Raw genomic sequence first — 60,948 nt, forward strand, 5'->3', positions numbered from 1 at the left:
CTCGCCATCAAGGAGCATGTGGCGACAGAAATGTAGACCTACAGTGGCACAAAGCATGTGAAAGGGCAGTCGCATTGAAATGTCTTCGTAGGAGCAGGGCAGTGGGGTAGAGACAGCGTGTGCGCTCGCCTGAGCTGAGGAGAACCAGCACCTGCTCGACCGGGGCAGTGTTGCTGAAAACAGTGGTTGAAAGACCGAAGGACCGTGTTGAAGGATTTAGTTGGTGGGGGGAGCCAAAGGATGGAAAGGAAAAATCAGAGGTTGCTGAATTGTCCTGCAAAAGGCAGAACCTTCTGGCTCTAGGCAAAGTCCGCTTAATTGTTAGGAGAAGAGTATTTAAGTTTCAAGTATAATTAGTTTTTCTTTTAAGGAAAAGTTACAGAGTTGAACTAAACCTTTTGTTTTGAGATGTGGGGACTTTAGAGCACTTACATGAACCTCTCAGGGGTTAAATCTGTAGAGCTCCCAGGACTTGAAAAATGTTACCCTGTATCAAGAAAACCAGAAGTGACAGGTTCATTTAAAAAGCCTGGTTTGTCATTGTTTATCTAATTTTCAGAGTTGACACACAAAATTAAACCAGCTGACACTCACTCTCTGACCGTCTCCCTGGCTCATTTCCCTGGTTCTTTCCTACCTGACCTTTGCAAGTATGAAATGCTCCAAACCCCAAAATATGAAACTTCCCACTGAGTTTCCAAGTTGCCCTGCATTCATTCCAAGATTCTGTCATAGGATGTCATCCCTAATGTTATTAAAAAAACAAGATGAGGTTATAAATCTGCTGTGAGGTATATTTTTCCCCTCCACTTTGACCATAAATCTTAGAAGTAATCAAACTCTCTGCAGTGGAAGCCAAGATAAACTCGGGCCCTGAGTGGCCCCATATGTCTTTACTGAATTCGTAGAATCTGAGGGCTCCTCTGCCCCGTGACATCACACGGCTGCAGAAAGGCAGCTGGGCCGGGGAAGAGCTTTTACCGTGTGTAGTACTGACGTTCTGAAACTCGTAGGGCGGCACGTCTTTTATTCAGCACCGTTGATGAATGAGCTGCTCCATGTCAGGCAATTATCCACATAACTGAAGCTTATTCTTTATAAAGTCAAACTTTAAAATGAGATGATAGACAAGAGGTTATCTTAAGTGTATTTAACGTCTCCTTATCCTCTTAAGCAGATGATGTGCGTCAGGGTTTACTTTCTTAAAAATTTCTCTTTGCTCATCATTATAAACACTGTCTGTTTGCTGAGCCTCACTACACCAGCGTCTCGTGGTATTGACATGTGTCGGGCCATTTGCCCCTGTTCTGGCCCATCCCCAAGTGGGTTTGTTTTGTTGTGCGGCGTTGCTGATAGATGTCAAGCCTTACTGCTGTCCTTACTCCTCCTCCTAACAGCCCTCCCGTTTTCCTCTTCCATTTGGAACTTTTGTACTTTAGATTCGGAAACCAGGTACTAAGGTTATTAGCATCAGGCGTAAAATACACCAAAATTACCTTGACTAGAGGCTTGAGGGACTGGCTAAGAATAAGTGTTCAAGTTGTAGTGTAAATTCCAGACTCTTCGTCTTAGACAAGGGTGTCAAATTATAGTGACTTGTCAGTATGTACAGTGCCGCTACAATGAACAACAGCCTGTTTTGCCAACTTGGAAACATACTTCTTCATAACATGGCATATAAACGTCCGAGTTTGAAATAATATGACCACTTGGGTCTTGAACCAATAATTAGCGTAGACCTCAAGCTGTTGAAGTTATTTTCTCAGGGGACCAGAGCAACCATGGATGTGCCAAGGGCAGTCCTTCGGCTCGAAAGATGTAAACCAGATAGAAACCCCGGCACGTGGAAGCCTCTGCATATGTTCAATAATAAATGTGATTAAATTAAAGCTCCTTTGTAAACTAGAGCATAACTACCAACAGAAGCAAGCTGGCGTCTCAGTAGCTGTCCTTAACAGTGAAAGCAGACCTGAGTCAGCCGGGGAGGCGCCCAGCTTGTTTGTGACCAGTTGAAGTGTGCTCCCTCAGTCATTCACTGTGCGCATGACCAACGACACCACCTCAGAAAACAGGCCCCACGTTCACCGCCACAGAAAACAACCATTTCAGGCTTCCGTACATTTCATTTTCTTCAACATTACCTTGCAAACCACAGTAAATCAATAACGGGATAGTTAAGTACCACAGGTTCTTTGTGTTTTGTTTTAGAAAATATTGCTCAAGGCTAAAAGTGGGTTCTGTTGATGATTTTTATTTGCTGCTGGGACACACAATGATCGGAATTTTCAAATGGTTTGCTTCCTTTTAGTGGATTTCCTTAAAGGTGGGGCGGGGTGCAGTTTCGAATGGGAAATGATGGCTGCTGATAGCAGAAACTCCAGAGGAAGTGGCGGTTTTCAGTCCTGTGTTCCATAGACTAGGCCTGGTAGCTTCAGCCTTTGTTGGGTCTAATTTCAAATTTCCCGAAAAGGCTCCCCCCAGCCAGTCCCTGGGCTCCCCACACTCACCCCAGCAGGAGCCCATTACATAGAATTGAGTGAGGCTCAGTTAACTCAGGGGCGTTGAAAACAGTAAAAAAGATGGCACTTCAGTTAAAAGTTATTTACCCCAAATTTTGACAACTACCGTGTTCAGCAGTTTTCTTGCTTTTTGTTGATTTGATAGCATCAAAATATTTCTTCTTTAGCTTCAGTTTTCATGTGAATGGTTGTTTCTTAAACTAGAGACGCTGTTACTAAAACAGGTTTTAAAAAGTAGTAGCCCTTGCTTCACTGGATGCTTCCTGAAATAAGAAGAGACAATGGATATGAGGTGCTTTGAAAGTTAAAGTGTGATACATGCCTCAACACCTGTGACTCACCTGCCAGGGGTGACTTTTCCTCAGTGCTGCTTGGCCTCTCTCTCTCCTCTCTCTCTCTCTCTCTCTCTCTCTCTCTCTCTCTCTCTCTCTCTCTCTCTCTCTCTCTCTCTCTCACACACACACACACACACACACACACACACACACACACTCTCTCTCTGCTGCTGAGTCATCACTCTGCATTTTCAAATACGTTGGCTCTGTCTTGCCAATGGGTTTCAACCCTGGACAAGTTCACTATTCAGTGTGACCAGAGAAATGACAGTAGAACATTCTTGGGGTGAAAGGTTTATACCCAACTTTATTCCCACAGTGGCAGATCAATCACTAGACTCTCATCCACTCAGAGCGAGTCTGCAGGCAGCAAGGCAGTCTCTACCTCTGGGCCTCCCTACCCCCGCAGCCATCTCAGCCTCTGTCCTCAGCGCTGCCACCACTCCAGCCTCTGCTCTGCTCTCCTGCAGCCTTGCAGCTGTGCCACCGTGTCATGCCCAGAGCACTGGGCAAAGCTCTTTATATAGAGTTAATAACAGTGTATTGCCCACTCGTGTGTAGTGAGCTAGCTGACCAGGGCCAGGTGAGAATCCTGGCCACAGAAACCTTCACTTTCTCCACAGCTTTATATCCTTCATACGGTGTGGCCTTACGTTTAGATTTTTGCTAGATTTGTGGTTATATATCCTTTTGTCATTTCTGATGATGTTTGCTTGTCTTCTCTTTACTGATTTTGTCAGAGGTTAGTCTATTCATCTTTTAAAAGAACCAGTATGTTCCTGAATTGATCATCTCTTTGCCATCTTTCCATTTCCTTTGTGTTCTTCGTTACTTGCTATTGTATGTTTTCTTTGGATTTACTTGTTGTTCGGTTTATAATCTATTGTACACTTAGCTCATCTATTTCCAAGCTTTTCCCACGTAGCCATATAAAGCTATACATTGCCTTCTAAGTATTACTTTGGCTGCATCCCACAAATATTTATAGGTATCATTTTCTTTGATGTTTCCAATTTCAAGTAGGATTTCTTTTTTGACCTGTGAACTATTTAGAAGTATTTTTTACTGGCAAATACTCAGGTGTTTTGTTATGTTGTGATTGTTGCCCATTTTTCATGCCCTGTGGTCAGGGAGTGTGGCCGTACAGGTCAGATCTTGGCTGTTGGGCGAGACTCCCTACTACACGATCAACTGTTTTTTTTCTGGTGTTCCCCTTTTGCTTGAAAGGAATGCGTATTCTCTAATTGTTGAAGACGGTATTCTGTTTATGTCCTGTAGATCAAACTTGTTAACTGTGTTAGTCAAATATTCTGTGGCCTTACTGATTTTCAACCTGTTTTATGTATCAACTGCTAAGAGAGCTGTGTTAATATCTCCCCTGGCGTGGTTGCATCTCTTTCTCCTGGCACTTCCTTCGGTGTTTGCTTTAAGGCAGTGGTGTTAGATGCCTGTGTCAAAATATTACATCTTCATTTCAAAGCATTTCTTTCATCTTTATGTGATGTCATCTCTAATTGATTTTGCTGTACTGTGTACTTTTGTCTAATATTAATATAATACCTATGCTGCCTTCTTTTGTTTAGTATTTGTGCTGTTTACTGTCCCTGTGCTTTCATCATTTCTGTGTTCTTTTGTTTTAAGTGAATTTGCATTTTGTTGTTGATTTTTAATTTTTATCTAAGATTCTTTTAAATGGTTAATCATTTATATTTAGTTCTTATTGATATACCTGAACTTTTCCTGCTCTCCTATTTTGTACTTTCTGTCTACATTAGTTTCTCTACTTCTTTTTTTCTCCTTTCTCCACTCTATAGGGTTAATTTTTTTTTTTTTTTGCCTTTTACACTTTCCATTGGTTTAGAGATTATATTCTGTTTTTAGCCTTTTACTGATTATCCCTGAGTTTTTAACTTAATTCAGCAAGGCCGAAGGTTAACCACTAATTACACCTCCTCTGGAACAACACTCAGCCTTAGGCTTAATCTCTTCCCCTCATATTAGATAGAATTAACTTCAGCTGCATGTGATAAAAAACAAGCAGCAGCTTAAATAAGACAGCAGGGTATTTCCCACTCACTGCAAGAAGGTAGGAAGTAGGGTGCCCAGACTAGTTTGGCAGCTCCTTCCATCTTAACCAGCCAAGGGGCATTTGAGCTCCAGGCAGCTGGAATGATAAAGAGCCGTAAGCTTGCCGCTTCTTTTAAGGACAGTCCTAGGGATTGGCACACAGCATATGTGGTCACATGGCATTGACCAAAACTAGCTGCAAGGGAGGCAGGGCGTGCAGTTGCCTTGCTGGTGAGTGTTCCTCATTCAAATCAGGCGTCATATCACTAAGGAGGAAGAGAGGCAACTAGCGGTCTCCGCTACCCTCCTTCTCCCCCTAGACCTAAGGACCGTAAGAGTATCTATCAGTCCTTCCTCTCACGGGTCATCACAGTCTAGGGTTTCATGGCCATCTTGTTTTTAGATTGTGAAAAGTATTCACTCTGGTCGTCATTTCATATAATCACTGCTTGTTCAGATCCATCCGTGTGTTTGTCAGTTACTTGTTCCTCGTTGCTGTTGCACCTTACTTCCTCCTCGGGGGTTCCCTTTCCTTTGGGAAGTACACCAAGAGTTCTGTCAGGGAGGGTCTATGAATGGTAAAACTGTCTTCTTTTTGTTCTAGGATTGTCTTCACTTTGCCCTAAGGACTCTTGGTTGCTTAGAAGTTCAGGTGACAGTTTGTCCCAGAGCCTCCAAGGTTTTCTGTTTTCCCCTGGCTTCTGCTCTTGCTGGTGAGAACCCGCTGACTGCCGACTGGCTGCCCTGTGTTGGCACTGGTGCCTTTCTCTCCGGTTGCTTTAACATCTCTGTTCTTGGTATTCTGCAGTTCCTCTACAATTTGACTAATGATAGATTTCATTACATTTATTGTACTTGGAGATCTTTGTGATTTTTGAATCTGAGAATTCACATCTTCCATCAGTTCTAAAAACTTTCTGCTATTGTCTCTTTGTGTACCGCCCCTACACCATGTGTTTAGCCTCTGGGGCCTTTCCTCTGGGGCTTTGTCTTTCACATTTAAAAAAGTTATTTTAATCAGTCTGCTATGCTCAGTGTGATTTACTCAGACCGTTCTTCTAGCTTCCTGAGTCTCTGGAGCTGAGCTGTATCCAGTCTGCTGTCTGGCTCAGCCACACAGCTTCTTTTTTTTTTCCCAGTGACTATGTTTTATTTCTGTAAGTGACAGTTGATTCTTTTCTGTGTCTCTCTGTTCTCTTTTCATGATGTCTTGTTCTTTTTCTTAGTGTTTCAATTTCTTCTTTTATGTCTGTTAATCTTTTCAAATGTACATTATTTTTTTTACATTTCTTACCAATTATTTTTCTGTTATCTCATTTCCGAGAACTCTGATCTTCCTATGTTTTGTGTCTGCTGACTCTTGTCTGCGTGAGTTGTTTCCTCACACGTTTTGGAATTTTTACTGTAAGCCATACTGAGTGGGGTTCATTATTGTGGGAATTTCTGAATTTCAGAAGTATTGCCTCAGGATGGTTTTTCATATGCTTCTGAGAACACTCCAGAGCACCACTAGTTCAAGGTCAGTGTTAGATTAGTCTTATCAGCCTAGGGTTTTCAGACCACAGAGGTGGCCCATTGGGCCCCAAACTGCACAAGGCTCAACCTTGTTTTTTTATTTCTTGGGTAACTCTCCTCAGAGCCACCTTATCATCCCCTTTGCCGATGGGAAGACTTTTTCTACTCACCCGTTCTGTGATCTCAGCTGAGTTTGGGGTTGCAGGGTCGGCTCCCCACATGGACCTTGTCTCTTGTTTCCACTTAGTTCATCCTTTGGAAGTCCTACATTCTGGGAACCAGTAGCTCTCCTTAGGGCCACAAGACTTCCACTCACAATTCTGATTTTGAGTTCCCGCTTCATTTTTAACACTTGAGGATTTCCCTTCTTTCTCCTGAATTCAGCTCTGCTTCTTAAAAATGTTCCCTTTTATCTTGGCACACTAGGACTTGGCAGAGGGAGGGCATGTGGGCCGTCTCAGTCTCCTATCATCTCTCCATTCACTCACTGTCGGGGCCACTCGATTCTGTTTAGTTCAGCGCACTTGGCCCCCACTCTGTGCCAGAGATTGTGCTGGTTCTCCTTGCCTCTTCCCACCGTCTGTCCACTCACATGCCCACATGTGTACACACACATGAGCACAGGCACCCACACTGCCAGGTCTCAAAACCCAAACATCAGCTCTCAGCAGGCAAGAGAAGAGAGGGTACTGTGAGCACCATGTCTTTAAACATGGACAACCGTCGCCCCAGAAGACAAACTGAACACGCGGACTCCTGTAACTCGGCCACATCCACTGCTTGGCCGAGCTGCAGGGTCAGCCCCTCAGGCAAGAGTCCTCAGCGTTACTGGACTGAGGCCCCCACTCCCTCTCTGGCACCTCTGGTGCTGACTCCTCTGGGTATTGGCTCAGCCTGAGACTGCCTGGACGAGGCAGCATCCTCCCTGTCTCTCCCCCACGTCCTGAGCTCCCTGCCAGGGCAACTACCCTAGTCCCCTTAAATGGGCCAGAGGCACCATTCTCTCACTCCCATGGGTCAGCTCTCTCTAATACAGACTCACGAGTGCTGGCAGCCCCCCACAGCCTTCTGGAGTCATCCTGTGCCCCTCTCTCCACAACACACTACACTGGTCCTGTAAGCACAGTCCCTAGAGTGACTCACAGAGACCCCTGGAATCATCTTGTTCTGTTGAAGGGCCATTTTCTGACCAATTACTCTGTGTAGGAATGTGGAGATCTGCTCAGATGTAAGGTGGAGAGTTCCTTGACCTCATCAGGTGCCTGTGTATAGTCTAGGATGGTTAGAAGTAAGCAGTTTGCTGCTCATAATTGAATATTTGGGAAGATACATCTATTGTGGTAGCAACTGTGAAGAATATAAACTCAGGAAGGTTGATTGAAATAGCATGTCACAGCTGCAGACCATTTCTGAGATCTTAGAAGAAAATGAAGGGCTGGAAGGGACACCCCACCCCACCACCTTGGGAGGGAAAAGCTTTAGAAATCAGTCTGGGAAAGCACATTCTCAGCACAGATGCCTTGTCTCGGAAAGCTCTACACCAATGGCATTTGCCAGGTGGGCTGGGATAGGTGGGCAGGAGATTCCATGCTATCTGCACAGAGACAAGTTTCCCGCGCTCATCTTACTGCCCTGCCCTCAGACGTGATCTCTGTGGAGGAATAACCACCCCTCTCTCTGCCCAGCATGTGTCTGCAAAGCCCTGTCTGCAGACAGGCAATCTTATTTGGTCCTCACAACCCACCTGGGAGAAGAAAGAGCCTCATTATTTGGTGGGGGTAAAGAGGCCAATAAACAGCCTCCCCATGTTCAAAACCAGCTGAGAAATAAGACTTAGGAAATGATGGGAAGGAAATATCGGCTTTACTTCTATGAAGATCTAGAATGAAGTACGTGCCTACTTGTGTGGCCCAAGCAGCCTTTCTGGGAGTTTACCACTGAGTCCAAGTCCCAGTCAGCAGTGAATGACCACAGGCCTCCTGGAAGGTGACCACGAGAGGGCGGGCCGGGGTGCCTGAGACCCCAGGCCACAGACCTCTGAGCCCAGCCTGCACAGTCCTCCCTCCCTGGGAACAGGGCTCTGGGTCCCAGTAGCAGCGCCAGCGGAATGATGAAGCCAGAGGAACAGAAGACCCCTGTAGTGGTTTCTCCTTTTTAGGTGAGGCGGTTGTGGTCCCTCCCAAGCCCTCACAACTCCTGGGACGGCAGAAGGTTTGCAGACTCTCAGTCCAGGGCTCCTTGCATTACCCAGCATGGGGACAGAGAGAAGAACTGATTTTGCGGTGCCCCAGCTTTTCCTGGTTGAGTTACTCGTGGGGACTCCCCCTCCAGCCTCAATCCCAGCCACCTCCTCCTCCGACTCTCCCTGAAAGGAGTGAGGTGACCCCAGCAGTGATGATGACTTACTCTCTTGTGTAATTAATATTACAAAGGCTGCCTGTGGCCCTGCCACTTGTCAGCAGTTTAGCAGACATTGGACATCTGTGCATCTTTCCTTAAGTCACTTAACTTCTCTAATCTGAAGTTATCTCCTAGATAAGTAGGGATTCGATTGGTAGGTATGAATCTTTAGGAGTGGAATGCTTTTTATTTGAAATCAATGCAGAACCTCCGTATTAATATAGAAGCAATGTAGTGTTTGGGTTTTTTTTTTTTTGCAGGAACATGTTGGTGTTCATTGTAGATACTTCCTTATAAAGTCATCCATGCGACTTCTCTTGAAGGACACACGAATCTGAGAGCTGAGGTGATAGGTGACAGTTAGAATCCTGTCTCACCATCAGCATTCAGCTTATCTGTATTTGCTCAGTAGCACAAAATCAAGGAAATCCCAACTCACCCAGTTGTCTCTCAGCTTAGGTGCCTGTTAAACCCATATAGAAGCTTAAAAAAAGGATTAGCAGACAGGTTTTATTTCAAAGTTTAGTCACTAACAGTAACTAACAATTATTCGTATGAATTACTAACGATAAACCTGTGCATCAGACAAGAGGCACTCAGAGCTCGCGGGAACTGACACCGTCAGGAATGCAGAGTAGCCTTGACCCACAGCCCTCTTCCCGGGCATCACACGAGGGACCGCTGGGCAGACCGGCTTCAGGGGCTTGGTGCACCTGGCTCCAGCGTGGCGCCCACAGGTTTTATATGTACATGCAGTGTGAAAGGACAGCCCCCCAGCCAGGTTTTTTTCAAACGACCAGTGTGCCTCAGCAACCCTCCTAGTTGCCAGCCCAGATTCAAGAAGTTCAATGACACGTACAGATCTAAAATGCAGGCTGGCTTTACTCCAAGAGCTGTACAAAGAGCTTTATGTCACAACACAGGGGCACAGATCCCCAGTATTCAGTGTAACATTTTGAGTTGACATAAATGAGGATGTATGGGTTTTTTTAGTAAGAGTTTTACAAATACAATTAAAAGTATTTCTTAACAATTTGAATCAAACATATGTAGAAGCCCAAACACACCTCATGCCCTACAGTTCTGCCAGTCCCTGAGGTCCCATCCAGTCCTACCATTCCTCTTAATATTGCTGAGAAGGGGCTGAAGTGTCACCTCTGCCGTTAGGGCTGGCAGTCTAAAGGATGTGCAGAGAGCCTCCGAGCAAGGCTTGCAGGCCCAGCAAGAGAACATGATGTGACAAGCGGTGTATTGACATCGGGCCCGTCAGCCTCTCCAGTCACCTCTTACGGACACCACCTAATTTTAGGATCGGCCCTGCCAGCTCGCTTGGGCAGCTTTTGGACTCTTATTTATTTGGCACTTGGCCAGGCAGGCCTGCTTGCTTAAACGGGCTTTTGGGTCCTGGGCGTTCTCCCCTGTGCTGTGTCTGCTGGGAGAGGAGGTGCTTGGGGCTCACCCTGAGGGAGGGGAGTCCTGTGGTCCAGAGAGCCTCTTAGGGGTCTAGCACAGCCTTCCCCCTAGGCCTGCCTACCCCCAGCCCACAGTGCTTGTCAGCCGAGCGTCAGGCTCGCAGGGAAATGCCATATCTTGCCAGTCAGTCCAACTGACTTTTCTTAGAACTGCCATGTGATTAGTATTGCTGTACCCCCGAGGGGCATCCAGTCTGCTGGTAGGATAAGATGGGCTCAAGTGACCAAAGCACACGGCAGAACAACTGTGTGCTCTGGGAGGTCACCAAGAAGGTGTGAGCACAGTTCTGTCTGGGAGAGATGGCGTCTGTTAGGAGGAGACATGAAGAAAGACTCTGTAGAGGTGGGTCTTAGGTCTGGGTGCAGTCTGAGCATCCTGTTTCTGATTGCTCTTTCCATCCTTACCTCCAGGGTCTAGTCTGTAGCCCTGGAAGATGTCTTCCAGGCCCTGGGACTCCATTTCCCTGCTCCGTCAGAGGCTAGACCCGAAGAGAAGGAACTGAGATTCAGGGAAACGGGGCTTATCAGGTAGACCACCAGCTCCTGCTCCGAGGGCAGCTGCCCTGCAGGGTGGGTGCCGCCCACCTCCGGCCCTGACACTGAGACAGGACAGCATACTGGCTGAGGGCTTGTTCAAGCTCTGTGACCTTGGACCACAGGTTCCTTAATCTTTCTGCTTTAGTTTCCTCATCTGTAAAATGGGGATAGTGATCATACTCAATAGAGTTGCTGACTTTTAAATTAATGATTTGATTAGAAGTACCTGACACGATTTTTAACAGGGAGAACACAGATAATGCCTTTTTGCCACCATGACTTCAGTTTACCAGTTAAAAATCACCTATGCTATACAAGATGCCGTCTTTAAAAAGTAGAAATTTCAGAACTCCCGACCTCAGGGAGCACAGGAGTTGGGCTCCTCCATAGCAGAAGAGAGGCCTGGATTCAAACCCTAACTCTGCCACTTTCTAGCTCTGTGACCTTGCCCTGTGTCACGTTTCTTGAGATCTCGGTTTCTTTTGTTTCTAACTGGGAGGGCTGGGAGGGCTCAAGGCCATGTGCGGATGTAAGGCAGCCAGAGGGCACACAGGAAGAGCTCTGTGAACAGAGGCAGACACACGCAATAGGCTGATCAGTTTGTTACCCCGCAGGCCTGCTGCTGATTGAGGGCCCACGTCATGTGCTAAGGCCTTGCCAGGAAGCCATCATATGGTTCAAATGCATGATGTTCTCTAGGAAGTTATACAAGAGAAGAAAGTGTGGAGACCCTAAATAGGTAAACTCCTATTTGGGAAGAAACTGGAAACCCAACCAAGGGCAGAGGGAGGTATCGGTGAATGGGCACTGGACGAGGAGTGCAGATGCCTGAGCTCAGGCAGCTCCCACCCACGGTGCTGGGCTTGGGACCCCCGCTTCCTGCCCTGCAGTGGGTGCTCTAATCCAGGGCAGAGTGTGGACCACAGAGGAGGGACCCAAGCATGTCCTGCTGCTCATCAGCAGAAATGCATCTCATCATCACAGTGAGAGGACTGGGGACAAATGAGGGCCATAATTACAGAAGGAGGGTCAAATGCCAGTGAAACCCTGGACGCTATTACCCGGAGGAGGGGGAGTGCACAGCTACAACTCCTCGTCCTGAGGTACTGGGTTTCCACTGACACGCTTCACTGCTAGCACACGGTCTTCTCAGCTCCACCGTGGGGCGTCCACACTGGGTGACGCCAGCCATCCCTGTTGTTGACCTGCCTCTCTGTCTCCCCCGTGTCCCACTTTTGGATCCATCCCACCTCTTGCAGTCCCATCCTCTTCCCTTCATTATGTCTCCATCTTCTGTGGCGAAGTTTGTGGACCATGATACTTCAACCCTCGCCGATTTAATTGTTGCAACTGGCCCTGAGAGAATCCGGAAATGAGGGTGGCTTCCACTGCCTGGTGATGAGGCCAGAAAGATCACTCAGCAGCTCCCGCCTGGCGCGCACGCTGCCAGCCTCTGCTGAGCACCGCCAACACTCTCTGTACAGACAGAGGCCTGGGTGCCTGGGGCAGTCACCTTGGGTGGGGATGCGTTGACGGGCTGCACGTGGGTGTCCTGGACCACACCAGACCCCAGCTGCTCCCTGCGGCACGATGGGGCTGCGAGAGTTTGTCCATGCCTGGATTCTTCTGCCTGGGAGGGGTGTGCACTTCCTCCCGATGCTGCAGCAGGGCTGGAGCCCGCTCCGGCCGCCAAAAGAACTCAGGAGGGGCCCAAGAGGCCGGCTCTGTGGTCACAGAGGCAGGAGAGCGCTTGATCCTGAGCATGGCATTCGGAGTCAGGAGACTCATGTTGTGGGTCCAGCCCAGCCACTCGCCTCGATGATCTCAGATCTGTTTGCTCTTCTGGAAGGTGGGCATGCAAGAGCTGTGTGCACCTCCAGAGTGACTCAGCGGGAAGATAGGACAGAAGCCCTTGGCAAGTGCCTGGCACACAGCACTCCGTCCATGGTGCTGGGCTCAGTATCCATCTCCAGGTGTCTGGCCTTGCCAGGACTCCCCGAACATTTGGCCGGGTCAGCATCTGCTCAGGCCTGTCTGGAGCCACGTAGGAACCCAGGCACCTCGGGGTGGCTGAGTGATTTTCATGCTTTCCCCAGAGCTGTTAGTCAGATTTTATTCACCCTGGCGGCTCAGTAGGAGTACCTGCGTCCTTCATGTCACCGCACTGGAGAAGTGTCAGTTCCACTCTAGGGAGGAAGGGGAAGACACCCTACCAGGGTCACAGGGAACACACTCCGACCCAGAGAGTATACCAGAGAAGACCCAAGTTCAGGCCTAGAACTTCTTTTCCCTGGGCCTCAGTCCCCTATTCTGTAAAATGGGGCGACGGTATACTTCCCTGCTTCCCACATGGGGCTGGTGGGAGGGGGAGGAATCAGCTAAGGGTGACTTGCTACAGGGACAGAGCACTCTCCTAGTGTGTCCAGGGACAGCACTGACAGACGCCAGGACCCGGGATGGTTCGAGGTCAGAGCTTCAGTCCCACCTCTGGCTGGGCAGGCCTGGATCACCTGGCAGAAATAAGGCAAGGAGGGATCGCAGGATGGATGCTGATTCTCCCACCTGTGTCCACTGCCGGTGAGCCTGGGCAGTCGGTCTAGATTACAGACTTGTGATCCAGCCACAGTTCTGGGAGGCAAGCAGGCCGGCCACAAGGCTGCAGCCTCTGTTTCCTCACCTGTAAGTGGAGATTATAGTGCCCACCTGTGTGACTTCATGCCTGTACCCCCAACTGGGAGGTGTTTATGGCCCCTGTAGGCAGAGACGCTGCCAGGCCCGGGTAGCAGGGCCCCCTGGGTCTCCCCACTGTTTGGACAGCCTTCCGCCTGCTCCGCTTCCCTCTGCAGCTCTCTGCATGCTCACTGCTCCCACGTGGCGGCCACGCTGCCAGCAGCCCCCAAGGTCACAAGCCAGAGCACTGGACGCCTAGAGACCAGGGGCTCCCTTATGTCTGTCCCTCTCCCTTCTCTCTCTCTGTGATTCCCCCTTGGGTTCCTTCCAAACCAGTCAGCGGAAGCGGGGGACAAGACCCCACGTCCGCATCGCCCCCTCGGGTGGCATGAAGCTTCAGGGAGACAGGAGATGGGGTCACCTCGCAGCCAAGGAGGGCAGGAAGGGAGCACCGCCAGCCTGCCCCGGCCCGAGGAGTGCCACCCCTCTCCCCTCTGCAGTTCCGCTCTGCCTGCTCCCGAACAGATGATAACGGAGATGGAGCATATGGGCCCCAAAGTCACCGGGCCTTCTGGGAAAGTGACACTGCTACCCCAGGCTCAGGGGGAGGGGGCCCCACTGGCTCCTGAGCACAGCTTCTCCCTTTGTTCTTCACAAGGGCGCAAGGTTACCCATCCTGAAAATGAAATGTGCACGCTCTGACTCGAGGAAGAATTCCTTCTATGGAGGCGGCACTTTAGGAAGGCAGGTGTAGGGAGGCACACACCTGGGGTCGGAACATATGGGAACCGAGATAGGGCCCCTCCTGCCTCGGCGCCTACCCAGGCCTGTGCTGCCAGCAGGACACCCACCCAACCTGGCCACCAACTCCCCTGCCCCTGTGCGTGTGTCGAGAGCCCCCCAGAGTGCCACAGGCCAATCCCAGGTGGTGCCCAGCCTGCCTCCAGGCTGGCTCCGTGACGGCGTGAGCGAGTCTGTGCCCGGGGCTGGGTGCCCTTGGCACCTTCTGGGCTGAGTTTCCCCCCACCCCACTGCAGCCGAGTCTGTGCCCGGGGCTGGGTGCCCTTGGCACCTTCTGGGCTGAGTTTCCCCCCACCCCACTGCACCTCTGACAGTATTCTCTGCACCTGAGCCACACCCTGCAGGACAAACCGGGAAAGCTGGGGAGAGGGACACAGCATCAGGCTGAGGGAGGGAGCCTGGCCAGTCTCCCTTCCTGTTCCCATGACACCTCAGGTCTGACCAAGCAGCCCCTTTCCCTCCCCTGGCCTCGTCCTCAACTGTTCCCGCAGACCCTGGGATTGGGGCACCCAGGGCATCTGGGCCATGTGAGGAGCCCATTTCCAGGCAGCTTGGAGCTGCACACATGCGGCCAGGGAATGGCCGTCCCCCAGGGCTGCAGGTCAAGACTGGGATGTACTGGGAAAGCAGCCCTGAGAGCCCAGCTCAGGCCCATGGGGAGGCAGAGGGTCCCAGGAAGGGCCCAGAAAGCAGGAGGGAGCAGGGGAGCTGTAGCCAGCGGAGAGGGGGAGAAGAAGCTAGGGGGAAGGGAAGGCAGCCGGCAGTCCCCCCTCTCTCTCGCCCGCCATGGCCCCCCAAGTCTCAGCCTACAAAGCTGTTAGTCAGGGAGGAAGCCACCAGGTGTGCATTCCTTGGCAGAGAAGCCACTTGGTGGGGAGGGGGTAAGAGAATGATTCTGTTTTCCTTTCACCTTTGACCTATGGCCACGATGACCCTATGGCTGCCCCTGCTTTTTTCTGACCTGCCCGGGATGTTCCCAGGAGGCCCTAAGACTGAGTGTGAATCCTGATCCTTCAGAACAGCAGGGGAAGGAGTGGACTAAATGTGACCTGGCCTGCCTGCGGGCGAGGTAGTCAGAGGCAGCACCGGCCCCTCGAAGTCCAGCTCGGCCCCCACCTTCTCACCAGGGACCAGGACATGTCTGCACACACCCGCACATCCCTCCTTCCCTGACGGAGGTGCCTTGCCTTCCCTCCGCTCTTGGACTGTGACTGACTCGTGAGGCTTTAGATGAAGAAAACTAGAAGGGACTGACAGCCCTCAACAAGCTGACTGTCTGGTCTCTGGGCAGCAGCGGGACTAGGTTGGCCTGGAACACTGGCAGCTCAGGAGCCAGGTGCGCCGGAGGGGTGCAGGGCTGGGGAGACCAGGCAATGTGGAGTCCAGACAGGCCTCCCCAGGGAGCTTGCAGGCTGGTGGGAATTTCAGGAGAAGGTAGCCGAGCACCAGGCAGGCTCTGAGGGGTGCAGTGAGTGCTCCAGACAGGATGCCACTCTTGCACCCTGGACCTCAGTCATCCAGCTGTGAGATGGGGTCGACAGCTGCCCTCCTCGCCTCCCAGGGCTTTTGGGGAGAAGATAGAAGGTCCCGGCCAAGACGGGCCTTGGAAAGTGCGACGCAGTACGAAGTCCGGGGATCGACTGCCTCTCACAGCCTTCTCTTCTTCCCCACAGGGCCACCCGTTCATCGTGCAGTTCAATGACGGAAACGCCACTGTGGTGTCCATGTGGGTGTGCAGGGCGCTGGAGGAGAGGCGGAGCCAACAGGGTACCCCGTGAGGCCTCGGGGCACTGACGGCCCAGGACTGGTCACCAAGGGGAAACCCACCTGTTGTACCCCCTTTCCATTTGCTGTCTGCGCCAGAAGAGCTTTGCTGGGCCCAGGCTGCCCTGCTCTCAGCTGCCACCCTGCCAGCAGATGGCCTTGCCTAGGGCGGCCTCTGGGGCGGCCAGCCCCTGCTGGGGCATGCCCTCCCCCACTCTGATCTGGACACACTGACTGAGGGTGGGTGGAGGGGTGGGACATCAACAATGGAGGCTCCCGCATCACTGATGAGAATAAAAGTAGTACTGCTTTGTGGCCCCCATGCCCTGAGGGTTGTATTGTGCAGGTAGTCCATTACCCACCTGAGGCCGGGGCAGGGCGGGAGCCCCACCTTTGCAAGGATGTGTGGCAGTGCCAACCCCCTGTGCCCAGAGCTGCCTTTCCCCAGGTGCCTGCAAATGGCCCAAGTGCCCCCCGACATTCTGTGACAAGGCCTGCAGCCCAGCCCATTTGATAAATGAAAAATGAAGGCATGGAGGTCCCTGAACCAAGTCCAAGAGCCAGGACCTGGGACTCCCTTCTTGGGCTTCTTGCTGGACTGGGGTTTGTCCCACACTTGAGGGCCGGGCTGTCCCAACAGCAACACCAGCTCCGACAGTGATGTGACCAGGGTCGGTGGGAGCCGGGAGCAGGAGACCAGGAGCTGGTGAAAGAGCCCCGGGCCACTCTGAGAGGCCCTTCCTCTTCCTCGCACCCCCCGCGGCTCCTCTGCAGCAGGCCACCCCACACCAGCCTTGACCCCAAAGCTCACTCACCTCAGGCCGCCCACAGCCTCATCTCAGGTAACCCTCTCAGTCACCCACCAGGTAAGTGTGGTAACCCCCGTTTTACAGCCAAGGCACTGAGAGAGGCTCAGGTTTCCACTTGGAGATCTGAGTACTCCTGCCACATCCGAAAGCAATACTGATGCCATGCGCACACCCAGCACCTCCTCCACCACTTCCCCAGCCCAGTAAATGGCATCTCTGTCCTCCCAGTGCCCAAGCTGAGATGCCGGGACTCAGCCTTGCTCCTGTCTTTCACACCCCACATCCAGCCCACCTGGGTGTCTCCTGTAGTCTTTGCCTTCAAAATGCATGGATTCCACCACTTTCCATCTTCCTCAGGGGCCCTACTCCTGGGCCCCGGGCAACAGCCTCCCACCAGGCTCCTGCTCCCTCCCTGCCCCCTGCAGTCTACACCCCACATACTGCTAAAGGGAGCCGGTGAAACAAGGCAGATCATGGCCTGCCCCTGTTGACTCCTCGGCTCCCAGCCATTCCGACCCAGCAATGGCCTGTGTGACCCTGCCATCTGCCCCCTTTATCTCTGACCTCAACTCCCACCACCCCCAACTCTCACTCTCCTCCAGCACCGTGGCCTCCTCACTGATGCTTGAACAGAGTGCCACCCACTCGGGCACAGAGACATCTGGCTGCCCCCAAAGGCTCATGCTCCCTCCATAGTGGATGGCTGCTGCCGGGAAGCCACCGCTCAGCCTGGCGTGACGTCTCCCGGGTCCCTTGCATTTCATGGGGGCCATGTGACTAGTGCTTGTCACTGGAATGAGAGCAGAGCTTATGTTGCTTCCTGGCCAAGAAGCCTAAGATGCAGAAGTGCGTTCCTCGCTGTGCCTTCAACACTCTCCTACCAAAGGCAAATGACCACGGTGGCGGGGCTGGAAGGGCCAAGCTGCAGCACAGGGAGCCTGAATCCTTGAATCACCACGCGGAGGGATGTGCTGCCCAAAGGAACAGCTGCCGTGGACTGTTAGATGAGCCCGAACTAAACTACTTTGTTGCTGTGTCACTGGCAGCGAGTGTTAGACCAGCTAACACAGACCTTGGTTGTGGGGGTGGCAGCAGGCTTCCCCATGTGTCCCCATGGCTCACTTCTGCACCCTTCAGATCTCGGTTCAAATGGCATCTCTGAGTCCTGAGCTGACCCCTCTTCAGAATGACACCTGCTTCCTGGGACCCAGGTTGCCCTTCCCTGCACCTTCTTCCTCCATTGCATTTGTTACTCTGCAACAAACAACTAATTTTGCAATTTATTTTATCTACTGTCTCCTTGTTTCCCATCTCACACACATACACCCACACACCAAACCATGTACACTCCACATGGGCAGAGGTTCTGGTCTGTTTTCTTCACATGGTATCCCCAGTGCCAAGAACAGAGCCAGGCCTAGCAGGTGTCCAATAAATGTCTGTTGGCTGAGTGGCCAAAGTGGCGGGGCTGACTCCCAGCCCACTGAAGGGACCACCCTGTGCACAGAGCATCATTTTATTTTCTCAGCCAGGATCGGAGCCATCATAATTTTATTAATACTTTTTTCAAAGCAGCACAAGCATCCAGCTGCCCCGGGCATGGGACAAAGCGCTCATCTCCTTCCTGAGCACCTGCTGTTCCCTGCATTCAGGAAGGTCTCAGAATTGCAGCCCAGGCCATCAGGGCTGTGCTCGGAGCAGGGATGCTACAAGGAACACATGCTGTGGGCGTTCCAAGGAAGGGGCGCTCAGTGACCAGGAAAGCTCAGGGGCTCCCCAGGGGGGCCTAACCGCCCCAGAATGTGAACCAGCCACCGCTCAGACTTAACACTGACCCTTGCTTTGAGAAGATGTTCCCAGCAAGGCTGTCATCTCCACACCCTAAACCAGGGGAGGTGGGGGAAAGGCCTCCTTCATAGGCACATTCAGTCTTCAGAACGATCCCATGGCATAGGTGGTGGTATTAATCTGCCATTTTGCAAATAGAGAAACTGAAGCACAGAGAGGCCAAAGGACTTGCCCAAGGTTACCCAGCAAGCAGGTAGGCCCCCTTAGCCACACCTGCAGAGCCAGCAACCCCAGCACTGCACATGTGCCTGTTAGCACGCACATGCAGGCCCCGCATCTGTCCAGCACAGAGTTTGTGCACAATGTGCAAAGACACTAGCAGTACCTTTGCACGTGGGTGCAGGGATCTGCCCTGTGACTTGCCCTCGGGGGATGGCAGCACACCCCTCAGGCACTGTGAAACCCTGCACTGGAGGCCGCAGTGAAGCCCTGGCCTGGAGACCAGCTTCCACATGACCTTGGACGGAGCTTATCTCTGTTGGAGCCTGTTTCCTCGTCAATACAGGCAGGGCTTCTCTCACTGAGTCCTGGAGCTCCTCCCAGCCCTGATGTTCCAGAGACAGGGTCCTCACCCTCTGGGGCCATGGACCCCCATGAGTATCCCACAAAAGAGACCAACCCTGGCCCCAGATTAACAGGCACCCATGGGCATACATAGGGGTTTGTTCACAAGTAGGGTCCCTGCAGCCCCAGGCACCCGCTCGCTCATGGACCCCAGGTGGGGCATTCCTGCTTTGGGGTTGCCCCCAAGGTCTAAGTTTCCCTCCATTCAAAGTCTTGGGATGACGGGGGAGTTAGGCACTCCTCTGGCTGGAGGGCAGGGCGCTCTTTGGCTTGTTGAGGCTTAGTCGCTTCTTGTTGCCCTTGGCATCACCAGGCCAAGCTGCCTTTGCCCTCAGGTCATGGGAGGGCTGAGATCTGGAACACGGGGGCAGGAGCGAGCTCTTCCCCCTGCCCCGAACACCACCCCCTTACCCTGCCCAGGCAGCCTACTCCCAGTCTTCCCATCAGACCCCTCTCAGATGGAATCTCCTCTTGGAAGCTTCTTTGTTCTCTTCTCTGGGTACAGACTGTGCGCCCCCCAGGGCAGGGGTGAGTCTGACTCATCTCCCCCCAGGACCTGGCCAGGGCTGGCACACGGAAGGTACCCCGAGGTGTGCGAGGGCATCAGGGAGGGCTGGCAGTGTGGAGGGAGGGAGCACACAGGCCCAAGGCCCTGGCGGCAGCTCCATCTCCCCAGGACTTGTCACCGTCCTGTTCTGGCTTCTGGTTCCAGCCTGCAGTGACACCCATTTGCCTTCTAACCAGAACCTTCTGGAGATCAGACCCCCATGGGATTCAGCCTCAGCCTCTCAGTCCTTCAGGGAGCCTGTAGGGGAGCATTTCCGGGACAGGAGGGTCCCTGTGAAGCGCCCAGGTCACACTACAAAGCAGATGCCACCCTGGCTTAAAGGCAAGGAGGCCTCCTGGCACTCGGCCCACTGCTCCTTCCTGCTTCTGTGCCCTCAGACTTCCCATCTGGGGACTCAAGTTTACAGGATCCAAGGCTTTGGAGATCCTGCAAAAAGGCAGGGAACAAAAGGAAGGGTGGGACTGTTGTTCTCAAAGTGCTTAGACACATCCTTGGGGCTCAGAGCCCCCGTCTTGGGGCCCAGCCCAGTTTGGAGGTCGGCAGGCCAGTGCAAGGTAGGCTAAGTGCTACAACCCAGCTGAGAGAAGCTGTAGGCACCCTGTCTAGAGGCCAAGGACCTGGGCCTTGTGCTTGAGCTGATCAGACCATCACCTTTCAAGAAGGCTGATCTTCCCCGACCTTTGCATACTCAGGGCTGAAGGCCAGAGTGTGACTTTAAAGTGAGGCCCCCAAGGTGGTGCCAGGCATGCAGGCTGGCAGCCCCCACAGGCCCCTTCCATCACCCGGGTCCTGGAGCCTAGCGGAGCCTGGAGAGGGCCCTGAAGCTGCCTCAAGGACATCTTCCATCCCCACAGGCTGCTGCCCGAATTCCCCACCGGAGTGTCAGCCTTTAGCTAAGTCTGGGCTCTGTCAGGATGGGTGGTCTGTTCTCAGTCAGCACACAGGAAGGTGGGGAGAAGAACATGGGACCCTGAGTCCTGGCATGGAGGAGGGAGGCGATGCCAGGCAAGCCCACAGAAGGCTGTGGAACAAGGGGAGCAGGAGAGTATGAAGGGAGCAGTGCCCGCAGCTCACGGTGGCACAGGAAGCCGGCAGTGTTCTGACTCCATAGAGGAGCCGGTGACTCCCGAGACTGTACTCAGGCCAGGTCCCAACTTCTACACTAATGAGTCAGGGTGTTTTCACTTCACACAGCTAGAAACACTCAATCTAAGGGCAGGTGCGAGGCTGAGGGCAGCGTCGGCTCCGAGGGGCCTTGGTGAAGGAAGTGTGGGAAGGGGTCGGTGGGAAACCCAGGCAGCTGGAAGCAGTGACTAGCTCAGGAAGTAGCCCCTGAGCCTGGTCCTCTGTGGGGCCAGCTGCCGGCCCAGGGTGCGGGAGAGAAGAAGGGAAGGGGAGGAAGTCAGTCCTCAGTGGCAGGGCTGGGTTTCAGTGGCACTTCCTGGCTTGGACTCCTTGCTGTCAGGACTCCTTTCTGGTCGGCAGAAACTGTGTCCCTGATATCCCAGAGATGCTCATGATCTAGTGGGCAGGCAGGTGGGGAGGGGCTGCCCAGGAGTGGGGCCCCTCGGGGGTGGCCAGGTGGAGCTGCAGCCAGCCTGGGCGAGCGCAAGCCACTGCGATGGCTTACAATGTGGGGCTGGGGCGCCAGCAGAGCCCAGGCCTCGGAATGACGAATTTTCTGCTGAACATCTACAAATATTTGCTGTGACTTTGGACAGAGTCTGGAAAAGACTCTGTTTCCTCCCTTGGCGGTATCATTTGTCTTGTTTTGAAGCCACGAGATTGCAGGCAGGAACTTACAGACCAAAGTTTGTCTTAATTGCTGTGGTGTCACCACCTCCGCTGGCAGATAACAGCACAATGAACGAGTCGATGGGGCTGAGCCCTCCAGGTCCTTCTTCTAAAGTGAGACAAATTTCCCTCCTTTGAGCCCAATGGTCCATCGGCAGCTCTGTCATTTATTTATCTCCCTAACAGTTTGCATTAACTTGCAAGGGATAAAAAGTCTCTCCTGCTGCAGACTTAGTTAAAGGCATCCAGTTGGTAAAGCCAGGCTGTGCGGCTGGACACTCCTAAGAATTTCTTTTTATTTTTCCTACCCTTCTTTTAGGCTGGGGGTAGTAGGGAGAGCAATGAGGGTGCACGGGGGGCAAATTAGTGAGGGCGGCAGGATGGAAAAAGAGCATAGCGGGTACCCAGAGTTCCAATGTCCAGCTCACTGGTTCTGAGAAAGAGAAAACATAGTACTGTCTTGCAGTGTCAGCTGGGCATGGAGCTGCCTTCATGCTCACTTCACTTGGTCCTGCCAGCACCCCTACAGGGGCGGGAACATGATCCCACCTCTGTGCCCCACTCTCTGTGTTGCCATCACGGGGCCCATCCTCTGCGCTGAATGAGCCCAGCCCTCTCTGCCTCCCAGCCATCGCACAGGCTGTTCCCTCTGTCCAGACACGCTGCCTCCCGCCCAGCTCCTGCTCACACTCCAAAGCTCTGCTGAAATGCAGTTCCTCTGGGGAGCCCTGCACTTGGCCCATCTGTGGCCCCAGGGCCCTGTCACCACCTGGCCTCGCTGTGTTGCCCTTCTCTGCTCTCTTACACTGTCCATCTGCCTCATTCCGGTGACAGCCGAAGGCAGGCAGGAGCCAGGGCAGCACCCGACACTCAGGAGATGCTAGAGAATTCGTGATTAAATAAATGCAGGGGGGCGGGCGGGGCTCCAGAGAACTCAGTGACCTGGCCTCTGCTCTCCCGCCGCCTGGAAGCAAGCCCCCAGTGGCTGCTGCTGCTGATGGGGTGGAGGGGCTCTTCGATGTCCTCTCTACTGTTCTGTACTTTTCTAATGTAACACGATGAACATGTATTATTTTTATAATAAATATAATTTCCTTTAAAAATAGTTTTAAATCTTTTGGTCAGCAAGGCATTGGAAGAGGCAGCATCCAACAGGAGCCTCTGGCGCCCCAATTGAGCCCTTCTGCTCCCCACCCCCTCCAGCCTCCTCGTCCTGTTTTCGGCAGTCCTGGCAGGAAGGCAGGGGAATGTAGCAATGAGAGGCATGGGCTCGGAGTCACACAGACCTGGGCCCAAGTCCCGGCTCCTCCACTGACTCGCTGTGCGACCCTGGGCAGGCTGCCTGACTTCTCTGGGCCTCAGTTTCCTCATTGGTAAAATGGGGAAATGCAGTACCCACCTCATGGTTTGTTGGTATTGGTGTTATTACTGAATCATCCTCGCTGTTGTCCATGACATGCCCAAAACACTTCCGAAGGGCTGGTTTCCTCCGCCCTCCCCCTGCCAGGACAACGGTGCCTCTCACAGACCCACACACAGCCACTCCTCAGTTCCTGTGACACCCCCGTTTTTCACCTGCCTTTTGCCTTCCCGGTCTGGAGGAGGACAAAGGGTGAGGACGTAAGATGAGCCACCTCCAGTGAGGGCCGCTGTGTATCTGGCTTGAGGTCCTGGCATGGGCATTCTGGCCTCTGGGTGATCTCACTGCCCCTGACCAGTATGATCCTCAGCCCACATCTAGGTCTGCCTCGGTTTCCCCAGGAGGTCTGTGTGGCTCAATGCAATAGCTACAGGCTCAGCCTTAGGCACAACCAGTGGGGATAAAGCTCTGTATTCCAGGCAGGGGCTCAGGTGGCTGAGGTGGGGACAGAAGCACTTCCCAGTCTGGGGACAAAGGGAGAGCATGCACACGCTCCCACTCATACACTGCCAATCATCAGGGTTCCCTAATGCACCCCAGCTTCTGAGGGCCTCTTCTCTTTAGAGACATCTGTAGTAGGCAGATTATGACACCCCCCCCAAAGATGTTCACATCCTAATACCCAGAAACCATAAATAAGTTACGTGGCAAAGGGGAATTAGAGTGGCAGGTGGAATTAAGGTTGCTAATCAGATGGCCTTAAACTAAGATTATCCTGGATTATTCCTGTCACCCCAGTGTAATCTCAGTCCTTGAAAGTGGATGAGAGAGGCAGAAGCAGAGAGATTTGAAGAGGCTGTGCTGCTGGCTTGGAAGATGGACGAAGGAGCCAGGAGCCCAGGGATGCAGGCTTCTAGAAGCAGGAAAAGGCCAGAAAGCAGACCCTCCCTAGAGCCTCCAGAAGGAAGGAAGCCCTGATCATGCCTGGATGTTAACTCAGGGAAACCTACTCCCAACTTCTGACCTCTGGAATTGTGAAATAATAAAGTTGTGCTGTTTTAAAACAGGATGGTAATCTGTTATAGCACCAGTAGGAAACAAAACAAGGTCTCCTCTTCATTTCCCAGCCTGGGCTGTTTCAAATGCCTTTGGAACAAACCCTTCCATGTTTACCTCCCTTTACAGTTTACAAAGCCTGAGGCCCAGGCCCCTGTTGCAGCTGCCTCCCTGCTGACCAGCCTGCACCCCCGCACCCCCTCTGTCCCAGTACCACCACTTCCATTCTTCAGAGCCAGGCTCCCTCTGGCCTCCAGCTCCACTCCGTACTGCTGCCCTTCCCCAGAGCTAGGCCTCTTTGAGCCCTGGAGGCTGGGCCCTGAAGACCACCCTGGGTACAGCTGGGGTGGACCCCTCCAGAGCCTCTACATCCTCAGCAATGCCTGGCACAGGCCCTGGAGACACTGTTCATTCATCAGTCCTCCTTAAAGTGCCCCGTGTGCCAGTGGCTGTAACACAGCAGGGACCAAGGCAAGCTAGTCCCTGTCCCTGTGCTCCAGAGCTCACATTCCAGCAGGGGAGACAGACAAGAAAGGGTACCTTAATTTCAGGTGCAGACAGTTGCTGTGAAGAAGCATGAAAAGCAGGGCCAAGGGATAGAGTGACAGGATTAGGGCTGGGGTGGCAACAGTAGTGTTGAGAGGAGGGTCTTTTTCCTAATTTCCATTGATACCAGCCAAGGAAACTTGAGACCCCATTGTGTGCCATGCTGGGACCTTGACGTCGTTCCTCACAGTTAATGCCCCCAACAATCCTGTGATGCCAGTGTGCCCATTTCACAGGAAAGGAAGATGAAGTTTGGAGAGGTGAAGTGATTTGCCCAAGGCCACACAGCCAGGAAGTAGTGACCCTAAGATTCAAACCCAGGCCTGCCTGAAGCAAATGCTGTTCCCTCAGCAATAGCTGCCTCCCCGTCAGATGCAGGCTATGTTCTTGTAGGAGCTTCACTCGAATAAGAGAGACATAACACCCCATAGTCACTCCATCCCAGGCCAGTGTTGTAAAAGAAGAGGCATGTGCCACATACATGGGAAGGCAGAAGAAAGAAGAGAATTGTCAGTGGGGGAGGGTGACCGGGGAAAGCCTCAACAGTGTGAGCTGTAGCATGACTGGTTCCTGGTTCCTGAGCAGTTACACAGAGCTTCCATTTGTATCTGCAGAGGGAGGAGGCTAGGGGGGCCCCCTCTTTGGGGAGGTTCCATCTCTCCTGAGAAAGAAGGATAATCATTTCTCTGGACCAGAAAAGCCAGTGGGATGGCAGGACAATTTAATGGGGAAAGAGTAATCTTTTCAACAAGTGGTGCTGGGACAACTAGGTATCCATATGCAAAAGAATGGAGTTGGATCCCTACCTCACATCATACACAAAAAATTAACTCCAAATGGATCCTGGATCTAAATGCAAGAGCTAAAACTAAAGAGTTCTTAGAAGAAAATACAAGAATAAATCTTGTGATTTGGATTAAGCAAAGCCTTCTTAGTTATGACACCAAAGGCACAAATAGCAAAAATTAAATAAATTGGACATCATCAAAATTAACAATTCTGTGCTCCAAAGGACACCATTAAGAAAGTGAAAAGGCAACTCATCTAACAGGGGAAGAAATTTGTAATTCATCTGTTTGATAAGGGACTTGTACCTTGATTATATATAGAGCTCTTTCAACTCAATAATAAAAATACAAATAACCCAATTGAAGAAGTGGGCAAAGGAGAATAAACATTTCTCCAAAGAATATGCACAAATGACTAATAAGCACATAAAAAGATGCTCTAAGTCATTCAGTTATCAGAGAAATGTGAGTCAAAACTATGAGATACTATTTCACACCCATTAAAATGTTATAGTCATAATAAGACAGATAATAACAAGTGTTGTCAAGGATGTAGAGAAATTGGAACCCTCATACATTGCGGTGGGAATGTAAAATGGTACAGTGCTTTGGAAAAAAAAGTCTAGCAGTTCCTTAAAAAATGTTAGAGTTACCACAAGACCCAGCAAGTCAACACCTAGATTTATACCCAAGAGAAATTAAAACATACAGCCACAGAGAAACTTGCACATGAACGTTCATAGCAGCATCATTCATAATAGCCAAAAAATGAAAACAACGCAAATGTCCATCAATAAATGAATACGCAAAATGTAGTATATCCATGCAATAGAATATTATTTGTCAATGGAAAGAAATGAAGTAGTGACACATACTACAACATGTATATGAACCTTAAAAACATTATGCTAAGTTAAAGAAGCCAGTGACAAAGACCATATATTATGATTCCTATTATATAAAATGCCCAGAATAGGCAAAGCTATAGAGACAAAAATAGTGGTTGCTTAGGCCTGGGGAGGGTGGAGAGAGGAGGGTGAGATGGGTGTGGGATTTCTCTTTGGAGTAATGAGAATGTTCTAAAAGTGATAGTAGTGATGGCTGCATAGCTCCTTGAATATATAAAAAAGACACTGAATTGTGTACTTTAAATAGGTGAATTACATGGCATGTGAATTATATCTCAATAAAGCCCTACATGTCCCAGCAAGTAGACTGGACCCTACCAGTGTTCAGGTAGCTGTCCAGTAGTGATGGGAGTCTGACGGGAAGGGGGATCTCACATGAGCTAAGCACCCACTCTGTTCTATCTCCTTTGTGCAGGACTGGGACCAGGGGAAGGATTTTTAGGACCAGAAAGTGAATGATTCCTTAAATTTTGCATCCTATGCACCTCACTCTAATCCCAAACCTGGCTGTATGCCGTATTACCCAGCACCTTATTTAATCAGCGTCACATCCCTGTAAGACCCATAGGACTACTTTACAGATGCAGGTTTGGAATCCAAACGGAGCAGAACTGGGATTTGAACCCAGGTCTTGCTGAATCCAGAGTCTGTTCTCTTTCCAGACTTCCCCTACCAACTTGAGTTGGGGGGCCCTGGGAAGGAAGCCCTTGACAACCAGGGAGAGCTCAGCCAGCCTGCCAGCTGCTCCACCTGCCTGCCAGGGCCCATCTCCACCTTCTAAGAGAACAAGCTTTTGGAGGCTCTGCCTGAGAAGCCTTGCCTGGATCTGTATAGAAGATGGGAATCCCAAGACTTTCTAGACATCACTGGAGAACACAGAACCTTCTACCTTGAGGAACCAGATTGGTCACTAGGCACTAAGGGCACCATTCAGTCACTATGGCCAGCAAGTCAGCTGGGACCTGGGCTGGAGCTCACAGCCCTCACACTCAAATACACTTACTCATGCATTCAGCAAACATGTTGAGCACTACCGAGTGCTATGCCTTGTTCTAGGCCCTGAAGATTATGGGCCAACAGCATACATTCTGGTGGGAGAGACAGAAAACAAAAACAAATTTTTATCAGGAAATATTAACCAGTGAACAAGCCAATGATAAAAGTAAAACAGCCTGAAGCAGAGAGAGATGAGGCAAGCAGGTGGGCTTAGAGGAGGCCCTGTGCAGCGTCCAGGAGAGGCCTCTGAGGTTTCTGAATGGCAGGCTTTCTGGAGAAGTCAAGGCACAGTCTGTGGGGCAGAAGTCCCTAGATGTCACTGAGTTTTCATAGTGTGTTTCCTTGGGTTGGCAGGACATTCCCAAGTGCCTACAAAGTCCCCTCTGTGCTAAAGACCTTGGAAAGAGACTTGCGGCTAAGCTGGGTCTAACAAGAGGGGAGGCCCTTAGGGGGTGTGTGCAGCTGGGATCTGGGCAGGGACCCAAACTGGGGCTTTGAGGGTGGGAGGGACTCGGGGAATAGCTGAGCTACCCGCCCACACTCTTCGCTAAACACTTTTGCCCAGTCCTTAGGGGCTTCTGTGTCTGGTTGGGGCAAAGAGTCTAGTCCTGGGCTCCAGTCCCTTCCAGCCTAACTTACTTCCCCACATGCACAGAGAGCCCCGGTTGCACAGAGCCGGGCCCCACTCCCTCAAACCATTCATTCCACGGTCTCCTGGCTCTGGCCCTCCCCCCAGGCTTAAGTGACCTACACTCCCGCAGGGCCCCACCCCACCCCCTCAGGGCTGGAGGAGAAAGATGTTCATTGCAGGGCTCTTGGGCCTCCGTGGGTCAATCCTTCACTCCTGCGAAGGCTGGTCAGTGTGTCCATCCTACGGAAGCAGATATTGAGGTCAAGTCAAGGTCCATGATCCCTCAAATGATCAGTAGAAGAACTGGATCAGGGCTTGACTTCTCTCGCTCCTTTTGATGTTCCCAGGAGCAGGGAATTCTCCGCGGGGAGAATCGATTGCCTAGCCTCTGATCACGGAGAACCCGGTCCAGGAAGCAGGAACCGGGAGCCTCTGGCAGGTGTCAGCCCTCCAGGAGTCCTGAACACCTGGGGGCAGGCTCTGTGGCCCTACCTTCCCACCGTCTCCCCTTAGCTCTCCGGCTGCGGCCCAGCAGGCTCCGCCCAGCCACCCGCACTTGCTTGGGTCTATCTGGCCTTCGGATTAATATCCAAATATTAAGTAAACAATAAATTAGCAAAACTACAAGAAAATTTTACAGCCCTTTGCATTTGGCAATCATTGAGTGTTAATTAGAAATTCATTACAATTAAAACCCTGCCTAAACAGGGCCTGCGCGCCTTAATTACATCTGATTTTTAATTCAGAATACGTGTTTACACAGTAAGCGCTACGTACCCCATGATTATCCCCAATCCTCTTTATACTGTACTAATTATGTAAATTAAACCTAATTAACTGACGAAAACTGCCGTTAATTCAACTGGTAAAAGATATGTGCTTGCGGAGGAGGCGCGGCCACACAACCCCAGCCCGAGCAGAAGCCGGAATGGGCTCGGGGCGGCCAGCCGCATGGACGCGACGCCGGGGACGCGGAGGCAGCGCGGACCCCGCCAGGGGTTTGAGGGGAGCACGTGATGCGGAGTGTGGCCCTGCGACCCTGATGCAAACCGCAGTGGATAAAGGAGAGAGAGTCCGCGCTAATGGGGGGTCAGGAAGGCCGAGGGCACCGATTCCCCCGAGCTCCCCAGGCTCTAGTCAGGACTCAGAGTCCCTTCTGAGGAGGGCTCCCACCCTTTGCCATCTGAGTCTGAGTTCAAGTCCCAGCGGCCTGAACCTGAGCAAGTGCTTGGCTTAGTTAGGCCTTTTTCCTCCGCACAGAGGGATGTGAGGGCGGGAATAAAAGCTCTCTGTGAGCTGCGCAGCGCTACAACTGCTGAACTTGGCTACACCAAGTACGGTCCTCCCTGCAACATGCCTTGCACGTTTGGGGGCTGGAAGATCAGCCTGCGTTTCTTACTGACCGGGGAACTTGGATGGGTTGGCTTCCACCGCCTGACACTCAGTTCCCTGCCTGTGAAATGGGAATAAACGGTCCCTACTTATTCCCAAGGCCGTTGTGAGAACAGGCACTGCAAACTAAAATGCAGTTCTCAGTGATACCAAACACCTGGACCCTAGTCCAGAGCAGAGCCCAGGCCCAACCCCTAAGACCCGCTCCCGAGCGGCCACTACAGCTCAAGCGAGCGGAGGTGCCCCCCAGCTTCTCTCCAAGCGCCATTAATCTTTCTCCTGCTCAGACCTGGGTGAGAGAGTCTACTGGGTGGGCAAGGCAGGGCGCGGGCGCAGGGAGCTGTCCGCAGTTTGGTGCTGAAAGGTAGAGGCGCCCCTGCACGCCCAGTGTGCTATAACCCAGGAAGTGAACTTTTTGTCTGAGAAGTCCCCAGGGTCCCGCGGCCAGGCTGCAGGGGACGCCCTGGAACTGGCCCGGAGGAGTTGTTGGGCCTCGCAGTACAATGGAGGGGGGGCCCTGCCCATCCACTTTCCACTCCCACCCTCCACCACCTCCGGGCCGTCACTGAGATCCTTGTCACTACCACACCGAATTCTAGGATGCCTTTTGAAAAATCATTAGGAGGCCAAGAATAATTACCTAACGGATTGTAATTATGGGGTGGGGGAGGCAGGGCAAAGGGAGGAGGGATGAGCAGGTGGAGACGAGCTAGCTCTTGTACTGGGACAGAAAATAGGTCCTTGTCTACCTCAGAGGGAAATGATGGGGGTGTAGAGAGTGGCAGAGAGTGGGACAGAGGCAGAGCCTGGAAAGGACACGCCAGTGGGGGCCAATGTCAGAAAGAAAACGGCTGAACAGGCTCTGGGGGTCGGGGGGGTGGAGAGAGAAAGTCTGGGAGATCCAATAGAGAGAAACGGTTAACAGGGAGGTAAAAGAGCAAAGACCCGCTCTAGAAGAGACTCCGCAGAGACAGGCCCTCGAACTTGGGGGTAGTTTGTGAAGCCTCAGAGAATGTTAGCTGAGGAGAAAGGAAGGTTTTGTCCTGGCGCCCTCTTTCTGCGAGGGCTAGGCCTGGGAGGGAGATCCGCTCGCACCGCCAGGGGCTTTTCCCAGGATCCCTGAGATCGGAGAGACAAGAAAAGCGAGAGGGGAGACGGGGAGACGAACCCCAGAAAAGCCGGAATGCAGGAGAGGAGAGTGCCTATAACCCGGAGAGGGAGGGGAAACGAGGGGCGAGGGCGAGGGCTACCGGGTGCCGCTGGCCGCGGAAGATTTATGGTGCCGTCCGGGTTACAAGGACAGGCTGCGCTCGCTGCTCCTGCCTACGTCGGTAGCCGGTAGCCGCTGTGGCCGCTGCATACCCTGCCCGGGCGGCCAGCCGCGCCCCGGGCCATCCCTGCCATTATTAACTTGTGTTTGATTAGGGTAATTGTTCAAACTTGGGCCGGACAGTATGATTAATTACAGTTTAATTAACGTGTCCATTAAGGACACTTAATGCCACGGGGGGAAGGGGCAAGAGAAAGGGCGCCCGGTGTCTGCAAAGAGGGAGGGGGTGCGACTGGGTAACTCAGTGAGGTAGAGACGGAGATTGAGAGGGAAAACACGGGAACCCAAAGTGAGTAGTGAGGTAAAGACAGAAACCGTCAGAGATAGAGGGGTGGAGAGATGGAGCTTTGGAAAAAGAGAAGATGCCGAGGCCCGACTGCCAGCTTCAGGGGGGCTAGAGGAGACCACAGGGAAACTGAGTTAACAGGAGAGCTAGAGAGCAGTTCAACAGTCAGTTAGAGAGTAGTTGACCCCAGGAATCTCCCGGCGACGACTTGGTTCCTGTCCTAGGCCCACTGGTGTTCGAATGGGGAGGCATTCAAGGCCCGGGGACCTCCCAAACCCAGCTCCCGTGTCCACTGCTCAGTGAAGGAGGCGGAAGGTCCCTCCATCCCAGGCGCTCCAGTGCCTGACGCCTCCCATCCAAGTCAGAAGCGGTGGGGGACTTGGTTCTCCCCCTTTTCCAGCTGTCACCGCTCCCCACCCCCGACCCTCACCCACACCCACACACGCACCCTAGCTAGCCTCTGCTCCGGCAGCTGTAACCCTACTCGCTCTCCAGGGCCACTCTCGGGCTCCACCTCCACCACCCTGGCCTTAAAGTGCGGTACCCCTCTCTTCCCCCTTCCTCCTTAAGGGTCTGCCCTGGCTCTATCTCCTGGCTTTGGCCCCCTGGGCCCTCCCCATTTCGTTCTTGGTAGCAAACTTTGCGGTCCTGGGCCCTTTCTCCTCCTGGCCCCTTTGGCAAGCTTGGGCCGCAGGTGCCCGGGGCAGGGCGCAGGTGTGCCGCTGCTTACCTGGGGCGCGCAGGCCCGGGGGCTGCGGGGAGGCGGCGGGCTCGGCGCGTGGCCCGCGGGCCAGCGGACCCCGGGAGGGCACGAGTGTCTGCGCGAGCGGTGGGTGTGGCGCCCCGGCTGGCAGCTGGAAGGCGCCCCCGCCCCGTGCCGGCCCCGCCACTCGCTGTGACCGCGCCGTTTCCGTTGCCGCGCCATGCGCTCCAGGCTTCGGCCTCCGCTCCGGGCCCGTCCGGGGCCTCGGGGACAGTGGCACAGGGCACACGTCTTCGCGCCCGGGACCCTGGCGCCCCGCGACTGCTGAGAGCGGGGGCCGCGCGGGAGGGGCCGCGGGGCCGCGGGTGTGAGCGCGGGGAGCCCGGGAGCGCGGCTGTGCGCGCGCGCGGGGAGGGGCCGCGCCGTCACCCGGAGAGCCCGGCGGATCCCGGACTCCCGCCCGCCGCTCCGCCCGCCGCTCACCTCCGCTCACCGCTCGCCCGGCTCCAGCCGCCGCCGCACGGTGAGTACCCGCGTCCGGTCGCCTGCTGCCCCGGCGCCCTAACCCCACAGCTTTTTTCGTTTAGTTCCGATTTAGGTTCTTGTGGCTTTTAAAAAAAATTATACCTAAGGATTCTACCGCCTCACTCCCACCGCTGCCGGCCTTCCGCCTCGTCGCCCTTTCCAAGCTCACCCCTCCAGCCCTAGGAGCCGGCGAGGGCTCCCAAGCCTCCCTGGCCGCGGCTCCTTGTAGCTGTTAACTGGCCATTGCCCGGGCTTTCCGCTCTGGCCCTCGAAATTCGGTTCCTTTCCTAGGGCCCTCCTTCTCCTGACTCTGGGGCCCGGAGCCCTCTTCTCGCACTCGGGAAAACCCCTCGGGGACTTCAGACCCTCCGCTCGGGGAGGACTCGCTGCACTCGGAGCGCTCCCTTCACTGCATGCGGGCAGGGCACACTTGCCGATTTCGGAAAACCGGGAAGACATCGTCATCTCCAGGAGCCGCGTCGCCCCCAGCCGCCTCCCCAGCCCGCCTGGGAGCTCTTCAGGGGGGTGCGGGGCTTGTCTTGCTGACCTCTCGGCCGGGGAGTTCGGATAGTGCTTTTGCGTCCTCAAATGTTACAAGGGACTTCAGTGAGAAACGAGGGTCAACTTGTTTCAATTCTATCCGCGGAGATACAGATGAAACAGACAGATACCAGATAAATAGCTTGATACTTGAAGAAGGTATGAAGACAGATGGGAGAAAGAGGAGCGAACTGGGAGAGACAGACAGCTCAGGGGCAGATAAGATCGACAGATAAGGGGCACGTACACAAATAGGGAGGGAGAGAGGCAGACCGGAGATCCCAGCCTCCTCGATAAAGGCTTTTCAACTCAGATCCCCTGTCCCGCTGGAGCTGTCCCCCCGAAAATGGATTTGCTGTCCCGGTGGGGTTTAGGGAAGGGGCCCTCAGGGTCGGGCTGCCTGGGCCTCAGGAGTGCCTGCAGCTATAGGCCGGTGGGAGCCTCCCGTGTCTGAGCACAGTTGCTGGGCCGGGAGACCTAGTGGGCCCCAATCATCAGTCCCGGGGTCTTCTCTCTCCGTTGAGTTCTGCAGGCGCTGCTGCCTCGGCCAGGGAGCAAAGCGCGGGACCAGTAGTAACTTTTGACCCAGTGTGATGATGGCTTCCAAGACCAGTCAGGATTCCTCTCAGCCCATGTGAGCTGGGACAGGCGGGCATGAAGGGCACTCAGAGAGAAGATGCCCCCCAAAAGAGGAAGCCCAGAGCCAGGAGAAACTGCATTTGACCTGAGCAACGAAAGGCATATGCGAAGGAGGAAAACGTAGGGAGTGGGAGGTTAGAAACGAAGGAAAAGTGGTTCCTGAGAAACTTCCTTGAGAACCTCTCCGTCCCACACACTGACCCGGACGCAAACCAGCTTTGGTCTGGAACGCAGCTAAATATGCTGAAAATATGGTTAGGATTGCATGACCCTGGTACCACTGATGGCTGGAAAGAAAACTGTTTATATTTCCATCCAGAATCTTTCTGCTCAACGAACGCGGGGCTCCGGGAGTGAGACAAGAAGCTCGGCTTTGTGGAAACCGGTGCTGTTCTCTTGGGAAGCCAGCTCGGCAAGGAGCTGGGTGCGGTGGGGGCCTCCCTGGGGCCGGGCGCGCGCGGCGTGCTTTGGAGAGTCCGGTTCAGCACCGCGAACAGCGGTCGCCTCAGCCTCTTCCCCCTCCCTCACCGCCCCATACCCTCCTCTTTCTCCTTTCCATCTGCACCCCCCCCCGCCCCCTGCTGTCTAGAGACAGGCAGTGACCGCCCTTTCCCCCTCCCTACTCCTCCTGCGCTGCCCCCTCCCCCCGCCCGCCCGCGTGCATGCGCGACTGAGCAGAGGGGCAGCCTGTCCCCGAAGTCCGGGCTTCAGGACCCGGGCGGGTAGGGCAGGCTGAGAGGGTGGCCAAAGGCTCTCGGAACTGGGCGCTGGGAAGCCTGGGTTCGACAATGGCTTTGCTGTGTGGCCTTGGGCAAGTCACTCTCCGTCTCTGGGCCCCGCTTCCTCCCCAGTCCCAAAACAGAACTGAGTTCCTAGCAGCAGGGGCATTCCTGAAGTCTCGATTACCCACCTCCTCCTTCCCCGAACCCCGAGGGCTTTTGTTCTGGCGCCAGCACGCGTCTGAATAACAAAGGCGCCAGTCCAGGGGGCGAATGAGCTTGGACTCCCCGTGGCCAAGTTTTCCCCGCGCCCCACTCGGCGCGCCCCGCTGGGCGGGCCCGAACCGCGGTAGCGCTGAAAATGGCTCATCTGCTCTCTACTTTCTCTGTTTCGCAGGAGCGGCGGCATGGAGGCTCTCACCACTCAGCTGGGGCCGGGGCGCGAGGGCAACTCCTCACCCAACTCAAAGCAGGAGCTCCAACCCTATTCGGGCTCCAACGCTCTCAAACCCAACCAGGTGGGCGAGACGTCGCTGTACGGGGTGCCTATCGTGTCTCTGGTCATCGACGGCCAGGAGCGCCTGTGCCTGGCTCAGATCTCCAACACCCTCCTCAAGAACTACAGCTACAATGAGATACACAACCGCCGGGTGGCCCTGGGCATCACGTGCGTGCAGTGCACGCCGGTGCAGCTAGAGATTCTGCGTCGGGCCGGGGCCATGCCCATCTCGTCGCGTCGCTGTGGCATGATCACGAAGCGCGAGGCCGAACGCCTGTGCAAGTCGTTCTTGGGCGAGCACAAACCACCCAAGCTACCCGAGAACTTCGCGTTCGATGTGGTGCACGAGTGTGCGTGGGGCTCGCGTGGCAGCTTCATCCCCGCGCGTTACAACAGCTCGCGTGCCAAGTGCATCAAGTGCGGCTACTGCAGCATGTACTTCTCGCCTAACAAGTTCATCTTCCACTCACACCGCACACCCGACGCCAAGTATACGCAGCCCGACGCCGCCAACTTCAATTCCTGGCGCCGTCACCTCAAACTCAGTGATAAGTCGGCCACAGACGAACTAAGCCACGCTTGGGAGGACGTCAAGGCCATGTTCAATGGCGGCACGCGCAAGCGGACCTTCTCGCTGCAAGGAGGCGGCGGCGGCGGCTCTAACGGAGGGTCTGGTGGGCCAGGGAAGGGTGGTGCTGGTGGCGGCGGCGGCCCAGGGTGTGGCGCGGAGATGGCCCCAGGCCCGCCGCCCCACAAAAGCCTGCGCTGTGGCGAAGATGAGGCCACCGGGCCTCCTGGGGCGCCTCCTCCCCATCCGCAGAGGGGACTTGGTCTGCCAGCGGGAGCCGGCGGCCCCGCGGGCCCCGGAGCGCCTGGTGGCGGAGCCGGCGTACGCAGCTACCCAGTGATTCCAGTACCTAGTAAGGGGTTTGGCCTCTTGCAGAAACTGCCCCCGCCTCTTTTCCCTCATCCCTACGGCTTCCCCACAGCCTTCGGCCTCTGCCCCAAAAAGGACGACCCCGTGCTAGGCGCGGGTGAACCCAAGGGTGGCCCAGGCACCGGGAGCAGTGGGGGCGCGGGCACTGGCGGAGGCGCGGGTGGCCCAGGAACCGGTCACTTGCCCCCGGGGACCGGGGCTGGCCCGGGCGGCGGCGCCATGTTCTGGGGTCACCAACCCTCTGGGGCAGCCAAGGACGCAGCGGCCGTGGCTGCAGCTGCTGCTGCAGCCACTGTGTACCCGACGTTTCCCATGTTCTGGCCGGCGGCGGGCAGCCTCCCCGTGCCGCCCTATCCAGCTGCGCAGAGCCAAGCCAAGGCCGTGGCGGCCGCTGTAGCGGCAGCAGCGGCGGCGGCAGCGGCGGCCGCGGGTGGCGGCGGCCCCGAGTCCCTAGACGGTGCCGAGCCGACCAAGGAAGGCAGCCTGGGCGCAGAAGAGCGCTGTCCGAGCGCGCTGTCTCGCGGGCCGCTGGACGATGACTGCACGGACGACGCGCTGCCTCCTCCGCTGGCCCCGTTGCCCCCGCCCCCGCCGCCACCCGCACGCAAAGGCTCCTACGTCTCGGCCTTCCGGCCTGTGGTCAAGGACGCCGAGAGCATTGCCAAGCTCTATGGTAGCGCCCGGGACGCGTACGGCGCCGGGTCCGCTCGTGGGCCCGGACCCAACGCGGGGTCCGGAGGCGGCTACGTGAGCCCGGACTTTCTGAGCGAGGGCAGCTCCAGCTACCACTCCGCCTCACCCGACGTGGACACTGCGGACGAACCCGAGGTGGACGTGGAGTCCAACCGCTTCCCCGACGACGAGGGCGCCCCGGACGAGGCGGAGCCCGGCGTGCCCAGCGCGCCCAGCACCGGAGGCGGCCCAGACGGCGACCAGCCCGCAGGGCCCCCGTCTACCACGTCCTCAGGCGCTGACGGTCCCACAGACTCTCCCGACGGCGGCAGCCCTCGTCCCCGGCGACGACCGGGGCTACCCCCAGCCAGCCGGCCCGCCTTTGGGGACCTGGCGGCCGACGACCTAGTGAGGAGACCCGAGAGGAGCCCGCCGAGCAGTGGCTATGAGCTGCGAGAGCCTTGCGGGCCTCTGGGGGGCCCCGCGCCGGCCAAGGTGAGCTCGGCGCCTACCAGGCTGGTGGCGCCTTCCTTCTTACTCTTTGGGCACCTAGGGGATGTGGGGACAGGCTCTGGGCGGGTAGGACCCGGAAAATGTGTTCTGAGCGGACGTTCGAGCAGCAGGTTCCAGTTCCTCTGCGTAGGCCCAGCTCTGGGAGCTCCGGGGAGCTGGGCGTATTGATTGGAACCTCTTGAGGCGGTGGGGGGGGGAGGCCTAAGAAATGGGTGTGCTGCGTTTTTGTTTATGTGAGTGGGGAGGAGATGCAGAGACTGTCAGTCACGCAGAGAAAGAGAGAAAGAAAAGATATTTGGAGGAAGAAAGCGGAGGAGAGAAAGGGACCCAAAGGCGGAAAAAAGCGCTCGCAAGACCGGGTCTGGAGCACAACCACGGGATGAGGATCAGAGCCCCGGGGGAAACGAATGGATAAGGAGAGAAGAGGGCGGCCTCCTCCCCAGCTGGGCTCCAGCAGTAAGGGGTCGCAGGAATGTACCTCCACTCCGATTCAGTTTCCCGTCTCTTCGAGCTTCCGCCTTGGGAACAGCAGTGTTCGTTAATAGGAAGCTGTAGAGAGAGTGCGGGGTGAGAGAGGGGCTCTCAGGGTGCCGGGCCGCGGTTTTGGTGCGGGGTACGCAGCTAAGCCGGAATCACTGACCATTTAAAAGTGGGTGCGCACACCTGTACATTTCCACTGTGTCCATTAAAACATGAGTCATTAGCCGGATACGAAAAGCGTCATTAATGTCGGGGATGTGGCGCGGGCGGGAGGGAAGATGCGGAAAATGAGTTGAGCGAAAAGACAGGGGAGGCTCCGGGGGCGCGGGTAGCGGATCTCCGCCACCACCCAACCCCCCAGCCTTGCTAGTACGCCCTGGCGCGGAGATGGGCGACCCCAGGCGCCCGCCCTAACCGCCCGTCATTTTCGGCCGCCGCAGGTGTACGCGCCAGAGCGGGACGAGCACGTGAAGAGCGCGGCGGCGGCGCCGGGGCCCGCGACCTCCTACCTCTGCACCCCCGAGGCCCACGGTAACGCCCCCAGCCCCCTGCCGAGTTCGCGGGCCGGTGTGAGGCGGGGACCGCAGGCAGAGGGCCGGGGCCCGGGGAGGCCTCCGAGGGACGGGGAGGGGAGAAAGAGACTGAGAAAGCGAGAGAAACGGGGGGAGGGAAAGAAAAATAATGAAAGAGAAGGGAAACTAAGCGAGAACTCCCAACAACTTCCAATGTTTGGCTGCTTAACAGTAAACTGCCCTCTTCACCACACATACACGCGCTCACGTGCACCACAAATACTGGGTGAAAACCTAAACATCACTCCTGGCACCCCCTTCAAGTTTTCTCATTTACTCAGCAAGTGTTTTTGGCTGAGAGTTCCCCCCGTGGTCAGACCCGGGCGGCGAGTGGGGACGCTTGCTCGCGCGGTTGGGTGGTACCCCTGAAGCGCCTCTGCAGCTGCGGCACAACGCGGGAGGAGGCCCCGCATATGAGCGCGGGATCCAGGGGTTCATAGATCAGGGCTGAGGGCCTCGGAAATCTGGGCAGGCTGAGTCCACGATGTCTCGCCGCCACCACCACCCCGTGGGCCGCAGCCTGGGCCACGTTCTCTGGGGGAGCTGCGCAGGCGGACCGAGCGGCCACGCGCGCCCGCGATGTCCCAGTATCTGCGCGCGATGTAGGTCGCCCGTCCCTGGTGAGCTCCGCCGTTCGTCTCTTGTTCTTTTCCGAGGGGCTGGAGAGGGGGCCTGGGGCTCGAGATGAACAGAGCGCGCGCGGGGGAGGGGGGCTGGCCCAAAGCCTGGGGGTGCGAGCCCAGGCACACAGCCGGGAACCATCGGCGGACGCAACGCTTTTAATTAGGGCTCTGGCGCCCCGACGGTGGCAGCTCTGGCCGTATCGGGGTCACGGTTTCTTTGGCTCTCCTTGAAACTCAGTTTATTGCCTTTAAGAACCAGATAAGGAAGACAATCACTCGACCGCCGAAGATTTGGAAACGAGGAAATCCTATCCAGACCAAAGGAGTATCTCCCAACCAAGTCCTGCAAATACAGACCGAGGTGAGCCCCAGGACCCTCGCGCACCACCCCCCACGCGGGTGCTAGGGCCCAGGTCGCCCAGGTTCCCACCCTCTTTGGCTTGCGATCAAGTGTGAGCGGCTGCCGGCTCCCTTGTGTGGCTGATAGATACATATTTAAACAGCGCGCGTGCGGGTGCAGACCAGGTTTCCTGAGTTGCTCCTTCCTGGTGGGTTTTGGGCCTCTTCCGGGTAAGGGAAGGGGGCGGGCATACTAGAAGGAAATGAGGGACACCATCACCCACACGAAACAGGTCAAAGGGCACTTCCCGCCCTAAAATGGCCTATCTTCTCTGGGTCACTCTCTAAAATGATAGTTACACTCCTGAAAGGATGACTCGAAAGGTAGGTAGTACTGGAGGCCTCTAACTGTCTCTTCTAAAGGCAGAGGATCTGGAGTAGGTCCCTGACTTAGAAAATTCCCGCAAACCTCAGCTCTCCCCTCCCAAGGCTTCTTCCAGGACAGAACTCTGCTTACCTGCCCTCGTTTCCCAGGTGAAGATGGGCTTACCCTGGATGTCACTGGAACTCAGCTTGTGGAGAAAGATATCGAGAACTTGGCCAGAGGTGAGGTTAAATCTGTAAAATTGGGGTATATTGCGCCTGGGGGAGATTGGGCCGTTCTTGTAGAGGGGTGTTATTCCCACAGGAGTCAGTGTGAGATGGAGAACCAGTTTCAGTGGGTAAAAAGTATAATCCCCTGGACACATTATACTGGCACAGAGGTGTGTGTGCATAGTGGGTGGGGAGAGTGAACCAAACCCTCCCAAGAGATTCACTGGAGTTTGGGTTCCCAAAGCTGGGCCTGTCTGATTACTGAGAAAGAAATGAATAAAGATCCTCAGAACTTGATGCATGTGAACAGCAGACAGGCAGTCTGGGTCTCCCAACCTTGCTGGAAAAACATGACTTTTTCTTAATAGCAAGATTGCAAGGAGGCACTCAATTTAGGAAAGTCTGAGAGTTTATTTTTTTCCCCTGGAATTAATGCATGACCGTCTTATCCCACCCTAAATGTGGTGAAGATGGAGCTTGGTTTTAGAATGGAATCCTGGGGTTGCTGCTTAGCCTGCAAGGGGAGAGAGTGGCTTGAGGAGTAGAGGAAGGGAGCCTGTAACTGCACTTTGCTCCTCTGCCTCCCATTCTTGGGTTTTCTCAGCAGCTACTAGGGGTAGGATTTCTCAGCTTCCCCTGGAGGAGGACCCACATACCAATAGCTCTGTAGTCAGGGCAGCTCCCTGCTACCCTTCTGGGGCTGGTTTCTGACGGCACTAATGGGGCTTTCCACACGCACCTGCTCTCCCACCTCAAACCAGCCCAGGGATGGGCATGGAAACTGGTGTGGGGAGGCAGAGAAGCACTGGTGGTCTTCCACTCTTCCCAGTTACAGATTTTATAGGATGTGCAATTACATTGAAAATCATTGGTACTTTATATGAGGGTTGTTAGCATGGATCTGGAGTTCTGGAATCTCCTGAAATTGTCAACTGTTGTGAGTACATGTATTTTTCCAGGGTAGGGGCCAAGACTCTAACCAGATTCCCCCTGCTCTGTATTTTTGGAGGAAGGGATTAGGTCTGTCATTTGAAGGGATAAATCAAGTGTTTCTGCACCAGCCTCTAAGGTTAGGGAGTTAGGAAAACTTAAAGCAGATGCCATACCGGTTAGTGCCTGGAGTCAGGGCCTAGAAGTTCAACATTTGTTCTACCACCCTGAATTTCATTCTTCTGGGCAACCTTTCTCCTAGTCTTTTTCCTTCACCCAAATCTTTTGGATGCAAATAGTCAACAGAGCTGAGGGCCTGTACCTCCCTGCCCCACCTTCCCCAGCTCCCATCTCAGGGCTGTCAGTCAGGGCATGACCTGCAGGACCTTTGGGGCCCTTGAGTCCTGCACACCCTGCTTCTTTACCTCCCTTTTTCTCCCCTTCACAGACGAATTGCAAAAACTGCTCCTGGAGCAAATGGATCTCCGCAAAAAACTGGAGCGAGAATTTCAGAGTCTCAAAGGTACCCCCATCCAGACCCACCCTACCCCACCTCACCTCATCACCAGAGCCTTCTGGCACACCCCAGGCTGGCTCTGGGGACCCCAACGCAGACAGCTGCGCCCCTGTGGGAGCCACTGTTCCCTCCTTTTCCGGGATTCCCCGCTAGGCCAGAGACTGATGGGGTGGAGGTGGGGTGGGGAGTGGGGAAATGGGGCCGAGGGAGGGGCTGTGCGTAACAGCTCTCAATCAATTTGCGCAGATAATTTTCAGGATCAAATGAAGAGGGAATTGGCTTATCGAGAAGAAATGGTGCAACAGCTGCAAATTGTCAGAGGTAAGACGGGAGTCAGGTGAGTGCCTGCATGGGCCTTAACTGCCTCTCGTCTGGCAGGAGCCGCAATGTTGGCTCAGCCATTTGGATTTAAATTGAAGGTAATTTAACAATTATTTTTTTTATTTAATATCCTTTGTATACTCTGATTAGCCTCAGAATGGCAAGCGAGCCCAGCAAACGGCTTGCAGGCATCATTACATGGAGTGATTGAACTTCTTATCGCGGCAATTTCCATGGTTTCTAAATTAAAAATCGAGGCGTAAAATTACCTGGGAAGTAATGCCTAAGTTTGCTTTAATTTTGGTAGATCCGTCTGCCTTTAAGCGCCGTCCCAGGCCATTTCCTCCCTCCGTCAGGCTGCAGTTCGGAGCGCTGACACCCCCTCCCTCAGTCCCTTGGACTCGTTTCTGCGAGGGGCTGAGCGCTGAGGAAGGGTGAGGCCCAGGCTGTGACCCCGGCTGGCTGGAGAGTGGTCTCATTTCCTTACCGGTCCCTCCCTATGTCTTCCAGACACTCTGTGTAACGAACTTGACCAAGAGCGGAAGGCGCGCTATGCCATCCAGCAGAAATTAAAAGGTGCGATGCTGGGGGAACAAAGATAGGGGTGCCAGGAGCTGGCTATGCCGGCATATGGATGGACGGATGGATGGATGAATGAATGAATGAATGAATGAGAATGTTGGGGCTAGTGAAAGAGGAAAGCCAGGTCTATGTGGATCAAGCTGAAAGGAGGGAAATGAGAGTTGATTTTAATGGGGAAATGATTCTAGAACAGTGGGATAGGGGGAAAGAGACCCTTGAGCTCTGGACATTGGGAAATCTGCCTGAGGTCCAAATCTGGCCTTGGGCAGATCACCCTCCCTCTTCCTGTGCCTCAGTTTCCTCTTCTATAAAATGGAACTATTGAACAAGAGCAGGGGTTGTGAATCACCAGGATGTGTCTCCTGCCCTCCTACCTTCCTCTGATCCTCTTGCTTGAGAACCCATGCGCCCAAAGGGGGTGGGTGAGGCTCCGGCGGGCATTTAGGGGGCAAGGGAGGCCAGGCAGGCGAGGCGCCCAACGTGGCCCGCCCGACTGTCTCTCCAGAAGCCCATGACGCCCTGCACCACTTCTCCTGCAAGATGCTGACGCCCCGTCATTGCACCGGCAACTGCTCCTTCAAGCCCCCGCTGTTGCCCTAGGGCCGGCCCGGCTGCGCCCACGCGCCCTCAAGCCATGCTGCTCTCTTCCTGTAAATACCCACGGCCGCGGCGGCCCAGAGCGAGGAACAAGCCATTCGGACCGGACCGTTGTAAATACAGTTTCCCGCCCGTCCGCCCTCCTCCGGGGCGCCACAAGCCCATGGCCCTGCCTCTGTTTCCAAGTGTAAATAACCACCTCGCCCTACGGTTGAACTCCCGGGCATCGGACCTCAAGGGGTTAACTGGACCGAAGGGGGTAAGAAAGGGGAGAGAGAGAGTCTCTCCACACACTGTCCCACCTCCGTACAGCCTCGGACCCCTAATTTGAATACAATGTAGCAACTTCGCTGGCGCTGACCCCCACCCCCAACCCCGCTCCCCTATCCCGTCCACTTCTGAAACTTGTTCCTAACGACAGTGGCTATGTGCAATGGATATAAATGTACTGTGAGTCTCCTGGTTCAGTATTGGGTTCACTTTAATTTATTTACGTTGTTTACGTTATTTTGCTCTCTTCTTTTGTACTTACTTCCAGTCCCCTTCTGCATTCCCTTTTGGGTTTTGCTTTGTCTATTTTTGTTGTAACCTGTTGATATAACAGCACTTTAAAAAAGGGCAACAACTGACTCACAAGATGGAGACCACCTTGAGCCTGTTTGGGAAACCACTCTGTATCAGTGACTTTTGTTTTTAATAATAAAGAGAAATTCTATCACTTCCTGGGGCTGTGGAGGTGGGAGTGAGGCAGGTGGGAAAGGAGGCTGGGCAGAGACATGCTGAGGATTGCACAACAATTGGGGCATGGGGACCACAGCGCCAGTTCTGGGGCGCCTGCTGAGAATTGCACCCGCTCAGGTGGGTAGCAGCTGGCACCCTGACCTCTGCCCCGGCCCTTCAGACATACCCAGCTTGCCCCACGGGCCATCCCCTCCTCATTTCTAGCACTGTCGCCTGGGCCTCTGCCCAGGGAACGAGGTCTATGGCTTCGTCCTTGACGCCGTGTTGCCTGAACGCTTCCCTGTGTGGTCCCTAGGGGCCGAGAGTTATTCGTGCCCACCCCACTGGGGAAGTCATCCCCAGGCCTTCAGAGAAGGGACGCTGTTTTCCTGACAATTTGCACGGCACCGTTCCCAGAATGCCAAGTTCAGCCAGAATTGCTAGAAGGCGCAGGCATCACCCGCCTTGCCCTGGAGCACTGGGGCACGGGGGAGGCGAGATATTTTTGATGGACCTCGGCGGGCAGGCCTGGAAAGGAAGGGCGTGACTCAGCGCTGGTGCTCGGATGCTCTCCCGCCAGCCCCGGCGCTACCGACCGGAGGTTTTTATGTTCCGTCCAGTTTAGTTCGAGCGGGTTTGTGGATGTGAAGGAGCCCAAGAAGAAAGGTGAGGCCGCTGCAGTCCAGGGCGCCTCCCCGGGGTCGTGCGGGAAGAGCGTGCTCCCCGGCGGCGGCGGTGGTAGAGGCCTCACATTGCCGCAGGCCTCGCGGCGGCCTGTTTCCGCAGCGCATCTGCTGGTCCGGCTACAGATAAAGGAGGGAAACGGCGGCGCCCCTTTTGGAGGGGGAGGAGAGTGTGGCTGGAGTGGGAAATGTCGCCGTACAGGGAATCAGTCAGCTCTGGCTTTCAGTTTTACCCCCCTGGGCTGACTAGTAGGGGTGCTGTGTCGCGCCCTGGATTATTCCTAGGCCAATGTTCCGTCCTATGTAAAATAATACTCAGGCCTCGCTTTCCGGGGTGCATGGAAGCTTCCCTGGAAGGGAAGCAGAGCGCAGGGTAGCGGTCCTCCGCCAGGACCAGCGCCTCGACGACCCGCTCCTTCCACAAGGCTCTCACTGCGCGTCTTGGGAGGACCTGGGGAGCCCCAGGCGGGGACGCTGGAGGGTGCTCCGGCCGGGAAGTTTCACGGTGGGTGGGCTGGAGGGCCCGAGGCGGGGCCGGCGCGCAGGGGGCGTGCTCTGGACCGCCCAAAAGGGGCGCCAGCCGGAGACCGCTGCGCGGTGAAGGCAGGAAGCCAGTCCCCAGAGCATCCTGAGCTCAGGCTTGCAGCCCTCAAGTCCTGGGATACTGCGAGGCCAGACACAGGAAATGAGAGACAGTGGTGAGGGCGCCAGGTAACCTGTGACGCTTCACCAAGGGTTAAAGTCACCACAGGACGCGCGATCTTCCTGCCGGAACCCTCTGAGAAGCAGGACCGTTTCCTCTGGTGGAACCAAGTCAGTTCTCCACTGTACCACTGGTGAAACGGGTCCAGAGCGGGAGTGACTTGCGTCTGCATAGCGTGCCAGGGACTAGCGGAGCTGGGACGCGGCGGGCAGCGCAGGGGTGGCAGTGCACGCACCTTTGCCCCTCCGCGCAGCCGCACCTCTGCAAGCCGCGTTTCCTTTTCTGTAAAATGGAAATAGCAGTTGGTGCTCAGACACGAAGTTCCGTGGCTGCGACCCACACAGAGGAGCCTGACAAATACTCCTTTCCACCTTTCCTTTCCGAATTCCCCAAAGCGGAGCAAAAAGCCGTAGGCAGCTGGGGCCCACCGGAAAGGGCGCCCCATCTGGACAGGAATCTCTGAAGATCGGAGGTGTAGGCGGATCTGACCCAGAAAGCTCTGTGGCAAAAATCCTATTGGGCTCTGCGTCCCTTCAGAAGTGGTTTGTTCCCCCCCCACCCGCAAATGTTAATAACCAAACGATTGGTATGGATGTAATTATCAATAATTATACGAATTATTGCTGATTGCGGGGCTCGTAGCTACTTTAATTAGTTTACCAGATTCTAATTAAGTTAAATGAAACATTAATAGGGAAAATATGCTTTAAAAAAAACACAGGATTTTTTTGTCTGTTTCTTACCACAATGTTGCCACCTTGTGACAGATTTTAAGCATTGCAGTCAATGTACGAAGGCCCCAGACTAGTCACTCACTGCCTTGTCTTAGAAAAAGTGGGGTTCGAGGAATAGGGAACGGGCTGTGGGGCACAGAATGTCCTCCCGCCTGCTCTTTTGAGGTGTTTGATTCCACACTCCTTACCCCCGCTGTGCCCATAGGAGGTGTTGGAAGGTAAAAAGGGTAAATAAAGTCTTGGAGGGCAAAGAACCAGGTAAACATGCCCCTTAGACCTGAAACTATTTTTTTCCGGCACAGGAACTCCGGACCCTTCATAGAGGGATGCGGTGGGAGAGGTGGTCTTTATTCTCTCCCATCCCAGCAAATCCAGAATGAGAAGCTGAGCGAAGCTGGAAGCAGAATCAGGTTGCTTGATTTTTTTTTTCTTTTCATTCCCTGGGAAGAAATCTCCATCCATTTGCTCTGCAAATCAGAGTAACCTGTTAGCAAAAGACACCAGGAAGACCCTTGGATTCCTGGGACTAACCTCCGTGTTCCTGTGGCTCTTGGTTCCTGAGGCTAACAGGGCACTCGTTTCCCTGAATTATTCTTGATTCTGTGTGTCTGTTTCACACATCTTGCTCTTCCTTGTGTTTTCCAACACAAAGCCCAGTCAACAGATGTCTAGATAAATGCATTCCAATTTTGTGGTTCATCTGGGTGCTGGAAATGTCTGAGGAAAGGAATCCTAGATGCTCTGGACAACAGCTATTGAGAAACAAATCATTTGCATAATGTTAATTAAGCAAAGGCTTGGGGCTCAGAGGATCCTTCATCAATAGGATTATTTTGGGGGGTCAGGTATCAGTTAAGTGATTGTCAACCTATAACAGGAAAACTTTCTTCCTTTTCCAATTGTGTCCCAAGAAGGGCACTCACTGGGCACATATCTACCCATCTATTCCCAGCTGCTCTGATCTAAAGTAAGCCTTGATCTTTTCCAAAAATTCGACTCCTGTCCTTGAATTCAGAATAAAAACAAAAGCAGACCTGGACTTGTATGCTCTTTCCATTAATTCTAAACAGCTTTATCTCCTACTCTCATTTAAAAGCACAAACTCTATAGCTAGATTTCCTGGGTCACAATTTTCTCTTCACTAGTTGTGTGACATTGGACAATTTGTTGAATCTCTCTGTGCCTCAGTTTTCTCATCTAAAACATAAAGGGGGGAAAGGATACCTACTTCATAGAACTGTGCAGAGCCAGGAACTCAGCCAAGTCTCCGGCTTTTCAAGACTAGGAATCGCTTGTCTTTCCTAATTTCTGCTTTCAGACAATGGTCATGCCAAGAAGAACGACAAAGCTTCTTTAGAAGGAAAGAGAGTCACACCAACACTTGGTCTTTTCCTTGTTTGACATCCCAAAGGGAAACATTTAAAACTACTCACCCAATAGCCCAAGTAGCCTCCAAAGAACCAGGCATCTCTGGGAGAAGAAGGAAAAACCAGTTTGTCCTGTAACTCCATGCATTAGAGGCCGTAAGCCAAAGAAAAGGCGCAATGAGAGGTCCCACAGACCCCTATTCTCGGCTTGTTACCAGGAAAGGATCATTTTACCTCCACTTAAGGGAGCAGAAATGGATCCCTGATGCAACGCTGCTCGGCAGCTCCTAGCACCCGCGGGGAGAGGTTCCGCCGCTGCCCTGGGGTGGCCGTGGAGCTCAGCCACTGCCTGCCCTCCCAAACTATGGAGAGCATAGAGCCTGGGAGCTGAACGGCCGCTGGAGGCAGACGGACTGGGCTTCCAGCCGCTGCAGAGACCGCCAGGAGGAATACGTGTATGCTCCGGCACCAGCAAAGCATATGCACCAGTATTTTTCTCATGGAAATAAACTAGTATTTCAAAACACATTGACAAAGTCATCACGGGAAATCTGAACTTTGTTGGACTTTTTTTTTTCTCTTCTCTTATTAATTAGGACTTTGCTTTTTGCGACTGAATTATCTGGGGGCAGAGCCCCGCATCTTTTCAGTGTCTATGCCTCCTCTAAAGAGCTTACCAGGCCTTGCCTCACGCCCAGGTTGCTTTACTTCTTGGCGTCTTCTGTAAAATAAAACGTGACAATAATACCCACAAGGCAGGGCTGTCAGGAATATTAAAATGACATATTGGTGGAGCCCCTGGCACATGGTAGGTGCTCAATAAGGAGTGGGCTTTTTTTTTTTTTAAGGATTCCAAGGCAGCATGAGGGCTCAGTCTTGCTGTAAGTTCCTGTCTTAGTGCACCTTTCGTTTATCGTAGCACTGAAGTCCTGTTATGTTTTGGACCTGAAATGGATCAACTTTGGCAAGGCCCTTCCCCTAAGTGTAAGGTACTGTACAACTCAGGATAGTGAGAAGGAAGCAGAATCAAGATGGAGAAGATCTAAAACTGGGGGCTCGAGGACTACATATAAAAAGCACAGCAAAGAGATGAACCTAACCACACCCTGCATCCTTATTCCATATTCTGGGTTTAGTTTCCTTTGTTTCAAAAGGCATGACCCGTAGTTGGAATCCGCTGGCATACTTAATGCAAACTGTGTGTGGGGTAGACACAAATGCAAAAATATGGAACGCTTCACGAATTTGCGTGTCATCCTTGCGCAGGGGCCATGCTAATCTTCTCTGTATCGTTCCAATTTTAGTATATGTGCTGCCGAAGCGAGCACGATGTTTAAGAGTGCACATGAAATATATAAGGACAAAAATCTCAAAGCTTTCTCAGTTACGGTGATTATGCCGTCCACTTTTAAATATTCCAAAATACTCAGGAAGTCATGACCTCTGTGTTACACATACTGTAATTGCATCTTTGTGATTACGGCCAGGCTAAATCTAATTGCTAACTTTCTTACATTGTATATGCAAATGAAGGGACCATGGGAAATTGGCCCTCTGCCCGCGCGACCTCTGCGCGCTTCCCCCGGCAACGCCAGCAGTCACGCTCGGTCACGTGGCGCGCGCCGCCCGAGCACCTCCCCTACGCGGACAAAGGTGGGCGAGGAGGGCTCCGGCCTGGACTCCTCGCTGGGCTCCGCGCGGGGGAACGCGGCAGCACAGTGGCCCCAGAAACAAGGTGGGGCGTGTACGCGTCGCGACTGGAGTTTTGAGGCGAGGAGTCATGGTGTCCATGAGGATAACACAGAAGTCCCGTCAGGGACCCCGAAACAGCTGTGAGCCGCTTTCCTCGCGCCGTGACCCGAGCGCGGGCCAAGCTCCCGATCCTGAACGGGGCTGAACCACCTCGCGGCGGGCCAGGGCGCATCGCCGCTTTCCCGAGGGTTGTCAGGATCCGCGCCGGCCCTTGAAGCCAAGGGGAAGAGGGAGGGTGTCCATTTGGGGGCCCAGGCTTTACAAAGTGTGACTTGTAGGTGGTGGCAGCCTGGGAAAGGTCACCACCGTTTGCTCTAGCGCCGGGCCAGGCACTTAACTTGATTGATGCTCTTTCCCCCAGTTTGCAGGTTAGAAAACTGAGGCTCCAGTTGGTTAAACTTTCGAAGCCAGTAGTGAACAAAGTTGGGGTTTGGATGCAAATTTGGTTTCAAAGACTGATCTTTTCCTCTTCACAGTGGAACTCGGAAAAGATTTGAGGCCAGGAGTGCTGCCTACGCTTCCCTTTACTCCCAAGACCTTAGCAGCTCAGACTTTCCTTTCTGCATTTAGTCCTTCACCAAATAGCGTCAGCGCTGGGGCTGCAGGATGAGCAAGTGGCTAGGTTGCTGTGGTCCTGGCTGTTCCGTGCCAGCAAGCAGGCCAGACAAATATGGAGGAGCATTCTCAGTGCAAAGACAGACTAGAAAGGAAGAACATGGGGGACAGAGAGTGACTAGCATGAAGGCCACTTAAGTGGGTGGGCAGGAGAGGAGGAGACATTTGAGCTGTCACTTGGTACAGATGCAGCCCTGTGAGGACAGGACAGAGAGTTAGTTCAAGGCAGGGGAAGACTTTGGAGCCACCAAGGTCAGCTTCACCCATCTGGGCCAGTCCTTCAGGGGAGGCCACTGTGGAGGTAGGTAGTGCTCCGGGCTTTGCTTTGGCACAGCCAGTGAGCACCTTGGCTTTGCCTTAGGGGACTTTGGACCCCTTTCCCCCCACCTGTGTTCAGTAAAACGGCAATTAAGTGTAGGCTGTCCAACTTCTCATCTGACCTCTCTCTAAATAAGCAGTAAGCAAATATAAACCTCAGAATGCTAATATGGTCTTAATTGAGCAACAAGAGCTAATTTGGGCAATGATGTTTCCCTCAGATTTACAAAAGGGAATTGCAAATAACCAAAAGGCGTATTAGCATTGATGGGAGACAATGCTAATCTTCAGTTAGCATCTACGTTTTTATTCATTTATTTAGAAAGCCTTTTCGACACAGTCGATGTGCACACACATCACGGTGACAGGTGCATCTTGTGGGTTCCATAGCTGCCTTATTGCAGGAACCAGCAGGCATTGGACCAGGTTATTCATTTCTGGTTACAGAAGCATGTGTTATTTTGAGTGAGGAGTGGGGTTTTTTGTTTGTTGATGTTTTCTTATTGAGCAATTGTGGTACAGAGGGGAGAGAGCTAGTTCCCATCCTCCTTGTCTTTGTGACCTTGGCCAACTCCCTTGACCTCTCTGGTTCTGTTTTATCTTCTGCAAGGTGAGAAAAACTGCTCTAGATATAATCTTTAACATCTCTTTCAGCTTTGACATACTGTGATTTTTGTAACCGAGTACCGAAGGATGTATTTGAGATTATAGTTAGCAAGATGTAAAAATTCAATACTATCTTTGTTTTCTACTTTAGCAGGGTGGAGAATGCTGGTCATCCTTTGGGATGTGACTAGCATGAAGGCCACTCAAGTGGGTGGACAGGAAAGGAGGGGACATTTGAGTTGTCACTTGGTGCAGATGCAGCCCTGTGAGGACAGGGCAGAGAGTCAGTATGCAGGGGCTGTTGTGGACCTAGGGTTTGGGCCCTGCTGAACCATGCCACTTGCCCAGCATGGAGAAAGGAGGAAGGGGGAGAGAGGCAGGGATGGATTGAATGTGGCATGAAGCTGGAGGAGAGGAGAAACATGGAGGGACTCAGTAAGGGGAGAGCCACAGGGATCATGCCCCTACCGCCTCCAAGGGAACAGACACGAAGGTGAGGAGGCTGATGGGTGCCAGAGAGGACTGGTATTGGTTAGCCGTCTCAGAGCTGCAGTGTAAGGCCAGTTCCTGCCCACCATCAGAGCTTTGGCTTCTCTCCGTTCTGCAGACCTGAGGTGGCCCACGTCTCGACAGTCTTCCATTAATGCCCTGGGTTGCAGAACCCCAAGAGATGAGCAGTCCCCCAGTTCTGTCTGAGGTGGAACTTCCTACCACCCTGAGTAGGAGAGAACAGAGGCAGCTTTAATTTTATTTTTTTTAATTGAGGAAAATTGGTATATAACACTATATTAGTTTTAGATGTACAAGATAATAACTTGATCTTTGTATACACTACAAGTGATCACCACAGTCACAAGTCTAGTTACCAACATCACTATACAATAGATCGCCTTCACCCGTTTCATCCACCCATCCAGCCCCCTTCCCATCAGATAACCAGAATCTATTTTCAATACCTATGAGTTTTGTTTTGTTTGTTTATTTTTTTTATATTCCACATATAAGTAAAATCATATTGTCTGTCTTTGTCTGACATTTCACTTAGCACAATACCCTTTAGGACCATCCATCCTGTCCCAAATGGCAAGTTTTATTTCTTTTTTATGACTGAGTAGTATTTCATTGTGTATGTGAGTGTGTGTGTGTGTGTGTGTGTGTGTGTGTGTGTGTGCGTGTGCGTGTGCGTGCACATATACCACATCTTTATCCATTCATCCATTGATAGATGCTTAGGTTGTTTCCATACCTTGGCTATTGCAAGTAATGTTGCAGTGAATGTAGGGGTGTATATGTCTTTTAATTAGTGTTTTTGTTTTCTTTGGATACCTAGAAATGAAACTACTGGATCATATGGTATTTCTATTTTTAATTTTTTGAGGAGCCTCCATACTTTTTTTCCACAGTGGCTGTGCCAAGTCCCACCAACAGTGTAGGAGGGCTCCCTTTTCTCCACATCCTTGCCAACACTTGTTATTCTTGTCTTTTTGATAACAGACATTCTGACTGGTGTGAGGTAATATCTCATTGTGGTTTTGATTTGCATTTCCCTGATGGTTAGTGACAGTGAAGCTTTTTTCATGTTCCTGTTTGGCCATCCATATGTTTTCTTGGGAAAAATGTCTATTTAGATCCTCTGCCCATTTTTTAATTGGATTTTTTTTTTTTTTTTTTTTGCTATTGAGTTGTATGGTTTCTTTATATATTTTGGACATTAACCCCTTATCAGATATATGATTTGCAAATATTTTCATTTGATTTTGAACAATGAAGAAATGGACTATTTCATATGGAAAAAAATGTCAGTGAAAACATGAGACTTTAGGGTTCCTGCAGTTATAGTATTTGCCCTACAGCCAGAGAAGCTTGAGTGTTTTCATTATCATCTCATTTGAAGTGAGAAGGGATTCCCATCAGCCCCACCAGAGGGAAGAAGCAGGGATGTGGAGAGAAGCAGCTTTGGCCCTCTCCGCACTGGGAACCCTGGGGATGAATGGCGTTCGTGGCCTCGGGAGGTGTTACCAGGATCGTAGGGCAGCGATCGCTGAGTTCACAGGCCTGACCCAGAAGCTCCCAAGGCCCTAGGTCTAGAGAATGGATGGAGGAGGCCTGGCTGTGGAGGAGAAGCCACTCGAAGCCCTTGGAGCAGCTCATGTTCTGACTTAAGCCTTGTTCTTGTAAGATCTCTTTCGAAGTTACTCTCTGGCCTAATCGCCTCAGTGTAAATGAGTTTTTCCTTGGAAGCTGGGGAGGCGGGGGCAGGAAAAAGAGGGTCTGTGTACCCACAGCGCAGATGGTGGCCTGTGTGAAGAGGCAGGGTCAGCTGTGGCCAGTGGACCTGTCAGTGGGAGTTTCTTCTTCCAGGCCTCCCAGCCCTGTGCGCCTGGAGCTCCTGCTCTTCTGTTTGGCCCCTGCTGTGGTTAAAGCAGTTCTAATGCATCCCAGATGCCAGACCTCAATGGTGCCCTCTGATCCTGCCACTTCTCCTGCCTGCAATTTGGAGAGGGGGCCACAGCTCAGCCCACACCTTGCACTATCTCCCAGATTTGTTCCCAGAACTTCTTAAGTATCTGGCTATTTCTTCCACCTGTAGGATGGCGACTCTGCTACCTGCTTAGCAGAACCATTTAAAGAGCAAATGCAGGGTTGATACGGAAGGCTCCAGCACATTCGATGGGCTGACTGATGTGAAGCGTTTACAGTAGGCCCTGGGAATGTCGGAAGGACATGGTAGGTATAAATACTACATACATATCCACTTCCTTACTCTCTTTTCTTCTTTCCTTAGTTTTGCAAGTATCTGGATGAAACAAACTTTAAAAAGTGAGAACAGCTCCTTGGTTTTCTTTTTTTGGGGGGTGGACTGTTTCTTAGGCAGTATGAAATTTTTTTGTAGTAGCTCTTTTTCTTAGCATTTCCCACCCTCTTCTCTGCTGTGACGGGGGACTGTTTTCAGCCAGAGGTCTTTAATCGTTTGGGCTTGAGTTACTGAGGTCCCTAGCTAAAATGCAGTCACGGTGCTGGACGGGACACCACATAGACTCACTAACTCCTGGTCCCTCTGCTTAATGTGAATCCTTGCCCTTCACCATCAGCACAGGGTCTTCTGATGTCTTACTTCATTTTAATGTCTCTGGAAGAGAAGCACAGAAGAGCTCATTATTCCTGTTTTACTGATGGCGATATCCTAGGCCTAGAGAGGTAAAGCGACACAGCTAATCAGTGACAGTGGAATTTGCTCTTGAATCTCTCCAATTCCCAGGGCTAACGTTGCACCCAGATGGCGTATGGGAGTACAGTTGGAGGAGCTCTGGGAAGCTCGCTCTGAAATCTCTGATGCCTTAAATCCTGCCATTGATGCGTCATTGTCTTGAGCTGTTGCTGCCTGAGGAATTCACTCTGATTTAGTTAAGACCCTTGTCTCTGGCAATCCCAGGGAGGCCTAAGAACAAGGTGCTCTGAAAGACGGTGCAAGAAAAATCGCCAATCCAGGTACAAAGCCTGCCAGCCTCTCTGTGGCCCTGTCAGGTTCTCTCTGTGCAGCTGCAAGGTGGGAGGAGGAGAGTGACACCGCCACCAAATGCTCGCCGCCCGGGAGTCCAGACATCACTCACCTGCCAGCTTACACTGATAGAAGCTGTGGTATAGGGGAAATTGCAATCGCTTTGAGCCAAGAGGGGCAGTATTCACATCCCAGCCATGAGCCTCAGTTTCCTCGTTTCTAAAATGGAAGTAATGATTTCCCTACTTGCTTTACAGGGTTGTGAGGCCCAGTGAGAAATCCCACTGCCAAGTGCTGTACCGCAAAAGGTAGGAATGTTGTCTTGTCAGGCACCCGTTGTCACGTCAGGCGGTTAAGTGCTTCCCTTACCTGGTGAGCGAGGCATTTATGCATCAGGAACAGTCCTACAAATTATGAGCACCAAGATGAACCATCACATTGTATTAATATTTTCACACCACTTAACTCTCATTAAAATGTACTTTGCTGAATTTAATATGTGATTTCAAATGACACAACATATTAAGTGCTTAATATACTAGAAATTATGAAACTATTATAGTGGATGCCATATGAAATAATTAGACTGAATTAAACTTAGCAGCCAAGTGAAGGAAAGACTTCAACTTATAATGTCTTAAAGTAGCTTAAGCCACCACTGTAATCCCCAAAATAAATGTCCAGAAATTATGATCTTTAAATAAAAATAGAAACTTAATCTCTACTTATACCCAGCTCTGTGGGGATGTGCTGGTGTGGAGTGTCGTTGCCTTGGGGAAGTGAGGGGCCCGGACCCACCCCAGGGCAGGGTGTCCACTTCCCCTGGGGCCTGGCTAGAGGATGACTCAAGTGGCTTGAGTAAGATGGAGGGCCTTCTGCTGAGCTGACAGATTGGTCTTCCCTGCCCCAAAATAGCCTATTGACAAAAATAAAATAATAACAAACCCCCTTTATTTAACATTTGTTGAGTGCTTCCTTTATGCCAGGCATTTTCTCATTTGATCCTCATAATACATCTATGTTATAAGCCACTGTTTTTAGATGAGGAAACTGAGGCTCAGAAAGTTTCTATGACTCATCCAAGGCCTTACAACCAGAATCCAGTGTTCACCCCTGCAGCACACATGGTCTCCTCGTTAGCACACGTGTGAGTGTGTGCATGTACATACATACACCACTTCCTATTTTAATAAGAATTCAGTGACTAAACACATAACCTGCTACCTGACAGTGACTTATGACCTATATCTTTATCACATTCCAGTCTTGGGGAGTGGGGACCATGACCTGAGAGTCTCGCTTTGAACAGGAGGTAACCTAACTTACACAGGATGTTCTCTGGTGAGTGTTTGCTGCTAAATTAGTTATAATAATGAGTATCTTAACATATATCTATGAAGTTATTATAAATGACAACTTTTTATAAAGACAGGAATATTTTCTATCATAGGGAATACCAATTTCTTAGCTGTTTTAAGACATCATATCTCAATTATTTGTATCAGCATGAAGATACTGATCCAATGGGCTGTTTGAAAAATATACATTTGGGTGTGGAGATTTAAATATATTATCATTTATTGACCAGCGAAAGTGATCTTAATGGAGGCAGGAAAACTTGGCTCAAGCAAACACATGTTCATAATGAACAGAAACATGTATTTTCCCTAAGTATTAGCATTAGGCTCAGCCTTATATAATAGAAAACCAAACAACAGTGGCCTTAAGATGACAGGTTAATTTCTCTCCTGCATGAAACTAGCTGTCTTTCAGGGCCGGGTCTGGTGTCCCCACTGTGTCGCAGAGCCAGCTTTAGTCCAGGATGGCTGCTGGAGCTCCCAGTCCCAGGCTTCAGGAAGCAGGGAGGTGGGAAAGACACCTTACTGCCCTGGGAGATCTGGAACTAAGAAAATATTCCCTTACTTTAGCGGAACCCCCACCCCCTCCCTGTTTCCTGGGGCTGAATCTGCCAACCCCCTCCCCAGCCTGGGACTGAGAAAATACCCACAGCTCACCCTTCTGGTCTTTAGCAACATTTCACCTTGATGTAATGTCAGAGTCCTCTGAGTCCTCAGAGCCGGGGTCTCCTGCGTGATGATCCCTCATCCGGGGCCATTGCTTTCCCTGGACCTGTAAAAATGTGACCCAGTCATCCGGCCCTCCCCACACCCCTGCCAAGCCTCATAGCCTCCCTGCCTCGGGGGAGGGGGCCTTCTCCTCAGCGGCTTGGCTCTCCTGGGTGACCCAGGCTGTGAACGCAGACAGACAGCGCTGGGCGTGGGGGCGTAGGGCATCCTCCCTTTAAAGCCTGCCGAGCGCGTGGCCCTGCAGCTCACCAGGAAGCCTTCTCTCATTCCTCCATCGGCTTTCCTGCTCCCTCCTCCCTGTTCTTGTCACCTGGTGCCTGTGTTTAGCCGTATTTTTTTCTACCTTGTATTAGAGTTAGCTGTTTACTTGCTTGCCCCTCTTGCTCCCCTCCCCAGCCTGTACCAGCTTCCCCAGGGCAAGGGGCCAGACTTTATTCCTTATTGTTTTCCTAGCATGTAGCACAGCACCTGATGTTCAATAGACACATTTTTTTTAAAAAGCTTCTCCTATTAAAAATGACACAATAGAATTTTAGAGTTAAGATGGCATTAGGCCAAACTCCTTTGATATACCATCTCCCAAATTCCCAATTTGAGAGCTAATAAAGACATAGAAAAACACAAAAACTCAGAACCTTTCCGAAAAAGTGGCAAATTGTTGGCAGGAGTCTGGGAGGAATATTCTCTACTGGGCAGAGTGGCACAGTCAGTGGCTCATGCATGCCTTGCTCTGTGAACTGACGCAGAACCTCCAGGGAGGGCGCATGTAGGAGGAAGGATTCACCCCTACCCACTGTGCAGGGTTGTTCCTACAAGAAAGTATTGGCACCTCCTATCCTGCAGGCCCGGCTTTCTGAGGCAGCCACTTCTGGCCACCCTCTGCCCTTCCGTTAGACCCCATCTGCCGTGTTCATCCGGAGACAAAACTCAGCCCCTGTGAGCAGGGAGCAGCATGGGCGTGGCCAGGGGGCCTCTGGGAGGCGAGCGCGCCGCTGTGTGGGTGCTGCAGGTGCGGGGGGTGTGGTTTATTTAGCTGCACCGTATATACAGGAATGTGGATGCGTTGTAATAATTACATTGCATTAACCCGGTTGGAATGTCTTTGACTTTTCAAAAGGGGAGTGTAATGCATTTCTATTTATTCTGGCTTTTTGATGTTTTGGTTTGTGCTTTGTCATGTTTCCTTTATGTTTTGCCTTCTGTGATGTGCATAATGATTTATTTGTTTTTATCTTCTGTGATTTGGAAAGTTTACAGCCTACTGTTATAATTCTGTCAACACCTACAAGATTGTGAAAAACTTCCTTAAACCTACATTTCTCTATCAGATTCCCAATAAATCTATAAATTTTGCCTCCTTTACAAGCTAAGGTGAGGAACTTTCCAGCTCCCTCCCAGAGGTAGTGAAAATCATTCATAGCTCCACCTTCCAGAGATAAACACTGTTAAAGAGTTTGGTATATGTTCCTATAGATTTTTCTGTAGACATTGTAGCATATATTATTATTATTACTGTAAATTGGGATCATACTATCCATTTAAAAAAATTTTTTATTGTGAACAAATTCAATGTATGGCAAAGTAGAAAGAATAATAACAGCTACATCCATGTATCCACTGCATAGATGCAATAGTTACTAACAATTTAACAGTTTGCCTTATTTATTTCCCTTTTATTTCTTTTGGTATCATTAATCTACAGTTACATGAGCAACATTATGTTTACTAGACTCCCCCCATCGTCAAGTCTCCACCACATACCCCAGTAGTCACTGTCCGTCAGCGTAGTAAGATGCTGTTGAATCACTACTTGTCTTCCCTGTGTTGCACAGCCCTCCCCGTGCCCCCCCACACATTATGTCTGCTAATCGTAATGCCTCCATTTTGTTTTTTAACTTGCTCAGTGGGGTGCATTCCCTTTCTACCCAACTTCTATAAATGATCTGGGGGTGTTTCCTCCTGGCAATCAAGAGTAGCCTGACCTCTTGGACCCGATACACCCATTGGTGATTGTGTGATGCCTTTATCCTTGAATGGCAAACCAGCTGTGTAGGGTATTCTTTGGTCACAACCTTTCACAGTACAACAACCCTTTGAAGTAAGTAGTGGCGGCATTCCCATTTTAAAGATGAGGAAAGTGAGGGAGTCTGGAAACTTGGGAGGTTAGGTGACTTGCCCAACTAATATATGGTGGAGCAGTAGCCAAAACTCAGGCTAACGCCCTTGCTTCCCTGTGTCATGGGAGAAACATTGGAAAGGAAGTCTTGGGGCCCCCTTCTGAAAAATCACCCCCCACTGCTGATCCAAGCCCTCAAAATCAGTTCCTCCAAGAAACATTTACTGAACCCCCTGTGTCCTGGGCCCTGAGGATAAGACATGGCCAAGTGTTTAAGTAACTCATGAGCTCAGATGAGCTGGCAGGGATAGAGGCGAGAAGGAGGGTGCCGTGGGAGCCCAAGGAGGAGCGCTGGTGGTGGGAGGGTTAGGAGGTGCCTCCAGGTGGATGTGGTAGCCAACTTGAGTCTCAGAGGATGGGAAGAGCTGGCTTGGTAGAGGGGTTGATGGGATGGCAAGGGCAACCAGGGCAGAAGAACAGCCTGAGCAGAAGTCTAAAAGAAGCACCGGAGAAGCACGGTACAGGCGCTCATTCTGGCACTGCTGACTCCCTGTCTCCAGTGCCCCACCCCATCTCCTCCCCCCATTACCAGAAAGCCATTTTGTTCAACAGGGAGGTAGGCTCCGTTGGTTGTCAGAGGTGGGTATCTGAACATGCCAGTCAGAGCCCACTTTCCTCCAGGATGTTTGGACTTGGGTCAGATTGTCTGTCCGCAAGGCCTAATGGTATAAGATGCAGCCCAGAGCAGGTCATGGCAGTAGTGTGCAGGGGGTGTCAGGAGAGTGAGAAGACCACGCTGTGGGAAGTCTGAGCAGTGGGTCTACACATCACTGAAGTCCAGCCATGTGCCCAGCATGGGCTTCCATGACATATGCCAGGTCTTCTTAATGCATTTCTCATTTTTTCAGATTGTCCAAATTGGGTTTCTGTCACCTGTAGCCGGAGATCACTGTGTGGCACAGTTCCTGAGTTGGACTCAGGAGAGGGTCATTCACACTGACTCAGGATGACAAAAGGAAGCTGTCTGGTTCATTTACCAGGAGAAATTCAGCTGCTCACTGACTCAGGCATGATTGCTTGTGCCCCCTTCCCTAGAGAAAAGCCACCTGGGAACCTGCTTGATAAACAGGCTCCAGTGCTAGCAGCGATTTAAAAAAAATTTTTAATCGAAATATAGTTGAAATACAATATTATGTTGGTTTCAGGTACACTACGTAGTGATACACAGTTATTTACATTGCTAAATGCTCACCATGATAAGTGTAGTTACCATCTATCAACACACAGATTTTATAATACTTTTGACTATCTTTCCTATGCTGTACTTTCAGTCCCATGATTGGTTTATTTTATAATTGGAATTTTGTACCCCTTTATCCCCTTCCCTGTTTTTTACGTCTCCCTACCCTTCCCTATGGCAACACCAGTCTGTTCTCTGTGTTTATGAGTCTGTTTCTGCCAGCAGGGATCTTCATGGCTGGTGACATCAAGCTAGGATTGCCCAGGCAATTGGTAAGCTATTTCTGTTAAGGGCCAGATAACTTTTTAGGCTTTGTGGTCTCAGTGGCCATTATTCACCTCTGCACTGCAGTGGAAAAATACCAGATAATACATAAATGAATAAGCATAGTCATGTTCCAATAAAACTCTATTTATAGACATTGAAATTTGAATTTTATATAGTTTCTATGTGTCTATATTACTCTTCTTTGGATTTTTTCAACGATTTAAGAATATAAAAGTCATTCTTAGCTCTCAGACCAAGCACAAACAGGCAGTGAGGTTCAGATGTGGCCAACCACTGGTGCAGGGCATGAGCCCTTATGCCAGGAAGGAGGGTGGTTGTCAAAGGGGCCGGACACTGGGGCTGGCCAGCTGGCCAGGGACACTGCTGGAGCCCCAGCCCAGGCTTACCACACTGGACTCCTTTTCTCTCTGGCCATTCAGACCACCCTCTTCAGTCCACACCCTCCTGCAGATGAATGAAGCTGAGGACCTATGAGTGGGCTTAAGTGCCTAACAACACAACCAGCCTGGCTTTCCACACTGTAGGCTCAGACCTGCTTGGTGCAGCTGCTCCTGACACATCCCAGGGCAGGTGTCCTGCCCCCAGTCCTGTGAGAGGCACATCGTTTAAGCCCACAACGGAGGGGCCAAGGTGAGCCTTCTGCCAGAGGCCAGGCAGGGCATTGGCCAGCTGTGGTCAATGATTCAGGGCATGGCTTGTAAACATGAGTGGTCCTAAAACACCCAGAGAAAGCTACTGTTAATGGTGGGCTCTGTGGCTGGAGACTGAGTAGATTCAGGAGCTGAGGTGGCTGCAGGCGGCCAAGTGCCAGTTATAGTCACAAGGGAGTAGAGATTGTGGTGAGAAAGAAAGGTGTGTGGGAAAATATAACAGACTGGGTGCCCTGGAGCCAGACAGACAGCTGACTGAGAGGTAAACACAGCAGCTGAATCTCAGAACTGCCCAGTTGCTGGCCGTTCTTGAGGCTTGACTAGGGTCTTCACTGTGTCTTCCTAACCTCCCCCACCTTACCTGGGGTATTCTGGGTGATCCCACATTTCTTTGATACACTCTCCCATACCCAAAGCTGTGACTGGAGCAGGTCATTTCTGCTGCTGGCTGGGTGCATCCCTTGCACATGACCTTCTGATTTTAATCTCAGAGAGATCTTTAAACATCAGGTGGGGTCTCCTTGCGGTCTTGGTATCTGTGGGTTGGAATCTTGCCTCAGCCACTTAAACTCACAGATGGATGACCTGGGCCTTACTTTCCTCACCTCTTAAATAGCCATCTGAAGCACACTCCATTTTTTAGGACAGTGGTGAATGTTATCTGAGTTCTATGCTCCCGAAAGGCAGTGATGGTGAAGAAATTCTCCTACTGCTTTAAGTTCTGGGGAAACAGCTAACTGCAAAGGACCACCTTGCTCTAGTATATTCCAAGAAAAACCCATCTCCATCCTTTCTTACTATTTCCATAAGACTTGCGGATGACTCCATTGTTTACTTGCCTCTTTAAAACCCCAAGCTTCCTTCCTTTTCTTTGAGATGTTCCTCCTTCATGAACATTTTCTCTATTGCAACAGCCTAAATAAAATGTCCTTCATTGCCTGGCTCCTTTTGCTTTCACAATTACCAAAAGTTGCTGTGAGCGTCCATTAGCTGGGGTATTGGAGTCCTAGGTTCCAGTCCTGGATCCCCCAGGCCTGATTTTCCCTCCCGGTTGTAAACTCGCCAGCGGACCCTCGCTTTCAGGATGTGTGAGTTGCAACTCAGCCCCCAATCCCTGCACCCGGAGGTGGGGCCAGGCAAGGAGCCTGTAATTTTGCATGCTGCCACCAGAGGGCGGCTGCTCCGCGGAGGAAGGCCCTCGCCTCTCCCCAGGCTGTACCTCCTGCAGAGCCTTTCAAGTGCACTTTGGACGTGAACGCCACGCCCCGTTTTCAGCCCTCCTGCACTTTCCGCATCTCCAGGTGCCTCCTTC

At 52.5% G+C, this 60,948-nt stretch overlaps 2 protein-coding genes, 2 long non-coding RNA genes and 1 other non-coding gene across 19 annotated transcripts in view; 3 read left to right on the forward strand and 2 right to left on the reverse strand.

The window, feature by feature from the left end:
- MAP2K5 (mitogen-activated protein kinase kinase 5) overlaps window positions 1-16,402 on the forward strand; it is a 248,612-nt gene extending 232,210 nt beyond the window's left edge. For all 14 annotated transcript variants that reach the window (XM_073212061.1, XM_073212064.1, XM_073212062.1 and 11 more), the window contains one exon: window positions 15,990-16,402. Coding sequence is in view for 9 of the 14 variants with exons in the window: in XM_073212052.1 (XP_073068153.1) it covers window positions 15,990-16,094 (105 nt within the window). In the remaining 5 variants the exon portion in view is untranslated. The remainder of the gene's footprint in view (window positions 1-15,989) is intronic.
- A 15,679-nt stretch (window positions 16,403-32,081) lies between these two features.
- Window positions 32,082-44,754, forward strand: SKOR1 (SKI family transcriptional corepressor 1). Its single transcript, XM_017659411.3, has 9 exons — window positions 32,082-32,182; window positions 34,480-36,685; window positions 37,624-37,714; window positions 38,632-38,739; window positions 39,252-39,323; window positions 40,690-40,764; window positions 41,005-41,079; window positions 41,590-41,655; window positions 42,167-44,754. The coding sequence occupies exons 2-9, from the start codon at window positions 34,490-34,492 to the stop codon at window positions 42,259-42,261; spliced, it is 2,778 nt and encodes a 925-aa protein (XP_017514900.3). The 5' UTR covers window positions 32,082-32,182; window positions 34,480-34,489; the 3' UTR covers window positions 42,262-44,754.
- Window positions 44,755-47,686: 2,932 nt separating this feature from the next.
- On the reverse strand, window positions 47,687-47,793 carry LOC118970889 (U6 spliceosomal RNA). The gene has a single exon (XR_005059079.1). It is a non-coding gene; the product is annotated as a U6 spliceosomal RNA (small nuclear RNA).
- A 363-nt stretch (window positions 47,794-48,156) lies between these two features.
- On the forward strand, window positions 48,157-59,125 carry LOC140843194 (uncharacterized). 2 transcript variants are annotated; one of them, XR_012120751.1, is made up of 5 exons: window positions 48,157-48,297; window positions 52,347-52,483; window positions 53,016-53,245; window positions 53,513-53,563; window positions 54,520-59,125. It is a non-coding gene; the product is annotated as an uncharacterized lncRNA (long non-coding RNA). The 2 variants fall into 2 exon arrangements; XR_012120750.1 differs by lacking the exon at window positions 48,157-48,297 and having other exon boundaries at window positions 52,350-52,483; window positions 54,520-54,596; window positions 56,186-59,125.
- On the reverse strand, window positions 52,478-55,381 carry LOC118970880 (uncharacterized). Its single transcript, XR_012120752.1, has 3 exons — window positions 55,271-55,381; window positions 53,625-53,659; window positions 52,478-52,886 (listed from the first exon to the last, which is right to left on the reverse strand). It is a non-coding gene; the product is annotated as an uncharacterized lncRNA (long non-coding RNA).
- Window positions 59,126-60,948: the final 1,823 nt, after the last annotated feature.

This window comes from Manis javanica, chromosome 8 (assembly GCF_040802235.1).
Source record: "Manis javanica isolate MJ-LG chromosome 8, MJ_LKY, whole genome shotgun sequence".
Classification (NCBI taxonomy): Eukaryota; Metazoa; Chordata; class Mammalia; order Pholidota; family Manidae; genus Manis; species Manis javanica.

Bases quoted from the DNA above. Each gene is read 5' to 3' on its own strand.
- SKOR1 (XM_017659411.3), top strand. From the start codon at position 34,490: ATGGAGGCTCTCACCACTCAGCTGGGGCCGGGGCGCGAGGGCAACTCC. The intron at 37,715-38,631 runs GTAACGCCCCCA...ATTGCCTTTAAG, and splicing joins CTGCACCCCCGAGGCCCACG to AACCAGATAAGGAAGACAAT. The intron at 41,080-41,589 runs GTAAGACGGGAG...TATGTCTTCCAG, and splicing joins ACAGCTGCAAATTGTCAGAG to ACACTCTGTGTAACGAACTT.